Source organism: Homalodisca vitripennis, chromosome 5, assembly GCF_021130785.1.
Source record: "Homalodisca vitripennis isolate AUS2020 chromosome 5, UT_GWSS_2.1, whole genome shotgun sequence".
Taxonomy (NCBI): domain Eukaryota; kingdom Metazoa; phylum Arthropoda; class Insecta; order Hemiptera; family Cicadellidae; genus Homalodisca; species Homalodisca vitripennis.
Genome location: NC_060211.1, coordinates 99888689 through 99960777, shown reverse-complemented (window position 1 = coordinate 99960777; position 72089 = coordinate 99888689). Strand labels below are relative to the sequence as shown.

Sequence of the window (72089 nt, the reverse complement as noted above, 5' to 3'; positions counted from 1 at the left end):
GCAATGATAATGCAAAACCAATAATTGATTATTGTTTCCAAACATTTTAGAAACTAAAAAATAAAATAAAAATTTTTTTTAGAAAAAATAAATTTTTTGGGTACGTTGCCCCTTAATACTTAAAATTTTCGATAAACCTTCCTTCCGTTTTTAAAATTATACAGTTTGAAAATTTTATACAGGCAAATGTTTTGAATTTGGAAACTGATATCTTATTTTTATGAACCTCTTTTAATATTGGGTATCAAATGCCATTAAAATGCGTTAAATTTATAACTTTTGTTATATGTAGTAATATAACATTTTCCTAAAAACATATCCAGACATACGATAAACTGAGCCATATAGGATTATATTTTATATATTTTGACGTAAGAAATTAAAAATTAAAGAATAGAAAAAACTTACTTTTCCATTTAAAACTAATAATAATTTACATGGCATTCTATGAAAAATAAAACACGTTAAGCGTCATATTAAAAATTTGCTACCATTTTCATCACATTCAAATTAATGTATTTTTTACGTTTTTTGGCAAATGAAGTATTACTTTTACGCTACATTTTAAAATTCAAACCGTCTTTATTTATATAATATCCTTAATTATTATGTGAGTTTGGAAATTTTAGAATACACACAAATCTACAGTTTACGCGAATGTTAAAATTTGTTACCAGAGTTCATAGAAATTTGTAAGTCATTAATCAAAAATTATAAATAATTTCATGAGAAACAAAAGTAAATTATGCGCTATGTTGGCAGTTACTACTGATATGAAACTATGGTGGGTATGAGAAATATGGTTTGTACATTAGCAAAGGTTGAGGTCTGACAAACTTAATAGTGGCCTAAGTTCTGTCCCCACTCGTGGAGACTGACGTCTACGTTGTCAGAGAGACTGATCTGTAGATAGATATACACTCTGATAAGACTGCTCTGAATAGTTCACTCTCTGTACTTGACATGAGTATGAACACTCAAAAGTTGTGTAGTTGTGTTTGACTGATTACTGTATCAGAGACATTCTGTCTGGCTGTGTTCTGTGGTATGGCTAACCACAAATCCATATACATTTGCTAGACATCACCATAATTTATAAGAAATGTGGAATGCACATTTTTGTCTTGTATCTCCAAATGAACACACATTTATATATAACTTCTCTACTTTTATACGAACATCTTTTAGTATGAAACACAATACATAATAAGTAATAGGCGTATAATAAATCATCATAAACCGCCTTTTGATCATGCTTTGCATTTTATGCTAATAAATTCACGAAAACCGGATATATATATATATATATATATATATATATATATATATATATGTATAGTTTTTTTATCTTGTTTTATATTGAGTCTTTATATATATATATACATATATATATATATATATATACATATATATATATATATGTTGTGTGTGTGTGTGTGGTGTGTCGACAAAAAAGGACAAAAGTTGAATTGAATAACTTTGATTGAACCTAGCTTTGATGGCGGCTATGTTTTGCCCAAACAGTAATATAGTTTCTGGTTTTATCCGCATGTCGCAGCACATCTAGTCATTACCTCTCTGGCTTTCGTCGTCTCTGATTAAAATGTTGAAAAGGCTGCAAAAATCAAAAGCCGTTATCGATGCAACAGTATCTCATCATGGACCTGGATTGAGAAGTGATTTAATATGAGTCAGCATCGATTTAATCATATTTCAGAGCATTTCACAGTTTGATGAACATTTTAAAGTCAGAGTTTTGACTATCAAAAATGCCCGGTTGTAATTAAATTCATTATTTCAACATTATAGTCAGTTTCTTAAAAATGTACGGAGTACAAGGAGAGGTGGCATTGAGATTGAGTCTGTAGAACGGCCATCTCAGCGGCTCTGCGGTTTCTCGGTGCGGCAACAATCTCTCCCCAAGTTTTCGGGATGAAGCCGTCTCTAGTCTCGGACGGGATCCTGATCCTGTTCAGATTGCCGATGATAACCTAGGTCCACGAGGGAGTCGTGACATTTTGCAGATGTCGGGAAACTAGCTTAGCTGGGAAGGTAAAGGGCGTCTCAAGATCGCGCATCTGAACATGAGATCTCTTAACACAGGTTTTGATGGGATGAGCTCTCTCGTGCGCGATTTTGATTTCGATGTCGTTGGGGGTTTTGAGACTTGGCTTCATCCTGAAACTTCATCTGCTGACTTCATGATACCGGGGAACACTTCTGCTGCGTTGTGACCACCGTGGTAGTCAGGAGGACTGTTCCATTGAAACCACAGGTGGAGGGGTGGCCCATTATGTTAAGGAGGGTATTGCCTATCAGCAGTACACTCTGGCAGATGATGTGGACTCTAGTATTGAAACTCTGTGTGTTGTGGTCAAAGTGGAGGGTTTTAGGTTTGGTATATGTGTGGTTTACAGGCCACCACACATTAGGTACACTTCGATCGATGTCAGCTCTTTTACCACTCTCTTTGTTGACTTTGGCAATGGTAGTAAACACTGTTATGTGTTTAGGGGACGTAACTATTGATTTACTGTCAAAGGACTTGCAATGAAGCTAGATTTTTACGCCGACTCTTGAAGGAATCAAATGCAGTTTTAACTTATAAATAATCAGCCACCTTGTTAGACCACGTAATAGTGGACAGGTCGGCTGAGGTCGAGAGGACCGACGTCATCGATTGCACCAAAGTATATTGGACTATAGAGGAGTAAAGATAACAGACCATAGATTGATTTACTGCATCGTTAAATTTGCTAAGAAAACGGAAAGGGCTCCTAAAATTATTACTTATAAAGACTTTTCAAAGTTTAATGAAGAATTGCTGTAGCTGATATTGCTGGTATTGGTTGGGACAATGCAATGAATATAGTGGGAGTTGATAATATTGAGCAATTTATCACAATGAATACTCGAAAGGTGTTTGATGAGCAGGCCCCTCTAGTTTGCAAGAGAGTAACAAAGGAAAAGGCAACCTGGAGAAATAATTCTATAATTAAAAAGACTAAGAGTAGAAATAAATTGCATGGACAATATTGGAAAACCAGGACATAAAAAGATTGGGAATTGTATAAGACAGCACGTAATGAACTTAATCGAATGGTATGGAAAGCAAAGAAAACATTTTTTACAGAAAAGCTGTCATCCTCAAGTAAATCCAAAGATTTATGGACTTGCCTTGAGAAGTATAATGTTGTTGGGAAATTCTACTAATAAGAATATACCGCACAACTTGGATTTGAACGAGTTAAATAGATATTTTAATGAAATGGGCAGTGCAAAGTGGTGCTAGCCTGGATTATGGAATAATTGATTACTTTAATGTGAATAAGATGAATGATGCGACAGCTGTCTTTAACTTTCACGCAGTCACTCTTGATGACGTTAAAATCAGCAATGAACGAAATATAAATTCAAGAGCAGCAGGAATTAATGAAATATATATATACAAATGATTAAATCAGTGAGCCTTATACCTTAGGTGCCATTACGCATCTGATAAATGAGTCCTTGACGGAAGGGTTGTTTCCTCAAAGATAGAAATGGTATAGTTTACCCCCCTATCTAAGGTACCCGCCCCTCATAGTGTTAATCAATTTAGACCAATTTCAATTTTGCCTCCAATGTCACAAATTTTAGAGAAAATATCAACTCGACAACTAATGAAACATATGGAAATATTTTTGCCAAAATCTCAATCTGGGTTTCAGACACAACCACGTACTTGCACTGCGTTGAAAACCTTTTTTTGTTTTTAATTTGGTTGATGCTAAAGACAGCGGAAATTATAGTTTAGTTGTCCTGCTGGATTATTCGCATGCTTTCGACTCAATAAGCCATAGGATTGTTGCTAGCTAAATCCACTTTTATGGTTTTTGGTGTAAATGCTATTGAGTGGGGTGAAGTCTTATATTCGAGGAAGAAGCCAGGTAACAAAGATTGAGAATGAGACATCTGCCTCTCTAGTCAGAAGGCGAGGTGTACCTCAGAGAAGTTGTCTTGGTCCTGTACTGTTTAATCTGTACACTTATGACTTCCTACGTGTTATACGGCACATTTGTACGCCGATGACTGCCAGCTGCAGCCTGAGGCCTTTACCCATATAAACTCAGACCTTGAGAACATCAGTGAATGGTCTTTTGAGAATGGGTTAAGGCTCAATGTAGGCAAGTGCACTGTCCTTCATGTCATCCCACAAAATCTGGTACGGGCTTGACGGATAGAGGTGTGGGGATCGCTCTTGATGGTGAGTTTTTGGCAGTGTGTTACCAGGTCAAAACTCTCGGCATCTTGCTTTCGACCTAAACTTTCTCTGATCACATCACTCATGATATCCATCGTGCTCTTAGGCAGATTAAGAGGCCTGTACAGATTCAGAAGTCTGCTGCCGGAACTCGCCAAGCTTCAACTTATGCAGTCGATGGTATTTTTCTGTCATTTACTACTGCTATCCTGGTAACGGTAACAGCATCTCGCGGAGTGACGCGTCGATCGCAATTTAGAGACTTCAAAACTCTGCTATACGTTTCATTTTCAATTTGAGACGATTTGATCATGTATCTCCCCTTTCGGGATGCTGCTAAGTTGCTGCCAATGGAATCCGTCTGCAGTATGCTGACGTGCTGCATGATCCACAAAATCCTATCACACAAGGAACCAAGGTACCTGAGTGAGCGGTTGTTGTTCTGGGAGGTCTACTACTAGACATTTACCTCTCTGTAAAAAGTTTTAAGTTTTAGATTAGATCTTAAAGTTCTGATGTAATAAGGAAAAATATTAAATATTTTCTAAATTACAAGATAACGTTGAAAAAACATTTATATATTGAGAATAATGTGAAATTATATTTGTGTTCATATATTTATTTATATATAAATTAAACATATGTGTGTTTTCGTGTTTTTACGAGTGATATCATGCCTTATAAAGTGAATAAGTATTAGCATTGAGGGATTTAAATTGTGTTATTTACGTTAACAATAAACGAGGGGATAAAAATCCGGTAAAGATATGAACTAAAAACAGAAATTATAATACATTTTAAGAAATGTAACTGACTTTAAAAAACCACTAAGCATTAAAAATGTATTACTAAATATTATTCATTTAGATGAAAGTCAACTTAGGTATACGATTAGAATGAATTAGATCAAATTATTTGTAATATAAAAAAAATGTTGCTCAAAAATGTAAAATAACACCACATAATTAAATAGAATAATATACTTTATGTACCTGTATTTAGTATTACCTGAATTATGTCTAATCATGCCAACTATTATGGGTGACTTATCATAGTACCAAGGTCATACACAAAATTTTGTTTTGACATTTTAGAATTACAGTGGTTTCAAAATACCAAGAGGTTTTCCTTAATTTTTTCCTTAAGTAAATTTTACATTAATATAGCATATTTTATCCAAATATAAATTTCAGTCTATAAATTTTGTAATTGACTGAAATTTTTAATTTCATAATAAATTCATAACGACAGGTAAGGAGGGTTTAGTGTTTCAGCAAAATGAAGAAAACCTGTTAAATAGCTCTTGCTATAAATTCGACTGGTATTGACAAGAGTACTTGTCCACATCTAACAGCAATAGGTGTTTACCCTCGTTAAAAAATAAGGATTAATAATACTAAAACTGATACAATATTTTTTATAAACAAAATAATTAAATTTTAAGTATTATAAATATATAAAATGTACAAACTTCCTGGTACTTTTTTACGCATGAAAGGTAGTTTATAAATTTTACGCTTATAGATTTATGACCATCGATTGTGCTTGTTACTTTGAGCTAATAAACCATTCTAAAATGGAACGCCAATCGAGAAACATATTAGAAGATTTGAAAAATAAACCAACGGTAACAAAACAAATTTTGATTCCTAATACTCATAGATTTTAATATCCATAGTTGATGAGGACTTAACTGAGTGATTAGGAGTAACTTAAAAAAAACTGTTAAACATTTTGTGCAAACAAAATAATCGGAAGTCTAGAACCGCTTAGCTCACATTACTTTACGTTAGACTCAGGTAATTATTGTAATTATGTGTCCCTAACGAGATTCGAATATCAGTACCTAATATGATAAGCTCAGACCATAATCACTCAGTTAAGGTTGTCAATTTCAAATGAAAAACATTGTAATATACAAAATAGAAAGTGATCAAACACAGTACAGTGGTCGTACCCGATATAGCGTATGTGCTCTGATTATGGTACATTTATCACATGTTTCCACAGTCGGGTATACGACAAGGCACGTTATAGTATAATGATTATACGAGAAATTAAAAGTCGATGTCACAAAGAAATTAATGTTAATAAAAGCATTAAATGAACCTTGATAGTGGAAACAGCACCGTTACTTTCTACTCAGTAAGAAATTTGAATGTGACTACCAAGAGCCAACCTATCATATTAGCAAACGTTATTTCTATATGTTAGTTTAATTTTATTCTAATTTTAGAATATGTAATACTATTTAATATAAAATTTACGAGTATAAGTGGTTATTAAATATGTAAATACAACTAAATTTAAAACTATTAAACATCAATACTTTATACTTTTTATTTACAAATGATCTCTCTACAGAAAGGCTTTCATCGTTTATACTCATGGAAAAAATAGTAATGCGATTTTGTATAGTACTGTATATCCTCTCATCATTAGTATCATATTATAAAAGATTTGATTTCAACGAAAAGTATAAAATGAATGATTTATACCTACATACATGTTTTCCATATTGTATACATGGGATCATATACAACATAACATATGTTCATAACATGTTCAGTTACGCTGCATCAATCTCGGAAGCTCCATGCTTCCAACAGAGGTGTCAGCAGGACCCTTAATTACTAGACCACATTAACTACCACACGCAATTTGTCAGACACCTCTAAGAGAAACTGTAAGTGCTGAGTAGCCTATTTGTCTCTCGACAGTCTGCTGTATGACAAAGTGCTCACACAGATAGGGTATTACACGTTACTAGTTATAATCTGAATAATATTCGCTGTTATCAAAAATTGTTTTATTCCCTGTTGGTAAATTAACCTAGTAATTTTGAAACAGGTAAATTCAGTGAAATGTTCATTTCATCGTTTTTCTTATCCGAACAACAAAATCGGGACAATGACTTCAAAATAAAATAAGAAGTAACTCGGCAGTAAAGCGGTGGAATGGTGGGCAGTTATCTATGTGATCATCCATTAGAGAATGGTATACTGTAAATTGTCACATTCCGATAACGGGTTTTACATTACTAATCTTGTTTCCTTTTCTTTTTACTATGCATCGCAGCAGTAAAGCACTGGAATGGTGGACGGTTATCTGGTCATTGCTCAGAGACTAGTGTAATGTACATTGTCACGTTCCGACAGCGCGGGTTTCACATTACTAACTCCAGTCTCCTGCTCTATAGCGGGGTTGTACAACGCCTCGCATATTTCTTTAGTTAAACATTTCTAAATGGTGTGTAACAAATTCCAACCTCCTCTCTAATGAACATATACTTACATATAGTTAGTGTAAACACAACTTACTGTGTTAAATACAATCCGGATAGAACTGTAATGTGAATTGTATTCAATCAGTATAAAACAAGTGTTTAAAATCTCTTGCATTGTTATAGCTTCAATATTATTTACTTTTATTAACGAAATGAAACACTATGAATTCGTTAAATATTTCCGTGGCTCTGGATTTTATATCTCGGGATCCTCAATGATATAACAGAGGAAGGAGAATCACATGTCTTACAGCCTTTTCCTTCAGCTGCGACAACATGTCTCTCGAGATCAATTCCCTTTCCCACAATAAATTTCCTGTTGGAATTGTTTCGCCCAAATAGTTTTATCAGGACTTGCAGTGATTATAGATGTGTTGTTTTTATTCTTTATGCATGTAAATAATCATAAAACATCAACGTGTCAATGTAATTTGCGAATATTTAGTAAAGGCTTGTGAAACACAAAGAAACCTTTTAAAGCTTGAACATAGCCAACTACAAATAGCTTTTTACCATTACTTACAATTTATGTATAAAATTATTAAAGTGTACTTAATTAATAGTATAAACTGAAATTTTTATAATACGATTGTTATATTATGTCTACACAGATATATTTCTTGTCTAAAATATTACTCGAGGAATCATAATTATAGTCAAATCCTTTTTTATAGCTTGCTCAGTTTTATTGTAACGAACACTACGTAATCATTGAATGATGACCTTATAAGATATCAAATATGTAAAAGGCAATAATGTTTATATGCCTTGAGATTTTGAAATATTTAGTTTTGCTGCAGAAAGTTTTATAAAGGAGATACAAATATTTGCTTCTAAAATTGTACACTCTACCATGGTCATTATAAAACCGCTAAATTATTTTTTTAATTAAATTTATCAAGTTTGTAGGTTTAAATTACACATTCAGTGATCCATAATTGTGATAGAAGTTATTGCCAATTCAATAAACATTTTAGTACACGTATACTGTGAGTGTTTAGTAAACAAGAATCTCCATAGCTTATATAAAATGTTTTGTTAGAAGCATAAATATCTGAATATCAGACAGGACTAAAAACTTGAGTTTCACAGTTGCAATAGAATATGTTCTAGAAGTTATTGGTGCTACTGGAGGCTAATATAATCGACCCTCGTCAGTTCGCAGGGGACGTGTTAGCCCTCAATTTCTAAGTATTTCCACCAATTTGAAAGATGTTATTAAACTAGCTACCTCAGTTATTGCTTAAACAAATACATCTATATCTACATATCCTATTTAGTAAATAGTTGAGGATCGAAATATATTTACTTAACTTATTTACTTTCTACATTACACTGCTCGAAACGCTCATCTATTTCATGAGATGTCATGAAAATATTTCACTTATAGTTTTAGAGCCGTGAGCTAATTTGCCCTGTATTATTACAAAGCAACCTAATTTTTCTTCATATTTATAGCGGACATTTTGACTAAAGATATAAATTATGTGTTAGTCATAGTAATATTATTGGAGTTTGAAATTAGAAAGAATCAACAGGGTTAAAAAATATGAAACTACAGTTTTCCTTAGATTAAATGTCTCTATAGGTTGACACAATTAAAACCAAACGCCGGACACATACATAGTAGGTAGATCATCGTTAAAAAACTTGATAGAGATTGAAACTCTCCACTTTAAGCGTATTTATATAGTTTATAATTAGCTGAAGCTGATCTATCATTTATTTACTTGTTTGATGGTTGATTTTAAGTGTGTCAAACTAAAATTTTAGCTCAGAAAAGTTACTTAATATTGGTAACTCCGTGGGTACTGACTTATTTCATTGTCCATCAAAACTACTTTGGCTGACAATAAATTTCTTTAAGAGGAAATTTCTCTATCGATTTTATGAAAATCCAGATTGTGAACTACTGATATTAAAATTTTCACTCGATTCTTGAACTATCACGCATAGTGATACTGTATAAGTACGATTATTCGTTTGATACTTAGTTATTTATATATATATATATATATTATATATATATATATATAAAACATTTATTATTTATATATACACAAATACATATTCTTAAAGAAGTTACAACCCTATTTCAATCTCTATAGATGTGTAATTTGCATGAAAGTTCATATTTAATTTGACAAAAGCTTGAGACACGGATGTACTTTTCATCTTTGTGCGCTATCAAGAAATTCAAAAAAAAAATACATTTCTTCTACTCCATTTAAAGCACTATACGTGGCTGATATTCACGAAACAGTTTAATTGATCTGTTTAGAACATAACAAACGTATGTATAAAATTTATTGTTCTAGGACATCTATAAATTCATAAACGAATTATACTATTTGTTTTTGTAATTTCGTCCCCTATAGATGTTTTATCTTTATGAAAAGGCCTACATTTTTTTTTCAGTCGCACATGTCAGAGTCACATGTTTGGTTATTTCATCTCTTTAGGACATTGCGAAGTAGGAAACCCCCAAACAATATTTCTTCAAAGGGTTGAAATCCAAGTTCAATCCTATAGGAGGTTAATCTTCATAAGATCCATTGTTTTTGTTGATATTATAAGTCGCGCGTCTCTCATATTTTATCTTTCTAGGAAATTTTTAACCGAAATATATTTGTTTTCGGTGTTGCACCCCATTTTAACAAACACTGATTGTAGATTTTAGTAAAATACTAAAATTAGTTTGTTTAAATTATGAGGTATACGTTTAAGAAATTTAAATTTTCTAAGATAACTGGAGGTTTTAATGACGAGTGAACTTATATATACATACATATAATCAAAACTTACGTATTATTTTATGCATTTTTTTTTAAAGAGTAATACGATCAGATTAAAATACGTATAAAATTGTACCTTAGCTATACTACTTTCCTTACGAAAATGGCAATTTAGTTTATTTTCTATTACGTGCTTCAATTAATTGTTTAATCCTTTGAATAATGTTTGTTTGTGTTTTTAGATAATGTTAAGACTAAACTAAGAGTCAGATTATGTACATCGCTTAAATGTACGCTAAAATGTAAAATCTATGCTAATGGTTCAAACAGTATTGGTTTTATTCAGTTCATTTCGTAATCACCAAGAGAATAAACGGTAAAACTGACTGTTTTTTCGCGTTTTTACTGGTTATAAATCTAGGCTAAATCAGTTTTTGGTAGACGCGTACATATTTACAGCCTCTGGCAAGTTTACGCGGCAAAGCCATTTAAACAAAACCTGTGACATATTTCATAGTCCGTCCCTGAGGTACGGAACACAACTGCAATTTATGGGGAAAGTCCCATTTTTTACTCCCTGTTTTTTTTTATAAACTAGCACCAATATTTTCTTCTGTTTAATTCAAACAGTCTTATCTCTGCTAATAGTTAACCTATGGAGCTGTGAAATTAACACTTTAGTAAATTTAATTATTGCGTTTAATTATAACTATCATATTTTCGATTTACAGGTACTGGTTTTCTTTATCTCCTCAATACGCAAGAATTTAATTATCCTACACCTAAATTATTCATCTTATTTTTCTTATTTATACCTCTCTTACACATCTGAATGTTTGGATTTGGTGCTCCTATCACTCAAATACGACTAGTAAAAATAAAATCTTTATTTGAAATTATTTAGTTGAAATATTCATAATTGTTTTATTTTAAATATGAGTATTTTTATAAATGATAATAGAAAACTTGTCATACATCTTCACTGTTCTTTATTCATATATATGTAAAAATAATCTCCGAAAAACTGCATTGAAGTAAACTTCATTTCTCATATACATAGGCATGAATACAAAGATATAGGATTGTCTACACCAATAAACAAAATTTTAACTTTTATAGAGCTTATAATACAATTTAACGTACATACTGATTGTATATTGCTCAGAGGAAATTCCGACCGTTATTGTCCTAGAGATTTCATAAACTGGTTGAAGCACATGTGCAAATGGAATCTTTTGTCTTCTTAAAATCTTTGTGCTACGTTACACATTAGATTATGGTCTGTATAACCACAACCTATTGTGAGGAAATGTATGTTTTGACATCCAAAGTGTACCCTTTTTTATGAGAGGACCTACTACATATGTATTGGAATTTCATTTGATCTACTTCTTATTTTGAAGTATTTGATAAGATTTATTGATACCGCAAATGCCACCAACATTTAGATTGTGTAAAATTGAGTTTTTTATAAAGGAGAAGTGAGCTTTGACTGAGTGACTTACTTTGGCATAGAGCTTTTTTATGTTAAGTTATCTGTTGCTCAGTTTGTGATATGGTTAAAAAGTTGTAGATTAGTGAGGTATAAGGTACAAAATATATAAAAAAATTAAATAATAAGCTAATATACAGATAAAACTCTTATGTTACATATAATATATAAAAAAAACCAAATTAAAGCTTCAATTATCACTTTGCAGCAGTTTGTAAAATACATATATTTTACAATAAAAAATTTGTAATGACTGATGAACCTTTCTGCATCGATGCAAAAGGGAGAGCTTTACAGTCGCGTGATGCTTATATAATTTCAACAAAAAGAGTTGATTACACTTGGGTGTTTACCTGCAGACCGATAACGTGACTCATTTAGGGCATTGTTAGAGGTGACACAGTCAAGTTCAATTGATTGTGATATTTTTTTCTGATATTACTTTTAATTCAGTACTTTTAATTGATTAATTATTTATTATTGTTACGGCTTGCTTGAATGAAACACTCGGTGAATATTAAATTCACTAAATATTTATTAACAACAAATAAGCATAGATATAATATCTACTTAAAACTAGGCTGGCTTTAAATAAAATAATTGTTTACAAAACTCATTATGACTAAATTATTCTGTCACAATCCATTATTAACTAAATTGAACTTCTCATTACATACAAGTCTATTTAACACTTACACAGTAAATAATTATTAACACAAATTGATCTGTCACGATCACGAATATTATCACCAATTCTATCACTATACAAGTTCACTTCTAGAGCCCTGTTCGACTCGCTGTGTAGCTCCAGCTCCTTATAAGGCCACTTGCGCTTCCAGAACATTCAAATGGAGAATTCCAGAACTCCAGAATTCCAGAACTCCAGAACTCCACTAGACGAATGGAGAAGAGTGAGAACGCCCATATACCGTTAAAATAAGGAGGAGCGGGACGGCTGGGTCAAAGAAACTAACCAACCCACAGACCACTCCCCTTCAAACAACGCTATTTATCTATAGGGGAGACCGGATCTAGTTAATACAGGGTCAAGTTGAATCAGGCCAAAGAAATTCCAAACGTGAAGACGCTTGCAAGCGGGAACAGGAGTGGAGGGGGAACCTATCGATACTCAGTAATCACGCGTGTGCCAGAGGAGAAGGTTGCTTGCCGCTGTGTTCTGTGAATAAAAACTGTTTTTTTTTTTTCAACTGAAAGTAAAGTTTTACTAGATACTATCACCTTTTATTTTAGGATTATTCGGGAGCTAGTTGAACAATCAAACACATCATATTGTTTCATGGTTAGAAGGTAAGAATATTAACTTTAAACATTAATTTTAACTGCTACCCGTTTGTCGTAGATTGTACTTTAGTGTAATGGCGTCGTTTGGGTCAAGTTGATACGCTTCTTTTGGGTCAAGTTGAGGCGGTGTATCAACTTAACCCACAAGTAATTTCTCATGTGATATTTTTGTTTTCAGAAATTCCGAGGAATTACAAGAAGAAAACTGAAAGGGGCGAAACAACCATAGATATATTTGAGAGGGGATATACAGAAATTTAGAATGGCCGGATGTCTATCAGGGAAGCGGCAAAAACATTTGCTATAGACAAAATGACGCTTTACAAGTATAAAGTTAAAAAGAAAAAGCATCTTGAAACACCAGAATCAGTTAGGGACGTAAAAATGGGATATGCTAAACATCGACATATATCAAATGATGATTTGGAAAATGAGCTAAGGAACTATATTTTAAACAAGTGCTAAAATTTACTATTGATTAACTCCTAAAAATTGTTCGGGAACTGGCCTATGAATTGGCACAAGCGAATCAAATAAAAGTGGCAGATACCTGGATAAATGCCAAAATGGCAACTTCAGAATGGTTAATACGTTTTTAAAAGGCATCCAAATCTTTCTTTGAGGGAGCCAGAAGCGACAAGCCTTAGTCGGGCAACTAGTTATAATCGGCATAACGTTGGACATTTTTTTGAAAATTTGAGACATGTTTATGAGTTTCAAAACAAAGATGTGAGGAATGCGGACGAAACCGGGGTGCAGACTGTTCAGCGGCCAAGCAAAATTATAGCTGAGAAAGGAGTCCGGCAAGTTGCAAAAAGCCACTTCTTCTGAGAGAGGGCAAACAGTTAAAATTGCAACAGCTGTCAGTGCTATTGGCAACTCTATTCCCCCACGCTTCATTTTTTCTAGTGTGTTCTTTAAAGACCATTTCATAAAATAAGGACCACCAGAGTGTATTGGTATTGCACATCCATCTGGTTGGATGACTGGGTCATCGTTTCTAACTTTTATTAGACATTTTCACAGCCACGTTAAGTCCTCACCCGAACATCCCTGCCTTTTGATGCTTGACAATCACGATTCACATTTTTCAATTGAGGTGTTAAATTTCTGTAAAGACAATGGAGTTGTTTTGCTGTCTTTCCCTCCCCACACCTCTCACCGCCTCCAGCCCCTTGATGTATGTGTATATGGACCTTTCAGGAAATACTACTTTACAGTTGCAGACAACTGGCTAATTAGCAATCCTGGAAAAATGGTAACAATTTATGACATTCCTAATGTTGTAAATGCCAATGTTAATGCCTTTGCAAATGCCATGACACCAAATAATATTGTGGCAGGATAAGCTTCATGGGTCATGCCGTATAACCCAGACATTTTTAAGGACGAAGATTTTTTGTCAAGCTTTGTAACTGATCGTCAGCTTTCTACAACACAAGAAGACCAACACCCGTAGAAGACCAACAACCTTCTACACCCGTAGAAGACCAACAACCTTCTACATCCAAAGAAGTTCACCCGTAGAAGACCAACAACCTTCTACATCCTCAAAGAAGTCAATCCGCCTCCTACATCAGGAATTGTACAACATCCTTCTACATCGGTATTAGCTGAAATCACTGAAAAAGAGTCGTCAGTTGGTATTGCTGGCCTTGAAGCTATCTCTCCCATTGTTACACCAGACAAATTCGCCCTCTACCAAAAGCAGGAGAACGCAAAACAAGCGGTAAAGGCAAGCAACCCTTAAGGTCCTGCACTCTTACAGATACCCCTATAAAAATAAGATAGAGCAAGATACAAAGGAGAGAGAGAGGAAGAGGGCCATTAAAACAGAAAAAAGGCAAAACTAATGAAGTTATTTGGTTATGAACAAAACAAACAGGTCGAGAAACCAAGGAAACAAGATAAAAAAGTGTGAAGCCTAAAAAAACATGAATCAGACTCTGATGAAGAAGACCAAACCGGGTCAAGATTGGATCCAATGTGTTTCCTGCAAGAAGTGGGCACACATAGCTTGTGCAGAGGACAGCCCTTTTTACACTTGTGTTAACTGCCAATCAGACCCATGTTTCTCTTCAGAATCGGAACGACTTGCCGAACTAAGGGCCTGTGACACTAAATGGTGTTTAAAAATGAAAATTTTTGTGAAACTAAGAAATTTATTAGAACAATGTAAAAATCCATTATATTCATTTTTAAAATTTTCTTTAGAATATTATATTTTGGTATTAATGTATTTGTACATTTTAAAACAATAAAACCCTTTCAAAATACATGTTTTGGTTACTATTATCCTGAATTCTGGCACCGTCTCAACTTGACCCATAGCTGTATCAACTCAACCCAGACTGTGTTAAATTGATACATCTGGCAAAGTTTACAAAATATTTTTTAGACACCACAAATGTATATTTATAAAACTTCGAAATTTACCAACTGATAGCCAAACACTTATGGTACCTTATTACTTTGCATTTGTTTCAGTACAGTTATAGAGGAAAAATACAAAAACCAGAAAGTAAAAAGTGTATCAACTATACCCGGTCTCCTCCCAATCCCTTTGTATCAGGGTCTAGCCTGTGTACCTGGAATATTCTCTCACACTCTCATCACTTTATTACTACACAGAGTGACCCATGAAGAGGTTTAAACTTTTTATTTTATATTACTTGCCCTTTTATGCACCTAACATTTTAAAACTCTACATAATTAATAAAATTGGTTTTAAAATATTCTGTGAAAGTTTCAGCTCTTCAAAATGGTGACATATTGAAAATTGTATCATTTTGCTTCTTATACATTCACTACACAAAACTGATTGTTAAATGTCAATAACCAATTCAAAATATACGGTTTATAACCAATTATATATGTCAATTACAATAATATATGTAATGCAAAGGACCATACCTCCAAAAAAGTTCAATAGTGGAAACAATTTTAAGTGCTATAGTAAACTTCCACTAGACTACTTCGCATTTATTGTACTTTTTATTTTTCTTGTCCATCCAAAATTACGTTGGTGGGAGTTAATAAAACTTTCGTAATGTAATTATATATATTCAATCATCAAAATAAAAAAGTTGGGTAAAAGAAAAATACAAAAATATAAGAAGTATTATAAACATGCCATTACGTGACCTGTGCGCTGCAATAATTTTACATGGCATATCTTCGGGAATTCGGAGGAATTTTTTAATGTGATGCTACTATTTTGAACATTTAAGCGTTCGCCAAATTGCCGGAAATTTTACATAAATTTTAAAAGCCGGGAGGACAATAGGACAAACATTAAAAGGGAGATCATGTTCTCCTAAAGCCGGGCGTCTGGTCACCCTACTCGTGAGGCCAAAGTGGTGTTACTGAAGAAGAATTTAACGTTGCAATGAAATATTTTTTTAAGGAAAGGAAAGTTAACTATACTGCTGTGCGAGCTAGTTACCATGTTGCCGAAATAATAGCCAAGGGAGTAAGGGCCTACAGTTACGCAGAATTCTTTTAAACTTATTTAAAGGCTATTGTCAAAACAATGTGCTTAGAGAAATTGTCTATTATTAAAGCTATTAGTTTTTTCTGCCAGAACTATAACGAAAAACATTGAGGATACGGGGGAAGAAGTTCAGTATTGTCTTAAAGGACATATGTAAGAAGTTTATATACCATTCTCTTGCCATGGACGAGAGCACTGACAAATAATACAGTTCAGCTCCTCTTTTTTATTACAGGAATTGACGATAACTTTGTTATAACTGAAGAACTGACAGCTCTTCAAAGTCTTAAAGGAAAAGAGTGAACAAATTAAAACTCTGTTCAGAACAAAATTTTTGCTCACTTTCCACCTTGCAAGAATCTTACGGAGGGAATTTAGAGAAAGATGAAGTATTTCCTATTGATAAATGTCCTGAAGCAATTAATCTTACCGAACACGAGTGTCGTGTGATGTTTTGTGAATTTCGTGGTTTTTCAAATGAAAACCATTGTATAGAGATACAAGCTAGTGACACTCTGAAGGACTCGTTCAATAACGTCTAACAATTCTACGTTATTTTATGCGCAAACAAACTGAAAATACAGTCTGCTACCCTTCCACCCAAAAAACGAAAACATTAGAAGTTTGTCACCGGATAATCCCTTTTTGTTTATTTACATTGCTTGTAAATGCAAGAGAACTCGGATTATATTGCAATTGTGCATAGAAGATAAACTTATTAGGCAATGTGGCATTACATTTGTTTATTCTAAGTGTTGTACTCTTAAAATGTATGCTTCTACTTAATATTAGCCACCGCGTTTAAGTGGACATCTTTACCATTACTAGATGAAATCAGTCTAGTCTTTTTCTGTGTCTTTCAGTATGTAAGATAACTGTTGAAAGAGCAAATTAATAGTTCTGAAATTTTTGAGAAATTACAGCTCTACTAGTTCAATTATTTTAATGGTAAACATCAGTCCATTGGGAGATGCTCTCATGGCAGGGATGTTGTCTATGAGGGGCGAACGTGAGGCCTCCCACTCTGACTTAGTTTGGCTCGCAATTAACCTTGTTTTATAAAAAAAACTTAACATATTACATCAAAAATATAAACAAAGAATCAAAACAATTCAGCGTTCCTTCTATTTTTTGTTGGCGGTCCTTGGATTGTGCAAATTAAAGTGCATTCTGATTTTTGTGTGCAAAAGGCATATCTAACGAATACACAAATTTATTATTACTACGTTATAATTATTTACCTTCATAATTATATAAATAGGATCCAGATATTTAATATCATGACGTAATCACTGAACTTTGATACAGTAAATTATCATGATATTTGTTTTATGCTTATTTCATTACGTCACATTAGGAATCGTTTTGTTTATATGGACTAACTATCAAAAGTAATATATTAAATGTATTAATCCACCATGATTAATAAGTTTACTTAGTGACGTGTGTTTGACACTGGTGTGTGGAGAATTCAAAGCCTAATTAACCAACATTCAGTTTCAAACATTTACACAAACACCTGTTACCACATTCAGCAGCCTGTCCGCTTGTTTCTGCATTGACGATGTGTTTGTAATTAATTGTATGAGTTTATATCAACCTCTTCAATGTTTGACAATGATCAATCCACATTAATTGGTTCCCTTTATTTGGCCACTTACGTGTATTTACCAAATGCACGACTGCGATTTTGATGAATAAACATGAACTTGTACAAACATGTTACTTTTTCTATATTCAATGCAATAAATTCATATTTAATTTGTATGAATATATTATTACTACGAGAAGGTGATTACCATGTATTGATGTGTCGTTGATGGATGCTGGAGAAGCTGGATTATAATATTTTAACCTTTTCAGTTCAAGGTTACAATATATGTTTGAACAGTGAAAATAGTTGCACCGTACGTTCGTCTTTCATTCATAGACCAAATGTCACTGGACACCATTTTTTTGAAAATTGTCTCTGACAGACAGATTTGAAATACTGCGGATCCTGTGGAATTCTGTGCGGATTTCTGTAGTTAGACTACGAAATTTAAATTCCTTTTTAGTAGAGCACTTACAAGACTACAAAGATGTATACAGACTTTTTTTCAAAATCCATTCTGAAGTTTCTCATATTTAATGACGAATCAGTCAGTTGTATTCTGCTTTTATGGATCTAGACAGAAGATAAATTCATTCTATATTTTGTGTGTTATTTATTTAAAGCTGTATGTTTATTACATGTATTATTTTTTAACAATAAACTATTCATAATTTAAACATATCTCGTTTACTTTTCCAGTTTTTTTAGTTATTGCACTTAATAAAATATTTAGTAATAAAACGTGCTATACACCCATGAACACAACATTTTTACATAATTATTAAACATAGTTTGTCAAGTAAATTTTAATTTTTGGCAGTGAACTTATTTAATATTTACAAGTAAAGTAGGTGCTATCTTTCTCATTTTCGTTCATAAACTTAGGATTTGATGTCTTTATAAAAATATTGTTTTAACATAGAATAATTCAAAAAGGAAAACATTATTTATTCCAATGGGCGTTTCTTTTAAAACGACTTATAATATGACATAGATCACTGTACGGGATAGTAGTATTATTTTCCATATTAAAGCGGTGGTGGCTTATAGTGCCTAATCTCACAGCGCCAACCGTTAGCTCACAGTGCCACAGCTCATAGTGCCACAGAATTGGCCAAATGCTTAACCGAATAAATAATCGGATCCATGCTCTCAGCGCCACAGCTCAATTATGACACATACATATTATCGTTCTTTTCCTAATTGTGAGCCAAAGGGTAGTTTCTGGGATCTGTGGGATGTAGCCTGAAGGGATTATTTTAGAAATAACAATAGGGCTTATTAAATAGAGACTAAAAAATATCAAATTACAAATTCAGTGCAATCGGTTCAGTAGTTTTTACATCATTAACACACGTGATGTTTTTATATATTAGAATAGATTAAAAGAGTCGTTCTCTTATTTTTGAAATGCTGTAGCTAGGAATAGAGACCAATTATTATAAATAAAAAAACATAATTTTATTACAAAATTTAAGTTTTGACAAAATTTATTTTTAAATCCTAATTTTCCAAATATTTATAACATTTATTATTTAGTGGTCGCAGCAGTTATACTATATATATTACAATCCCTGATCTTCTATCATATTAATTTTGATAGAGCAGACAAATGAAAAAGGAAGGATGACTTGTGGGTAAGTTGGAGGGTGGACTATTCTATAAATCAACTGTCTAAAAGTAGATTGCTGTGATATCAACACCTAATATTAGTCATTTTATCATCTCAAAAAATTATGGGTTTGCATTCTCCTGACAACTATTTACTTTTTGCAGTTTTGTATAATTATTTTTAGAGATTTTTACACCTTTCTAAGAAAAACTGTCATGTTAAATGAGATCTTGCTAGACTGAAAAGCGTTTTTAACTTGTAGATAAAAATTAATAAGACGATACTTTTCACTTTGGACGTCGTAGTACAAAGGAATTAATAGCATATCAAACATATTATAATTTGATGGATACTGGAAAATATTCAAATCTCTTGGCCCATTTTAGTATATTATATCTTAGTATACAATCAAATTTTTAGTAACATTTAAAACTATTTTGTGATAATGTGGAGTTTTCTACTGTCAAAATTCGTAGCCTTTTTAAAGAAACACTTTTAATATAAAATGATGGATCGCTATTGTAATTTTCAAAACTAAAATATTCATGCACCGCACGTATTATCATGTACATATTATATACAATACAATACAATGCAATATACGTTTATTGTCAGAAAAACTTTTAACATTGCATAGCATGCGTCACATAATAATAATTTTATACCCATTAAATAGTAACATGCCTTATGCTAAGGATAAAATTTAAAAATATCGTAATCAATATCGTTATTAGTTAACAATAAGGGTTCAAGCAGTAAAATTTATAAATAATAAAAAAATAACGTTGGATCTCAACGCCCCTATATAATCTCACATTAGAGCTAGTGAGATGGTCCATAAATTCGCCAACTGTATAATCTAAATGAGACAATAAAAAGTGTCGCAATGGACTCTTGAATCGATATACATCATTTATAGATTTTATTTCTTCAGGGAGCCTATTTAGAAACTCTATGCCGGCTTGTGAAGGAAGTTGCTCTTATCTTATCAATCTATGTGAGCATGGTTTTCACGATACCTTGCATCGTAGTTGTGAGTGTCCCGACCTCGAACCAGCAGTTTGGCTCTTAAACCGGCAGTGTACAGTATTTTCCAGTATATACAAACATGGTAATGTTAGTATTTTGAGCTAGATGAATTCCTACATGACTCTCTAAACTTTAGCAATAATTCTGATAGTTCCCTTCTGCAAGACAACCAGTCTGTGGAAGTCACTATTTGAACAGCCACCCTACATTATAATATCGTAGGATAAATGTGTTTGGGACCAAACACTAAAATGCAGTTTTCATCATATGATCTGGAAAGTATTCGGCAAGAACTCTCAGGAGATAGTTATTACTTGATAGTCTCGCACAAACACTGTGCACATGGTTCCTACAAGTCAACCCTCTATCGAGGAGTATTCCCAGGAGTTTCGTACAGTCAACTTCATCCAGGACCTTCTCGTCCAACATTACAGTATGTCTGTACTGAAATGGCGCAGTGCTTCCACCAAAAACAATGTAGTTTGTCTTCGAACAATACAGTTTCAAGTTTATGTTTTCAGAATATTGAGTACATGCATTTAATTCTTCGTAAGCTTGAATTTAAATTTGAAATTTTGATTTGCATGTGAAAGAGAGAGTCGTGTCATCTGCATATTGGACCATGTGTCCTTTAGGAATCTTTGAGTTCAAACTGTTTACGTACACTAGGAACAGAACTGATCCGAGGATGGATCCCTGCGGGATCCCATATCTGACTGGTTGTACGTAAAAATGAATGTTGAACTGATGCTGTTTTCTATCAGAGAGGTATGACTGAAGCCACTTCAGTGGGAATCCTTTAATACCGTTTGTTGTGCAATTTGTTGAGGAGAATGGTGTGATCCACACAATCGAAAGCCTTACACAAATCAAGGAAAAACGCTGAGCGTTACTGTTTTCTTGTCCAAGCTATCGACAATCAGCTTAATTAAGTGCGTGATTGCATCAATGTGGATTTACCCTAATCCAAACTGATTTGGAGATAATAATTTTTCTCAAAGAAATTTATCATTTTAACTTAAGAAACGTTTTTCAAAAAGCTTACTTAGCAATTGTAGGATTGAGATTGGCCGATAATTATTTATTTTCAATGGATCATTTTTCTTAAAAATTGAAATTCCTACAGCTCTTTTCAGTGTCGTAGGAAACATGCCTTCTTGGAAAGATTTAACAATTATCATTGTCAGTGGTTTCAGCAGAGGCATGTAACAATGCTTGAAAAGCCATTTACGTCAGTTGACTTCGACACCCTTAGAAAACGCATCACGCCAGCCACTTCCTCCTCTGTTACAGGAGTTTAACACCATTGACAAGATGGGACTTGATGTTTCACTCGTTTCGAAAGAACCGCCAAGATTTTGGTTTGCAAAAAAAAGACATTAATGGTCCTTAATAATTTCCCGATTGATTTAAATTTCTATGTTTATTGGGTTCCTTGGTTTTGTGCTTATTAATTATACCTCAAGCGGTTCTTTGAACATTTATTTATTTCCTTCATTGCTTTGTTATATTCATAGGCTTTGGCCGCTTTGCTTTAATAACCGTTCGATAGATTAATTTATTCTTTTTACAAATTTTTTTGTAAAAAAGCTTGTTGATAGTTTTCATTATTCCCAATACAACCGTAACTTTATTTCTAGAAACAATTATTCCTGGAGTAATCCAATTAGTTTTTCTGTTCTCTTTAAAATTAATATGTTTTAAATAGACAATATACATTTAGATTCTAATTAAAGCAATCATTTCAATAATCGAACATTTCTGACGAGGTTTGAATTGTATTAAATTGCCAAAGTTCTCGATTCAACTGTTTGTTTTAACAGGTTAATGTAGGAAGGACGTGCATCTCTCATATATGCAGTTTTTATTCCTTTTGTGATTTTTAACCTGTTCACTAATTTTTGATTAATTGCGCATCGTGGTCAGATATGGCAGTGGCTACAACGGACACGAACGTACTGGATAGGTTGGTCACAATGTTATCTAAAGCGGTCTGATAACCACCAAACACTCGTCGGTGAATTCACCAACCAACCAAGATTGAAGCTGGCCAGTAAATCTCGGAACTTTCTGGTTTTGCTACAACCCTGATTCAATATGTTAATATTGAAATCTCCAGCTATCAGAAATTGTCGAGTTCATGGCGCTATTTCTACTAGAGTATTCTCAATGTATTTAAAGAATTTATTTTCTGACCTTTTTGGAGATCTATAAACCACAAATCCGAGATTGAGCGACCATTACTGAGGACCAACAGAAATACCCGAGAGCTCAAATACCTTTTCCTCCACTTGAGTAATCCAACTTTTTAAAATCAAAAACATGATTTGACAAAAACAGCAACACCGCCTCCTTTAAAGTGGGTCCTATTTAAGACTATAGGCAAGTATGTACTTTTCTATGACAAACAGATCAATATTTTTGTCATTAAAACCATGTTCGGACAGAAGAAGAATATCCGGTTTGAGCTCGTCACAGAGTAACTACCAGCTCCTTGAGTTTATTACTAACCAGCTCCAAACTTATTGAGTTAGTTACTGATTTGCGCATTTTGGTGTAAGTTTAGTTAAAAATTCCCGAGCTTGAGGCACTTTGCAGGGGCGAAGGCAATCCTTTGTTAAAGGCGTTTTTTACGTTTCCTACAAGAAATCTCCTTGAACTGGTGTTGCAAACACCATCTGGGTCAGGTATGCCTACGCATTTAGGGACGTAATATACATATGTCCTTTGTTACTAATCCGTTTAGTCGTTTTTTAGTCATAACTGTTACCATATATAGTAAAAAAAAAACTGGACAATACTGCTGTTATTAGCATTTGCAACACACGACAGCTGGTACGTGTCATACCTGTACATACTGGTGAACAATGCGTGACACGTTGGTTTCTGTGATTCAGTCAGCTGTCACCAATTTGACCTATCCTTACAGGAAATAAATCTTCATTTTTAATGATTTATGCATAATATTTGGAAAATGAATATGTATGTTTAATTCTTATTCTTAATCTAGTTAGGCAATATATACGAACCTAAGTAAATTAAAAACCTGCCTCTTATATGTCAAATTCTTCTCAGTACATCCACTTAGTTTTGTGGAATTTGTTCCAATCATCCAAGTATCGTCACAAGACCTCGCCAAATTCTCATTTATAATGTTAATAGGATAATCAAAATTTAAATAAAAAGTATATTATTAGTAAAATAATTACTTACAACTAAGATACGTGTACAAACATTACAAGTGTTGTAAATTAATAATTATTTGAATGAATGCTACAAATACGAATCATAAAAACCTATCCGACATTATCGAATCTGGGAGTTAATTACATTTTACAAGTTAAACTGTTCTTTTTAAAATACAAATAAAAATGACTGCCTATACTCCTTGATATATTAATAACAGATAGGTATCACAATAATGATCCTTAGTGATGGTAAAGAAGGTTATCATTAAAATAAAACCTATTAAAGTAAAAAGGGGCATAAATTAAGTGTGGTGACTACGCTTACTAAAACACCTGAAATAACAGATTTCTTTAAGCTACGTTTTGTGAATTTATAAACTTTTATATTTTCAGAAATGTTTACACCCTGAAATATTTAAGGCTTTTTAAACAAAAAATGTTTTGATCACATCAAATAAAATTAAAAAACGAATGATATATTATTAGCCAAAAGTTACATTTTTCAAGGGATTTAAATCGTTGGTGTCACTGCATCATGCAAAAGTCGGATCAAGACTGGGCTATGTATGCACTATCTTGTTGGATTGATGCTTACATTTCAGTACTAAATCTAATTATCACACATCAACAGTATAATGTCATTATCATTAAAAAAAGTAATAAAGAATATTGCAGGCATATGTTTAACAAAAATCCTCCCATCGAAGAATTTATATGTTAATAAAGATTATTTATTTTGCTCCAAGGTCTTTTTTAACCCTTCCTAATATTTTTTTTTTATATTTACAAGTCACCAAGATTATACAATGTGACCAGATTGTTTTATATAGGAGATAAGATAGATTATTTGGGCACAATTTGGTTTATATATATATTTATATATATATATATATATATATATATATATATATATATATATATTATATATATATATATATACATAATCAGTTACGGTTCTCCAGAGACAGAGTGACCTACAGTAAAGTGACGTACGCCTCCAGCGTTGTTTGTTATAACCCAAGGGGTCAGTGAATCCTACTCAACAGAGTGCTGTTACATCCAGTCACAACCAGTTACGGTTCTCCAGGGAAAAAACGTGGGATACAGTAAAGTAAGATGTACCTCCAGTGTTCTCTGTTATTATAACAATATATCTTTTGCGCACTCTCCGTCTCATGGATTCATATTAGCCATAAAAATGTATTGTCTTGTTAAATTGCCATAAAATTATATAAATCTTGACAAGGTTTTAACCAAAGTGAGTACAATACTAATAACAGTTACACAAAACCAATCGTTTTCAATGCAATGGCTTTGAATGTAAGTGTTCAGGGAAACAATATTGTTTCCTCCACGTGCATGAGATTGTTTAACTTGTCTATATTGAGACTGTGAGTGATAAAAACAGCAGATGTCACAGTAATAAAGGTCAGTTGAACGTGTCCAATGTTCCAACATGATATGGATCTGTACACTGTAAACACTGATTTAGATGTCTAGAATATTCCATAGGTGTTTTTCCCTTGGGGCGGCCATGCACTTAAGCCTCAAGGGCTTTTTGCGCACCCCGGAAACACCATGAGGCCTACCAGTCTACAACTTCAGCAGTTCAACAAACCGCCGAAAACAACCTATCAGGTCCTCCTGGGAAAATTCACACCACCCCTGTCCATGCTACCAAAGATGGCATACCGCTCTCTGCTATTGCAGGGCAATCAAAGAGCAGGTGCTCAGCAGTCTCCTCCTGCTCATTACACTACATACACCTTCCACAGAGCGGATCCTCCTGAAGAATGCCAACTCTGTGTAGATGCTTCCTCAGGTGACCATGCCCGTAATGAGACCAATGACCTTAGAAGACATTGATCTGTTTAATGAGAGAAGGTTCCGAAGCCACCTTGGAAGAAGGTGACTGTAAATACCATTCTACTACTCACTCTTAAACCCGGATGCAACCTCCACCTTCTCCCATGCTCCGCGCAAATCCATCTCGAGACAACCCTAGAGGATTCACACCTTGGAACACCGCAGAACGGTTGAGGGCCCGTCATAATTGTTGCTGAGCCCCTGGTTGGCCAGGGCATCAGCTCTTTCGTTCCCAAGAATCCCCTCATGACCAGGAACCCAAACAAACGGTTACATTGTTGATTCTGGCAAGGGAGGGAAACGGTCTGATAGCAATCCCAAACCATTTGGATTTGATTGCACAGGAATCCAGCGCCTTCAGCGCTGCTGACTGTCCGTGAAAATGTTAATCGTCTTGCCCCTATATTGCAGACGAAGATTCTCACGAGCACATTCCATAATGGCTGCGACCTCCACTTGAAAGACTGTCGGATACGGACCCATAGGAACCACCAGCTCCCTACATGGTCTCACTCCCAGAATTCCAGCGCCTGTGCCGCTTTTTGTTTTGGAGCCGTCTGGTGTACCATTCGAGCTTCCGCTGGTGGAAAGAGGTTTCTTCCCCTCTGACCAATCATCCCTTGAGGGTAAAATAATCATAAAGGGGTTTTGTCAAAGGAAAACTTTTGTGGCATCTGATCAGAGATCATGTGCAAAACATCCTCCTGTATCAGAGTGCTAATTCTGCAAGTGCCCACCGCTGCAGCCCGACCAGAGTCCCATCTGCTGAAAACAGTAGGCACTCCTCCTGGCCATAGCTCGAGAATTTCAATGTCCAGGGGGGCGAGGTTAAGACAGCAGTCCAGAGCCGTGCCTGGCGCACTGGGAAAAGCCTCAGTGATAGCTAGGCAGGCCATCCTTTGGATACCCGCCATACGTGCTACCACCGTCTTGGCTTCCGTTTTTGGCCACCATACGACAGCTCCGTACATTAGTGCAGGTCTGACCACGGAAACATAAAGCCAGTACAAGAGTCTCGGCTTCAGTCCCCAGGGCCCACCTATCACACACGGCTGCATTGCATTAGAGAACCACTTACCCCTGGCAATGACCCTTTCTAGATGAGGTCCCCAGTTTAGAACCATATCTAGGATCACGCCAGGTACTTGACCTCAGGCCTCAGCTCAACGGGTGAGCCTTTAAATAGAAAGGGACCAATGCTCTCCATCTGTCGCCTCCTGTTAAAGGCAACCACGGCAGCCTTGGTGGGGTTGACGGTGAGGGCCAAACCTTATCACACCAGTTTCTCCACCATGTTCAGAGAAGCATTGGTCAGTTCCGTGATTGTTGTGTTGAACTTGCCACTCACAAGAATCACAATATCGTCTGCGTACCATTGTGCAAAGACACCGCTGCTATTCAGTGAGAATTTAGCAGGTCATCCACAACCAGGTTCCACAGAAGAGGAGAGAGGACGCCGCCTTGCGGACAGCCCCTCGTAGCCTTCGCACTAACACTTGCTCCCATGAGGGTTGTAACAACAACCCTGGCCGTGAGCAAGGCCCCTATCCAGTCACACACCTGACCATCAACGCCACGTCCTTGAGACCGCATTGATAATCGCCTGAGTGGCTGTTATTATCAAAGGCACCTTCAATGTCTAAAAAGACTCCTATGGCTATCTCTTTTTCCGCAGCCAGCGTCTTCTCAATCCTGCATACCAATTGATGCAGGGCCGAGTCGCATGACTTTCCTGGAGTGTAGGCATGCTGGTTTAGAATGCAATGGTCGCTCCAGAAGAGCTCCCTCCCAAACAAACCTGGCAACCATTTTCTCCATGGTTTTGAGAAGGAAGGAGGACAGGCATATCGGCCTGAAAGACTTAGGGCCGATCCATGCCCGCCCTCCCCTGCTTCGGTATGAACACCACTCTGGACACTCTCCAGGATAGTGGGATATACCTGAGAGCCACGGAGGCTCTGAACAGTCTGCACAGCTGGGGAAGGAGAATGTCCAATCCTCGCTGCAAGCAAGCCGGTCTCACCCCGTCGCCCCCAGGAACCTTGTAGGAACTGAATGAGTTAATAGCCCACTCAATCCTACTGAAGGTAACAATACGGTGCGCCAGACTCCACTGCAAATGGGTGGCGCGACCCGCATGTCTCCCCTCACTTTCGGGTGGTTGTTCACTCTCATGAACAATACAGTCCGGGGAAGTGTGTTCCCATCATAACTGTCAGAAAACTCCTTTCAGCTCAGTAATGTAAACACCTTGATCGTCCTTGAGACTACCAAGCGGCGAGATGGGATTCTTTGCCCAATAGCTTTTGCAGCCTTGCACAGCCCTGCACACTGTCAATATCGGTGCAGAGCTTCTTCCAGGCTAACCTCTTGGCCGTACGAACCTTGTGGTTTTACAGTGCAAGAGCCTCATGGTAGGTGTCCCAAGTGCCCCAAGTTTTGGCTCTCCTGAAAAGAGCCCTGACCCTCTTCCTCAAAGAGGCCAGTTCAGAGCTCCACCAGGCTACCTTTGATCTATTTTTGTTGATAACCGGGCAGCTGAGATCAAAGGAGCCTAAATCGCAGAAGTTATACCGTCAGCCGATTCGTCCAGCTGCGCCGCGCTGTGAATCCGTTTCCCATTAGTGGAATCAGAATCCAGCCGTGCCCTGAGGTTTTCCTTGTATGATACCCAGTTTGTGTTCCTCGGCTTTCCTATACTGAACTTTTTCTAGCATCTGTTTTGTTCACCGATCTTAAAACAGATTTGAGCATGATCAGAGAGGGAAGGCTCGTCAGACACATGCCAGCCATGCATCCGACCAGCCATTACCCTCCGACATCATGGTCACATCTAGCACCTCCCGTGCGAAACGTGGGCGCATTACCCACATTTTCAATTATTAGACTACGGGACATTATATATTCTAGAAGTAACTTACCTCTGTTATTGGTGTTGGTGCTGCCCCACGCCTCGTTGTGCGAGTTGGCGTCGCATCCCACCACCAGATTTGCCGCACTCCTCCCAAACATGGTCCACCAAGGCAGCCAGTTCCCTGGAGGGCGTGGACTCCGCATCATCATACGGTACATATGATGATGCAACTAGCAGGGTTTTGTCTAGTACCAGCCACCATCGGCCTGACTGTGGCGAGATCCCTGCAACAAAATTCCAGAACAGGAATGCTGTCCACCTTGTTGCTTACAACAATACCATGTCCAGGCATTTTCAACCTGGGCATTAACAATTTTCACCCCTGTCATTGAAAGCCCTCATATTTTTTCCCTTGCTGATCCAAGGTTCCTGTATCAGGGCCACATGAAAATCTTCCGACAGGAAGCGTCTGCAGAATACAGCCGAGGCAGCCTTATTGTGCTGTAGGTTGATCTGAAGAACCTTGATCCCCATGATCAGCCGCCCCACCCCGCGCCCTCAGCTAGACCTGCTCCACACCAATGAACACCCTCCAGCCCCTCCCCTTAAGAGTGGCTGAAAGATTGTTCATCTATTAAAATTACGAGTGTTCTGGAATCTCCCGTGTGGACATCTCCAACAACCCTCCAGTCCGACACAGAGATCCCAGCGTTCTGTTTGTTTATGGCCTTGAGAAATGGTCGCAGTGTCCTTCTCGGCCATGGGGCCATCAACCCTTAGGAAGACCTTGGTAGATCTTAAGAGGTCTTTGTAGTCCCCACAGATCACCCCCTATTCCCCCAGGGCCACCGACCAGCCCCGGAGCCAGACCCCGCAGCCAATCCCTGGTTTCGTCACTGCCACATAGCATGACGAGAGCCCCCCTTTCCGGGAAACACCTCTTAAACTGCAGGCACACACCCTCTGCTGAGGTACCTCGTCGAGAATGCGCCCCCGAAGCTCCATAGCCTCCTCCTCTGAGAGGCGCCTCTCAGGAAAGTTCGCAGGGACCAAGACTAGCTTATGTCCCGTCAGAACCTCCCTGAATGTTTCTCCCAATCCCTCCTCCGTTGAGGGATTGCTACTCCTCGCACGCTCTGCTTGCTCAGGAGGTGCGGTCGGGCGCCCGAGCGCCCTCTCTTCCCACTAGGAGTAGAGACTGCACCTGCAGTTGCCTCCGGTGCTGCCTGCCTCCCTCTGTTTCCTCATCTTCCTTCTTTCATTGGCCGACATCTTGCCCGTTTGCCTCCTCCATTGACTGTCCGGAAGCCAGGTGCCGTCGGCCTTCTTTTGCTCCATGCGCAGTTTAAAGGGGAGCTTAAGGTTGTAGTCCATTACACATGCACCAGTGTCTGTGTCCATGGACTCAACCCTTCCACTCTGCATCATCGAGTACTACATTGTCGTCGATGGTGGTAGCGCTAGAGGAAACAGGCAGATACATCCAAGGCTTGGGTGCGGATGCAACTGCCCGTTGCAGTTCTTCCAGATCTAAATCTGTTGGTGTTTTTTTTTGTACAAAGAATCCATAAAAGGTCCCACGAGTACCGAGGAAATAACGGTCCACCCAGCCAGAGCCCCGCATGACAGGTAATGCTATTTACGCTTGGGGGGGCGCCCAACCCCCAAGGGCTCCGTTTACGACGCACAACCCCTGCGCCATGCATCCCTTAGGCACAGGTCGCCTCACCACCGTGGGATTGGGGTGCCCTCAGTCAAAAACAAAGTTTTTGTTGTAGTGCGATTCCAGGCGAACCCGGACTGGCACCACTACTGCGCGGCGCCGAGGGCCGTCAACAGAGTGCACTATCGAGGCACTACCCTAGATCCTGGGGTTTTGTTGACAGTAGGGCCACCTCATGCAGGACGCTAAGTAAGCGTTTATATCCGAGCCCAACCATTGGTTAGATGGTTGGATTCGGATCCCCTTCGGTCTTGAGCGACACCTTGGCGGTGCCGCCCCTGGAGAGGTACTTTCCCAGTTCATTGGGATTCACCCGAACTAAGGTCAGCCCGTTCTCCTAGACCCCAAAAGTTTTCTTATTCCATAGGTTTCTTATTTTTTTATTTATTTTACAATATTTATTTAATTAAATTGAATTTTTTAGCTTTACTATTACTTATACACATAATAAATAGCAGAATCAATGCATTACATTTGTATCAACATAGCCATTGAGCTTTATAATGACACATAAAGCTGTACAAGCTGAAGTATAAAACTATATAGAATTCTGTATAATAAATGCATTCTAATGAAATATGATGGATAAGAATTTTTAATGATATTAAAGAGTCAATCATTAAAACGAACGAGGAGTCTACAGAGATTAAAGGGACGCATACTTGCGCTTAATTAGGTTTGTGAGTATAGGATACAGTATAACGCTAGGTGTTTGGTAAAGATCTAGAAATTATGAAGAAAAGGTTTCATCAAAGATGCATGATAAACAACACTTTTAAATGTAACTTTATTTATTGGACACCTATTTTACATTACTAGTTATTGGTTTAGCCAACTACGTATCAATCATCTAATAATTCAGGATAAAGCCAGCTTTTAAATACGAACAAATTTATTTATTAAGAGAGCTATTTATGGGTGTAATGAATTTCATGCCTTGTTTTTGAAATATTTTCGATTTTACGAGTTTCAATTATATTCATATTTAGTATTTAAACAAATTCAACATGTGCTGAAAAGTGGTAACTGTAGCATATTAAAAAAATGTATTACTTCTTTGGTCACCTTGGATAAAACTTTGGATTTGCTAATATTTTTAATGCGTTAATAGTAATAAAACTATGAACCAGTACATATTTGACTTTTTGGTCGATTCTGTATGCAAAACGTGAAATAAAGGAACACTATTTTATAAGTTATTAGTGATTACAGATCTTTCAAATGAGATACAGCTCAACTTAACTTTACATTGGAAAACGCTTCCAGTGATGTATGTATATACGTATGTACATACAGGGTATTTTTGGTGTTAAAAAGTGTTTTCCCAAATTCTTTGGGGTCGAAATATAAGGGTTTTAGTAAAAACGGAGAGCGAAGGTTTCTCGGTTCAGCCGCTATACATATATCACAAATGGGTGGTTCGTCTCACCCTGTAGAAGTCGTTTAGAAAATGGTTTCGATTCCTAGTCTCCCCTTCCCTTAATCCAATAGGCCTTAAGAACAAATTAATGTTTGCCATACTATCATTAAATCTTCATAAAAAGTTAATCGACTGTAGTAGTTATAATACATACAGAATATTTACATTCACGCTCAAGAAGATAGTTCATTTACAGACTTTCTAAGCTTGTTTATTCTTTCTTAACATTGAAAAAATATATAATTAAATATATGTCCTAATATAAACATTTAAAAGTTTTTTTTGTTTTTTAAATATTTGCTAGCGTTATTTTGAATATAATATTTGAATAAATAGTAGAGAAAAAACGTATACTGCACTATTTACCTAGGCAATTTCATGTTATTTCATACCTAAACACAAAACTGAAACATAAATGATCATCTCTCCAGTGCGTAACAGCACATTTCCATGGTAACGGATTATGCGGTTTCAGTATTGGGCTAGTAATTATCTCACCCAGATTTCGTGCGCAGTAACGATAATCACTATCATTGAGAGATCTAAAAGTTTCGAATTAGTTTTAACTAGATTTCTGTTCCATAATTTGCAATTCGTAAATCTAAACATGCTCTATCAAGATTACGGCCCCAATTCTCAAAGCATTTTTCGAAACTTGGTATGAAAGTTCTACAAGTGAATGGCAATGTTAAGTTCGTTGAAGGAGCTATTCGGACCTATAGGGTTGGATCTGCAGAGTCGAAGTATATTTTCTTTCTATACAATTACTATATTCACGTTGTGTTTGAGTGAAACTCTATAAAAAATTAGAATAAACGTTGTACGTGATAAATGTTTACCATTGAGTTTTTGTGCGTTTTTTAGACAAGGTTTTAAAACCATTTTTAAGCAATTGTGGTAGAAGTATTCTCATTAAATGGTTTTTAAAATCTGACAATATTGTTCTATACGAAAATTTAATAACATAAAATAGCTTATAACCTTGGCGTTGAAACTAAGAATGCGGAGATCAGAGACAACAACAGTTTTATGCATAATTAACGCAGGCACTTTGGAACTTTCTATTGTGATATATGTTAGCCAGTGATGGCCATTTAGCTGCAGACAAAGAGCAGATCCATACGACAAAATCCATAATGTGTAAAATTACTTTGAAGATCTTTTATTTAGACGAATTTCAGCCAATATTTACATATATAGTAGAATACTTTATTGAATAAGTAATTATCATGAACAGCCCACACCTGGCTTTGGAGCTATGGAAGTAGAGCCCAGGACCAAACCCTTTTTATACGCAATTGCAACTATAGACGTATTGTAATACGATATATTTTAACAATATTAGGCACGAATGTTATATATAGTAAAAGTCAACCAAATATGGTTTTTCAGCGCCATCTTAAATATGTGGACGGAGGAGCCCCAGTTTCTATTTTTGTATAATAACTTGTATAATTAATCCAAGTATTTTGTGTTTAAATGGATTTTAACCTAAACTAACATGTAAGTTCAACATGATGTGTTAAAACAATGAAATGTTAACCAACCATGGATTTTTGGCTCCTTTGAGACAATGGCATTAATAAAACTATTGGATAAACAATTTTATTTTACAATCTATGTGATATAATTTAAACAAAATTGCATTAACGTTTCATAAAATTACTAACAAAACAATATTTTTTTAAGATAGCCGAGCGGGATCGAAAAGACTGGGAGCTGCTTGCGGCCAGGACCAGCTAGCAGTTAACACCTTCAAGTGGCCAGAGCAAGGGCCCTGTTCCATTTAACTGCCATAAATCCTGCAAGTTGTCGTTTTTAGGAGTTCACAGAGTCTAAGAGCTGCCAGAAGCTAGGAACTTCCAGAGTCTTAAGCATAACTAACTCAGTATAAGATTGAAAAATACAACAGCAATCTTGTATTAATGACTAATTCAATAAACTACGCTGGAATTGAGGTAAGATTGAACGTAGAGATTGGATTTTGAAGTTTGAAATAATGATAATTTTTAAATATAGCGGTTACTTTCAATCATTATTTATCATAGGTATTATAGCTGATAATACTTATTTTTCCCTCTTGCTGATACCATCATAGACAAGTTTCTGTTCGTATAATCGCTACATCACGAAAAAGTGCATTACAAATTTATTAAATAACATCATTATATAATTCTGTAATATAAGTTTAAGATAAAATACTGATAATCCTGATGTGTTTTAAAACATCTTAAAAGAATTAAATATTGTAGAATGTTTTCTGTAAGGTATAGTTAGAATAGGCTTCATTTTAAGTATTTAAAAAAGACTCCTTGCTATTATTCAAATAGTTCAAGGCCTATCAATGCAAATATTTAGCTGATTTCCTGTACCTTATTTTTATTGTCATATGGGACTACCGCTTCTCCCATTGGTGAACTCGTCGCGTTACGTGTACCAACCAGGATAGAGGGGCTTGGGCACCCGAGTCGGCAGTGCTGTCTTGAACCTCGTTTTTATCTCTATAAACAACAGTTCTATGAGTGCTTATGATCACTGAAACATCTAAGGACCATGTGAATATTGTTAGGACCATACTCATCTTGTGCAGTCAAACTGCAAGAAACAAACTTTATAGAATATTTGTCGTATGGGTCAATCTTGCTACAAGAATCCTGACATTTTCACCAGCTACCCTCTGAGCGCCACTACTCTTCAATAACCATTTCATTATCATTAAGAACTTTTCAGATTGGATTTGGAAATTTTTCCACATATAAATGGAATATATAGACAGGAACTGTTAGATTTATTTGAAAAAAAGACCTTCGAAATTTCTTCTCTTACATGATTTAACGATTTTCATAATCTGAATTATTTAGGCGTTAAAAAAAAATTCAGTGTTAGAATCCCGATTCGCCTCTGATACTATCTTATTGTTATAAGCTTTTTACCTCTAACAGTTTTAATAACAGGGACTCATGAGAATGGAATTTATTTAAGAATAACAGTATTTGTTTTAATTAACATAATATAAATAAACTTTTAACACTTTTTAACTTTTTTTATTTTTTATTACACTATGTACATTTCAGAATCATTGATTCCATCTTCAGGTACGAATGAGGTTAAGTTAATTAACTTAACCTCATTCGTACCTGAAGATGGAATCAATGATTCTGAAATGTACATAGTGTAATAAAAATAAAAAAGTTAAAAAGTGTTAAAAGTTTATTTATATTATTGTTAATTATTATAAAACACTTTTTGAGGCTACATCTCTAACAAGTATTTGTTTGCTATTTCCATTGAACTTTATTATTTATTTTTAGTCACTAAAATAATACAGTAAGGAGAAGTAGAGTTAGCTATGTTCTGTAATAGGTGTTGCAATAGAAGATACGTTATCTATAATAACGGATAGTGTCGAAATAATTTAGATTAAATTTTAGACTCACATCGTTTGATCTCTTAGGTTCATTAATCATAACAAATTCGCAACTGTTTTGCTTAAGGGCTAGAGATTTGGAACTCCAATAGTTATTGTATCAAGTACGAAAAATTATTTAACCCTTCGTTCTTATAAGAACTTATTATAAGATTCATAGAAATTGAAGGAGTAAATGTGATGATTTATTACTCAATTAATTGATGATACATCAATTTATGTTAGTTCTCAAGTGCTCACAAAGAAACAACCTTGTTTTTTTCCGGTGTTCATTAGTGATTAAAGTTACTAATCGTCAATAACTTAATAATTTACCAATGTTGTATGTTGTTCTATCAATTAAAGGCATTTAAGTCAGACTGTATACGACGAGGTCTGGCATACACATATCATATGTGTATATTTTGAGAAAAAAATTACCTATAGACTGAATACTTTAAATGAGCCTTTCTTTCTAGATATCAGTTGAAGTTAGGTACAATATCAAGTTCGTTTATATTGCTTGTCAATGATTGAGACTTGGCTAAGTATCAGCGAAGTCTACACTCATTGGAGTATAAAAAAGTTGTCTTAAATCGACATGTCTCTTTCAGTAAGTATGTTTGTTTGCAGGTAATAAGAGAACGAATTGAGATCTAGAGTAGAAATTGTTGCATCCGGCTTTGTTTCCGCACAGATTACATTTAGATGATGATAGTGTAAAAGTTCAATCATAAATCAAGGATCTCTCTCTCTCTCTCTCTCTCTCTCTCTCTCTCTCTCTCTCTCTCTCTCCCCCTAAATCTTGCTTCAGTTAACGTAGTGTTACTTTCCAACTAATATCATTATAAAAAACTATTTAATATAAAGTGTATTTCATATAAACAATACAACATAAAGACAAAAAGCAACAATAGTTATTCCCCACGGTTTTATTCTACTATGGTACTTAATGAGATTATTAATAAACATATCAAGTTAATTTCAGTTGTGTGCCAGCTTTGGGTGTGGTAATTAACAGCTCGCGACTAGAGCTGCATGTGCCGTTTCCATGGAAACGCGTTGTTTTGCCCTGGAGATGTGAACTTTGTTGTTTACAGTTGTATTAGCACAGGTTTTACGTTAAACACGTTCCTGTGCATGACCGCTTAGAGTGGAGATTACAACCTAGTTAAGTGTAGAAATCAAGTAGCCTTCTCAACTTCCAATGCTTAAAGCAATATATGTTTCTTACGAGTGACAAATGCTTAACGGTTAAAAAGAACTTTACTACGATTCAGATTGTGGCTCTACAGCTGGAAAACTTACTGAAATAAATTGGCTTTAGCACATTTACTTCATAATACATGAATATTGTAATATTCCTAACATCAAATGTAAAGATAACACAGAGTGTCCCGTAACTTTCTGGATAAAGGTATACCTCGCTATTGCTCAGATCAAGACAAACACATTTTAACATATTAAAATTGGTCTCCGAGGCGTAGTTTCCCATCTGTCTGTATGTATGTGTTTTTATAAAAAACATTAATATCATCAAACAAATATTTTAATTTATAGCAAATTTGGCTTAAATGTTTAAATTTGCAAGAGCACTACCCGAAAAAATAAAATAAAATTATCTGTAGTATTTTCAAAATGGAGGTCATAAAAACTTTTAAACTTTGAATATCTTAAGGGGGTTCGGTATGCCCTATCCTTCCCATGTTAATTTGGCCAATTTTATGTACCTTTTTCTCAGAAAACCTTTAAAGCTATCATCATCAAACTTTAGGACACTACTATTTAGACCTTTGTTAACATTTAGAGCGGAAGACATTATAAAAATCTATTTTAAATTTTTATAAAAAAAAATTATAATTATAAATTATTTTACAAAAAATTAAATAAATTTTTTATTTACAACAAATTAAATAAAAACTTCTTTTTTTAACTGTTGTTCCGCTCTAAATGTTAGCAAAGGTCTAAATAGTAGTGTCCTAAAGTTTGATGATAATAGCTTTAAAGGTTTTCTGAGAAAAAGGTACATAAAATTGGCCAAATTAACATGGGGAAGGATAGGGCATACCGAACCCCCTTAAAAACGAGCAATTTCTCTCAGAGTAGCAGTTTTTAGACGATTTATGATCAGAAATCTAATGAATTCAAAATTATTTAAATAGAATAGTAATTAACTGATTTAGAGCAGATTTCCTATGAAAAGACATGGCCCACGTTGGGGTTCCCAGCGAATAGCCAATAATACAAAACTGAAATAAACAGTAGCTATCAATCTTACGTCAAACCTCCTCAGTTGCTCATATAAACATACTCAAAGGTAATCGTTCCATCTCTATTCATAAGAAAGTTAAAAGGGGTGGTGTGACTTTTAAGACACCCGATATAAATGATAGCTGAACCAGCCACGTTTGTTTACATATTACTATATAATTCAGTTACAATAAATAATGTGTAAGTAATATAAAAAATTATGCCTATAATCAGGTACATATTATATCATTAATAACTGCTAAACGTTCAGAGGTTTAGGTACTATAATTAATTGTATATTTGAAGTTTTTTTAGGTGAATAGAAGGAGTTATAGTACCAATGAATCATCTTTTCTATGCCACAGCTGAAGTTTTCTTGTTGTCCCATCAAGAAAATATTAAAATATTTAAAGTCATAATTTAGTTTTACAAAATCAGGCTTATTACCTGCTCTTGTGGCTTCTTCCGGTCAGTGCCAAAGTTGAGTTTGGCTCGTTGTCCCGGTAAAGAAAATTATTTACCTACACAGGGCTTGAGAAGCCTAATTAGGCCGAAAAGCGTCTACATCAGGCAGTTTCAATTTACTTCCGGTCTAATGTATTTAAGGTAACAAATTTAAGTTTGCTTTATTTTCCCGCAATAACAAACTTCGTGAAAATAAAGCCTGCTGGGCTCCTACCCTTGTTGTCTTGATGCAGATAATATAGACCGTTATAAGGGCTAAATTCTTAGGATGTTTATGCAAACACTACAGTAACCATTTGTGATATGTTTTGCCTTTTAGAAGTCATGTTTTGTGGACTGTAATCTTAAAACGAAAAGTTCGTAGAAGCATGTCAGAGTAAAAATGCCACATCACAATATTATAAGGAAGCTAACAAGTCTCTTGAGTAGCTAAACATTCTTACACATAAATATTCACAGTTATCATGAAACATAAATATAATCACTGCAATGTTGGTTAAATGAATTAAACGTGTAGTTATGCTGTCAAAAAATGTTTACACAAAATAGTTGAGAGTAATAAAACATCACAGAAGTATCTTCTAATGTAAATAAACATTTCCAGAATAATAAGAGGTAACTGAAAGAGATTGACTATGAACATATTTTATTTGTGATTTATGTCATTTTTTTAATGTAATTAAAGAGTAAGAAACAATATTATCCGTTAGTGCATTTTCTTAGCAGCAGCTAATACTGTTTTGTCTTTAACAGTACAACTTTAAAGTTTTTTCAATACAAGCGTCGTAACTGAATTCTGAAACATTTATTTCACAAAAATATATCACATTGCATTTGAGTGTAAGAACATGTACGTCTTTTAAACATTTTTACACTATGTAATATAGTATCTAAGTTACTAAAAATATCATGATGGTTATTTATTTATTGTTTTATTATAACATAATATGAAGGGAACAGTGCTGTGATATATATGAGGTTTCAACTAAAATAATTATGAGAATTCCGGCCATACGCGACCTAACAGTAATTACTGTGTGCACAGTTCCATGTACATTCCACAACTGCTATGGATAGAACCAAGAATTATTCACCTTCTGTTACAATTTGTATATAAGTGAATTATATTCTGACCAAGATTTACTTACTTACTTATTTCGATCAGAAAATATAATTTGTATTTCAAGTGTGATATAAACTATACACTACACCGGTGCATGTATTAAAAAAATTCCCATGCGTAGTTTTTATTAATTTCAGTTACTTTTTAAAATTTAAGATATTTTTAGAAGAAAGACTAACACAATTTTCTATTACGTTTCAGTAATATTTTAATTCTGATTATATTATTGCAAGTCTTACATAATACAACATGGGTAGAATAATTTAGATACTCTCGTTATAATTTTTTTAGTAATGCAACTATTCACATTAGCAAACTTTGAACATTTCGTATCATTGGAATTGCTATAGATAACTCTATTAAGACTATCACATTGATACATAAGCCATTAAAAATGAATTTAGATAGTGTTTTTATTAAGAGAAAGATTTAATGCATTCTCTGTTAACTTAGAAATACCAATGGTATATGAATTTTGTTTACTAAATTATGAAATTGCTTTCAACAAAGGGTTTAATTGTGAATCCTTCTCCCGAATTTATCAAGTTGATAAATTGATAAGTATGCTGGCCGTTTTATTTTAATATTTATGGATATATCCCAATATTACTTATTACGATTTATTGCGTAAAATTAGTTTCTTAAATGTATATTGTGTACTCTAAATATTAAAATTAACTGTCTTTGCTCTACATTTTAGAATTGATAGACACTTAAAAATATTATAAATATAATAATAACTCAAAAACCAACAAATGGTTCAAAAAAGCCAATAAACTTTCGATTAATGATTTTACCTTTTATACTTTTATAGAATACAACTTTACTTGATACACATATCAAATCTCATAAAATTAAACCAATTAGCTGAATAATTCACACTAGTGCCATTAATATCTCTAAAACGGTTAATTTATTGAAAAATAACACAACATGAAAACATTCATAAATTAAATTGTATATCCGAATCAACAAAAAACATTTTTTTATTGAAATTAATTCGGCTTTTTTTCTTTTCGGCATTTTTTAATATTAATTGTGACATATCAAAAAAGTTTGAACTACCAAAAAGTGTTATATTAAAATATTTATGAAATTGTTTGTTTTTTTTTTAATTTTTTATACTACCTCTTTTAGTTTTGAAGTAAATCGCATGGCAAAATTATATCAATTGCCCTGTAAATTTAAAAGTTAGTAGTACAATATTATAATTTAAAGTTTTGTAATAGAAAATTCACACAGTTTTTTTAAGCAAACACGAAAGAGTTTGTTTGTTTTTACAATCCAGTTTCTAGTAAACTTCCTTGTCCAAGAGTTTGGTAAGGAACAAAAAGAACTTTTACCGTGAGCAGTACAGAGTTGAAACGCACACTCATTAGACTTGCATATGAGTTGTTCTTTGTTTTTTTTTTCATCTGACAGAATGATAATTTTACATTGCAAATGTGCATCATTTTATATACTCACATTTCAAACTCGTGTATATTTATCTAAGCACGTTATACAGGGTGTCAATTAAGTCTGGAACCTCTTTTTTTTAATTTTTAAACCACAATATGAAAAAATACCAAAGTTCACACGTGCTTAATGGTGATAGTAACGCATACATCTGCCCAATAACCGACCGGATAATCCCTTTGGGGGACGGTCCACAAGGAGTCAGACAAAATTCTTAAATAGCAGCATAGGTCAAGCTTGGTATCCAATTAAAGGTCTTACTTAGGCAGAGTACATTGCCGCAAACCGGACTCAAAAGGTGAATTTATTTAGTAGTTATAGCTATTTGAATTTAAAACAATTGAACAATGTAAATTATTAAGTATTACAAGTAAACACCAATTTTTAAGTACCTGTGATCAAAGTAAGTGTTCAAAATGTTCCCCTCCCATCGTCTGGCAATATCCTAGGCGGTTTTAAAAGCTATCCACTGCATTTTTAAGTAGTCACGCGAAATATCTTGAGCTTCATGGACTATGAGATTCTTAGGTGCGCCAAATCTCGAGGCTTAGTAAACTTTATCTTTGAGTATCCCCAAAGAAAAAAAAATCCAGCGGAGATAAATCAGGGGAACGAGCAGGCCACTCTACTGCACCATGTTCTTCCAATCCATCTGTGAAGGAATATTGTATCCAAGTATTCTCTAACAAGGAGAGCAAAGTGTGGGTGGCGCGACATCTTGTTGGAAATAAATTCTTTGAAATTGTTGACCAAGAGCAGCTTGTAGTGCAGGAATTATCTCATTTTGGAGCATGGCTAGATACGAGTCACCATTTAAATTACCATTGATAAATAATGGGCCCATAATTTTGATTTCCTGTAATACCTGCCCAAACGTTAAGTTTTCTGTGGGACTCTATCTGCCACTTTCACATTCTAACAGTAGTTTGTGTTATTGGTAATAATTATTGATTCCTGGCTTCGATTACTACATATTGTCAGATAATGGGAGGGGAACATTTTGAACACTTACTTTGATTACAGGTACTTAAAAATTGGTGTTTTACTTGTAATACTTAATAATTTACATTGTTCAATTGTTTTAAAATTCAAATAGCTATAACTACTGAATGAATCCACCTTTTGAAGTCGGGTTTGCGGCATTGTACTCTGCTAAGTAAGACCTTTAATTGGATACCAAACTTGACCTATGCTGCTATTTAAGAATTTTGTCTGACTCCTTGTGGGACCATCCCCCAAAGGGATTATCCGGTCGGTAATTTGGCAGATGTGTGCGTTTACTATCACCAGTAAGCACGTGTGAACTTTGGTATTTCTTTCTATTGTGGTTCAAAAATTAAAAAAGAGGTTCCAGACTTAATTGACAACCTGTGTAGTTATTATTCAATAAACTAGTAAGCTTACATGACATAAGAGTTACAGATAATTTTGCATGCTGAGGTATTACAAGCTACCAAAGCTTGTAATACCTATGTAATACCTATGCTTTGTTTACAGTAACATTATATTTACATAGAAGTAGAGTACAGTTTTATAACACCCGTAACATTTAATTTACTTCAAGGATGACTATTGAGTCAGACTCGTAGCAACCCTCGTAAGAATGTTATATAACACCCTCAAAACCAATAAAAGCAGATAACCTTATTATTATGTAATTATGTAGGCCAAGTTCAATATAGTTCAGTATAATACCAATATATAACAAAGAATAATTCGTATGTTTTGCTCAGGACCGATGAACTGATTACTGCTTTCTACTGTAAAGTTATGATGAATGAGTCTCAAACACTGCTTATCTCCTAAATGTAACAACTAAGTTAATAATGAGACTAGGACATTCGGAGCTTGCTGGAACGCGTCAAACGAAGGAATGTTTCATTTGGATCCCGTCCCTATCCTCGTGGGTTTGAATGTAAAGTACTCCATTTCTCCAGAAGGCATGAAACGTATATTTATACGGACATTTATTTTTTGTCACCAGAAAATATCAACTATCACTAAATTACGTAAATTTTAACATAATAAAATAGTTACATTAATTAACTGTTTGAAGGTTTCAAATTATGGTCATTAACCATTACTCGGTTTTTACTGAAATAATATAGGTAATGTAAATTATAGTTAATATTTTTAAGCAGCTAATTCCTCTAAATTAACCTTATAATAACATCTATTATTCAATATCATTCCCTGTGGAGATGGCAGGCTATACAAGGAAGCTGCTGTAAAGCGAAGTTGATAGTAATCTAAGCTGGTAGAGAAAATTTCGATTTGTGAGAAACCGATAAATACTGTATACGACGCTAGGTTAGCTGCAAGAGAATATATATGTATGAGTGAGTGTGCGTGTGTGCGTGTGCGTGTGCGTGTGTGTGTGTGTGTGTGTGTGTAAAATTAGACATTTTACAGCAATTAAAACGAAACAAATAAAATTGAATATGAAGAATGGAGCCAAACTTAGAAGGCAATATATATATATATATATATATATATATATATATATATATATATTGCCTTCTAAGTTTGGCTCCATATATATATTGCAATATAAAATATATTGCAGTACTCAGCTCAGAATAATGAATACCATGAAAAGTGAGAAAATTTTATACGTAGAAAGGAATTGCCGTAGGATAAATAACTATCTTAAGGTGCTACACACAAAATGTTCCGTAACACACTTGTGTTGTTGTTTACTTCTCAAGATGTAGAATAGCGTAAGTAGAAGGAGTGCAATGCGAAGAAGAACTAAGAGAAAATTTTCTGTTTAGACCCTTAAAAGATAAGTTTGTTCAGAAAATCGTTACAATGTTGCATAGAACAAAGTATTCATTATAAGAGACAGCAGAGACCTGTAGTCATCAAAGGTTTTGTCTTATGTTTTTCCTATTAAAAGAAATATAAAAACGAAAGTTAAGAAACAATTACCTCCACCCTTAAATTTATTGAGGAGAAGTGGAAATATATATATTTATATACTATTCATATATATTATACACTCGCGTGCGTGTATGTGTGTGTGTGCGTGTGCGTGTATGTCTAGATTTTAGTTAGAAGCGATAAGAGAAAAAGGCATTGGAAGAAAGATGCCATGTATATCCGACTCCTCCAGAGGGTGGAAGTGTTCCTCTCGCAATAAATGTTTTAATATTTTATAGCTTGATTTTTTAATGAAGTGTATTTATTGATTTTGTGTGCCATCTACTGCAAAATCAGGAATATATAATAACATTTATATGGGGTTTCAACATTATTCTGACAATACAAAACATGTTCAAACATTTTTCTTTTGAGCTCTCTTTGTAATAAACACCAAATGTGTGTTGCATTCTCGTTAGAGTATTTAAAACTAAAATATCGCCCCAACTGTATTCATACTGAATTACCAAATATCGTATAAAGCAAAGCTCAGGTCATGTTTCGGTATGTAAATATGTATGTACTTCCTTTGTAGTCGCAATGTAGAAGTAGTGATTTATTGATGTTTGAGGTTTCTATGTTTCATTTTCCAGTTACAATAAATTTCACAGTACTAGTGAATAAGATCAAATAATACGCAAAAACTTAATCAAATGTTGAAAACCTTCACAAATATGTTTTTGTATTTATTTCATTGCGTATTCATATAAATATAATTTACGGAGAAGAATATCCGAGGAGGATTTTCTAGGGGTGTAATTTTATAGTTTGAATAGAGGTAATGCTTAGTAATTTTTCATAATAGAACAGATTTTCCGTAAGTGAGATGTTTGTGTGAATGTAATGTTCATTAACCTTAATGGAAAAACTCAAAACTTAGTCTATGAGGCATTAAAATAATAATATCTCCTTTCTATAACGAGAACAATATATTTTCTGGAATAAACTCAAAATATTCGGTTCAGTATACGTATTCCTCATTCGTAAAACTCCAACAATTCGCTACAAATCTTTTATCTAGATGATAATAGTTCAGGCATATTCATAAGTAATGTGGAGCTGTGTTAACTAAGTATATAATGCGTTGAAGATGAACTTGTACTCAACTTAAATCAGAGAAATGTGAGATTAAGAGGAGGAAGCATTCAAAATGGTCAACATTAATGGAAAGATGGATAATAAGAATTCACTTACTAAAAGTACATTTCTTTCATCTTAGCTTCATTCAAAATCTAAAATATCGTCTTTCATGTGCACATATAAGAGAAAATAGTGTCCTGATAGAAACCTCGTTACGAACATGTTGAAATTGACGATGAAAACTAATTCTCAGTGTAAAGCAAGTAACTTTAATATTTCTAAAACAAAACGTTCAATATCCAAAAACTGTTTCCTAAGCTACTGAAGTGAACTACTGAAATAGTTTATGTATGAAGTGGTTTACTCTGACAAATGGTCCATCTATTAATCCGTCCTTTGAAAAATCCTATAATCAACGCTCTACAAAGCAATGAAATTAATTCAGTTATAATTGCTCAGATTCCAAATTATCTAGTTCTGTCCATCTGACTGATTTAATAATTTCAAAAATTATTGAGATAGTAAAAAAAACTAATACTATGATAGTAAAATACTACTTTAGTATTTAGTAAAATTTCACAACATCGTTTCGGTGCTTATTCAGAACTAGGATAGATGAATCTCAAATCGGCCTTAACCATTAAAAAATATTTTTGATGGTATAAGGTAATTTCCTATGTTTTGCATATGTTCTTAAATAATATGACAAAAAAACCTTTTTACTTAACCATAGTTACATAATTAATAGCTATGATTATTATAGAATATATCGTACATGATGCTCTTTTACATGCTTATCATGAGAATATTTTCATTTAGTTTATTCGAAAAACATTTATTTGGAAAATAGATTTTTCATCTGATATACTTTGTCGTTTCCTCAAAATTATATTAAGCTAGGATGTAAAAAATATATTACAAATAATTCTAAATAAACCCGAAATAAAATGCTAAATTAGTAAATAAAGAAATTGATCTTCAAAAGAAGCTGTTGTACTACAACAAATGGTTATCGCATTCCGTTTAGAATTAGTTTCTCTTTCTTAATTAAATATTAATCTAATCAGTCTATATCAGTTTGACCAATATGTTTAGAAATGTTTAGTCATAATGATGCTTTGAGCTGTGACGTCAGCTATTTGTGAGTCTGAACTGCGAGACTAGCTATTTGTGAAACCGAACTGTGGAACAAGCTATCCTGTGAGACTGCGTTGACAGACAAGACATTTGGAGACTGAACTTTGAGACTAGCTATTTGGAGGAAGGGTAGCAAGACAAGAAACTTGTTAAAACTGGACTATGAGATGGTGTAATTGTTACATTGAGATTATTTATATTTTGAGAATTTGGCGAGAGATAAGTTATTAAATATTAAGCTCCAAAACAATTGATTTGTAAGGTAGGACTGTGAAGATATATAATAACTCTCTAATAGGTTATTAGAGAGATAGAACTTTGATATAATATATTTGTAAGACTGGCTGTATAATACGTTGTTTTTAAAATCTACCTCATGTAGTTCTAACCTGCAAAACAAGCTGTTTCTGTACCAAGTTGGGAGACAAGCTATTTTGGGACGGAACTGAGAAACAGGCTGCACGTGTATTTGATTTTTGTCTGTGAGTCCTCATAGTAGGCCGAATAAACCAAACTAAAACTCTTTCGTTGTTTTTTGAGTATCGTCCTTCGCAGGAGCAGAAAATAACTTTGGTAACTTTACCACCGAGAGAAAGAGTACATTTCAATGAACTGAGTAACAAAACAGTGAACTAAAGAGCTTAAGGTGTCGTAATTAATTAAAATTAAAAGTGAAAGTTTTCTATTGAGAAATCGTCAATTGAAGTTAGGTTTGTGACCGAACCCATTTCTTAATCGTGTACATATTTGTAGCTTATTAGATTAAGCAGAATAAAATAAAAAGGGGAGCTAAAATATTATTTTAACTAAAACAGTCAAAACGATTGGCATGTTTATTAGTTTATATAATAAATATTTATATTATATCCCAAAGTAATGCAACCAGTTATGACTATAGAAATGTCAGTATATCCATATTTCATTATTAGTTGTGTATAAATGTAAACAAACTATTTTCCATTTAAGTTTTATTACGTTGTTTCAAAACAGTAAGATTTGATAACGAAAAATTGACAAATACGAAGGTATATTTATTTATTATTCTTTTTCTGTCCCAACATAACATCAGCCTTAAACGGACTACAAGCATATTTGTGATATATGATTCTTCTCAGTTATCTGGTGTTAAAAGTCAAATTCTTTGTTCTTTATTTAAATAAATCATACAAATTAAGACCTATTTAAAGCTATAGCTCCAAACAATATACAGTAAGAGCTATACGGAAAGTAAGTAAAAAATAAAACAGAATTGTTGTATTGGAGAATTAGTATCGCCCATTACTCAAAGAACATTTCCAATGTTGAAGTGCTCCATAATTCAATAAACCGTTTTTTAATAGTGCTAAAAATCATCATTGTTCAATAGTTCAACTTGAAGCTCATAATAAGCACTGAGTAGCTGAATTGAGTTTACTAAGTTATAATTGTGAACTGTGCAAGGACTGAGAAAGAGGAGGAACTGTTCACAATAATTGGAGCAAGCAAAGCCCTACATCTACAACAGTAATCACTGTTTTAAATTGGAAATACCGGACCCTGAGCATTCAACCAACAGTTTACTGTATTCTCATTTTAAGTTTAGAATTTAAACTTTTATATTTGAGAATTACTTAAGATAAAACACATTTATACCATTAAAGAATTTCAAAGATCTGACCTGAGAGGTGACACAAATTTATCCAATCATAATAATCTAATTTGTAATTTGTTAAAAAATTTTCAAATCATTACACATTACTGTAATGTTTCTACCTGAATCATAAAGTTGAAGTTAATTTTTACCACGACTATTTAACTCATTGAAATGACTGATAACGTGCCTTTCAACTATCGTAAAGTTTATATAGTTCCTGCATGAAAGGAAAGTGAAATTAAGAATGTATTATTTGTACAATGTAATGTTTTAATATTATTTTATTGGTCGGGTGAGTGGTGTGTGTTTTGTAAGACATTTATCAAGCAAGACTTTTATATATCGATAGTTCAGTGTCGTGCCTATATGAAACATGCTCCAAAAATGGACGAGGGTCTATTAATTGCGTGGAAAAAAAATTGGTGAGTCCTTTTTCCAATTCCGTAGCGAAGACTTCCCATTATGTTTCAGCGTGAGCGACCAAGACAGTTGTGTGTGCCATTCATCACTATCTGAGTGGCCAAGAGAGATTTTCCCACCTCTTTTCGGCTGATCTAAATTAGGGACTAACTAATTTTGTGACAACGTCGTTCATCGTTATACTGATAACAACCATGTGAGGAAATTCTTGGTGAGAGGGTATACGAATTAAGTTTCCGCGGATAACACAACCTACTCTAGGGAAGTTATAGCATGACCGGTGGGATGCGCGTGAGGAGTGGAGGAGTTGAGCGCGTGGGGGCACAATCTAAAGTAGGGGAGTGAATACGGTGCTACTAACCACCTACTGAGAGTTTTCGGCTCCCGGCTCATAGTGGTGGCTATTGTAGTGTTTGCCAACATTTCTAGACCCTTATGTTCTTACCACGGTGGTCTTTTATGATGAGCAATTTAATATAGGAGACCTTGAGAATATTTGAACATTTCTAGACTCTTTTGAAGTTACGGCGACGGACTTTTATGATGGGGAATTCAATACAGGAAATCTTGGAAATATTGGGACCGGATGTACGTGATCTTAACAATGACTATGTTCTGCCGAAATTGTGTTCATAGCTCACCCTTCTTAATGAGTTCGCAGTAGAGATACCTGGTGGTAAGAAAGGGTTCTCATAAAATTAGGAAAGGGTAGGAATTTATATTATTCTTGATCTCCAACGACGACAACAGTTCATAATTGTAATTATTGTTACGCTTTGTTAGCCATTTAAAATTCAATTTATCATATACTAACCGTGTAAGCTTCAGGATTTACGATAGTAGATACAATTATGCACTACAAAATTTTCAACTGACATAGCCTAGCTGCTAAATTAAAAAATTAATATAAAACTGGTTAAACTAATTTGTCAATATACACAGTAGAATAAGAAAAAACTCAGTTTTATCTACCAACTTGTATCAAGTTAATTTAATGATGTATACTTAAAATAACAATAACGCCAACGATCCACACGCAATAGTTAACATTACAAAACCCCGTTTGTCGATGAAAATTATTTATTGTTCTTCGAACTACACCCAAATCAAAATTATCCAGATTACTTTTAGTATGTTTGCGTTTTCTTACTTTGTTGGGCGTACTAAAAGAATTGCCAATTGGACTTATTTTTTTTCCTCCTTCAAAATTTCGTCTCTGCGTACTTTCAGAAATTCCAGTTGCCTCTACGACACGCTGTTGAACTTTCTTCAAATTTATAAGTGTGTTGGTTTTTGCTTCCCGTTTCATAAAATGGGAAGCACTTCTCTTGCTTGGCCCGTGTATAACCTTTCTACCTCCAATTTTACTTTTTTACATTATGATCCATCTCAAACTCTTTACTTAAAAACGTAATGAGCACAACGCAATTAATTCACAAATTGTATTACAACTCGTGAATTGGCACAAGCGAATGTTTTTTGAGCGGCACGTATAGAAGACTGGAGACCGAAGTTCACAAGGCTAAATACGGCAACAGACTGAGCCGCTCCACCCCCACACCACTTTAGTTCCGTCTTTGCCTACGGCGCATCTCGAAGTCACCGGTCATGCTATAAATTCTCTACTATACTATTGCTTGGGCCGTTTCAGTGTTCATAAAACGGAAATCTTCTGTACGAGGACCGGGTTTTCGGTTTTAAAAGAAGGCTCAGACTTCACTATTACCAAACTGACTGTTTACGAGTTTAATGATTCCTCATAGATAAAGGAAAGTAGATAGGATCGAGGGTATAAATAGAGGTAAGTTTTGGATGCTGACCTAAATCACAAAATAATCCGAAAGCGCAATATAATTTCGTTAACACTTTGTTAATAATGGCGTAGTTCGGGTTCCCGGCAGCAACTAATATTATAAAAAAACTGGGTGTTACGACACTGATTGATCTGCTACTACCGTGAAATATTATAAAACGAAAAGTGTTATAAAGTACCTATCGGAATACTCAGAAGGCTTTATAAAGCTACTAAATTTAATAATACCTATTTATGCATCTAAATATTAAGCGGTCCTACCGGAGAAAACGAAATATCAAAGTTTAGGATTATGTTTATTACCAAAAACTTGACGCGCCCTAGCGGTGCTAAACAGAAAGTACGTGCTTTTTGGTTGTGGTTTATTACCAACAGCCTGGGGGGCCATACTAAGGTTAAATGCAAAACAATATCCATCTAAGTTTGGCTTAATATCAAAGCGAGTGGGGCCTTACCATGGTTAAATTTCCCTAATTCCCTAAAAAATCCCTAAGGGTTGAGTTTTATCACTGAGACCCTACCGGAGCCCAACTTAATTTTAATCTACTTGCGTTTTGTACTTGTGGCTGGACATTAAATAATCTGGATAATTTTGTGCTATCACAAACACAAATTGCTAAAAGTAAATTAATCTGATCGTGGTTTATCTACCACCAAAACAGGTGGGGCTCTACCAGAGCTAAACGAAATAATAAATAAACGTGATAACTAAAGGGATAAAACTTCCTCATGTGATAAATAACTAATACCTGTAATGCAATGAATGAAATTAACATAACGGATAAAATCAGGTTCCTACAGGGGTTAGATTTAAAATAAACAACGCAGCAACTAAAGCTATTAAATTTCTCGCAAAAAAGTTTAGAAATTAACAATTAATATTGGTCAACTTGACCATCCCCCACCACATTTTTGGCTCGGAACAAGCAATAGTCCAAATTTTGGTCCAATGGTTTTAAAATATGGGAATTTTTAAAACTTATTAGTTATTTAAAATTGACTTCCCTTCACGCTGATATCGACTCACAAGCGAGTATCACAATCCTATATGTACCACACATATTGGACCTAAATTTAATAAAACATATTATTTTATGACTTTGGCATAGAAATTAGATGGGGGAAAATGTGGTTCTCATAGAACCATAGAACTCATAGAAAATTCTCTAGCTAGAACTAAAAAAAACGATTTTGTGTAAACTGATATAAATATATAAAATAAGAAGTTATAACTGCGGTTATTTTACACGCTGGTGCATTCGTGCGTGTGTACCTTAATGCAAGTAAAATTGAAACCTACCTTCTAATAGGATAAAAGTGCGGTTGGGGAGGTGTTAATCTAGTTGCAGTCTGCGTAATATAGTTTATACCGTCACTAATAAATAATGTGATTAGGGTTTAATTATCAACGTCATTGCATGCTGTATCTACCAATACATATAAAATATGAATTTTCACATCAAGGGCTGTGTTAGTGTTAAGCTGTTTTACATTGTTAAAACAGTTTAACCGTTACACAGCCCTTCATATGAAAATTATGAATTATATATATATACACACACACACACACACACACACACACCACACACACACACACACACACACACACACACACACACACACACACACACACAAACACACACACACACACACACAAATATATATATATATATATATATATATATATATATATATATATTATATATATATATATATATATATATATATATATTACGTCGATTCTAAATTAAGTACTGATACGAACAGTTTCATAATATGTTACTTTATTAGAAATTCCATTCCAAACAAAACTTGGATACGCACATATTGTAAAAGGTTTCTAATATCAAAGCTTTGAATATTATCAAGAGACAGATCTTATAAAACGTAAAAGGCAGTATGAATTTTCCTGTTCCCTGATACTCTCACATTTCTTGTCCTACGGTAGTAGACTTCTTACTACTGTTAAAAAACGCATTCATTCCTGTAGATTAAAGATTAAGAAGAACATTTGTAAACTGAAATTATTTTATTGCTTAGAAAATTTTTATTAAAACAAAGTTTACTCACAGCTAAATTGTATGAATATACATATTTAATATATTTATTTGAAAACTGACTTTATTGTCTTCATAGAAAAATGCAATATGCTATTGACGCAGTAAGTATTGGGTATGGGTTAAGGGTGATGGTTGGTGGTGGGTTGGTACTGTGATTACCAATTCATAAAATAAATATATTTCATCCGCGTTATGAGCAAATTTAATCGTTTTCACTGAAATTCAATTATCAACATTTAATCATTTTAAATGGTAAATTTTACTAATGTTACAGAAACTAAGTTCTAAACGTAATGTTACTTATCCCATGCTTAATTTGATATTAAATTTAGTATTTTATTAATTTGCAGTTAGTACCAAAAATATTGTATTTTATAACTAAGTAACTGTTTAATAAAGTAGAATACACCCTATTCTATTTCCACTGCCAAGACAAGCTAGCCGTGCTTGCTTTTTAACTTCACTTTTATTTTTCATTGCTTGAATGTAAGCGGAAAAAAAGTTAAGAAAGATATAATAATATAAAGTAATGGAAGGTTGCTGGTACCCATATTAATTAACCAAATCATAAAATGTGCTCTAAATTTACAGACCCTATACACCACCCACACATTTTAATATCGTTTTTATGCCTATAAAAATATATTGGTAATACCTAGATTTCGTCCTTCTTAGCAGATGATTAATGAGATCCTTACTTAGTTAGCTACATTCTTGTAGGGTGCCTGTTAACGTGGAAACCCCTATTTTTAGTCTTCCCTGATATTAAATTGTTAACGTGTATATCCCTCAAAATTAAAATCATGCATTGATGTTTTAAATACTTAACACATCAACAACTTGATTTAACTTCCTCATACACTACTTTGGCTATGTAATAGACTTAAGAACAGTAAAAGATCTACAGTTTCTAAATATATTTAAATTGTACATGTTACGTATACATTGTACGTTTGATACAAATATCCTTAACGCATAGGAAATGCCCGTTTAAAGGACGTTTCTAAAGTGCTGACTTTTTCAGATACTTCATCTATACTCTATATATTTTGTGTAAATATAGAATACCAAAACACGTTTAGTAAAATTTAGTAGCAGGATGATTTTGAATAAATCTTTTGAAAAATAAACATACTTCCCAAAATAATAAATATATAATTTATGAAATCATAGATTAGCTAACTTATAATTAGTCAATCAATGGTAAAAATCTCATCTTTAATGCTATAATTGTCATGATTGGTTTAAAGTAAAACAACACGTGGTGCTGTAAAAGGAGGTTAGTCTCAATGGGACACTAATCAAATTTAAGGATCTACATTGACAACTGTGTCAAGAAACTGCAACCAATCCTTGAGAAGTCAGAAACGAAAGGAGTTCCAAGTTCCAAAAGGATATTAATGCATCCTTCAGGTATAGCGTACTTTTATTTCCTAAAACCTGAATTTCTTCCTTACTGTGTTCATGTGTTGTATGAATAATTATAAGATATTATTCACGTTTATACCCAGCTAGAATTTGTTTATACCAAAATAGTTGTATTTTCCGTAATGGATATAATACATATAGATGTAGTATTTTTATTTAATAAAATTATTGTGAAATAGCGATTACCCACGCCTTCGCACACAACTTTCAAAATCTAAATCCTTATACTATTTAGTAAAATCACCTATGATGTAATATAATGGAGACCTATTGAAAATTTCAAACGCAAGATATATATTATATATATTATAAGATATATGTTATCAGACAACAACGTGATCGATATAGCAGGTTTGTTATTCAGCATCAGTTACCTGTCTTCTTTTAGTTCTTATGAATTATATTCAAAATTTTAAATATATGTATATTTATATATTATGTATAATATATATTATTATGTATATATACATACATATACGTACATATACATATATACACATTATATATATGTATATATATATATATATATATATAATATGTGTGTTGTTTTAGTGCATTCAAAATAGGAATGGGTTGCATGGATGAGTTCGCCAAGAAATGTCTCTCCCATCAGGACAGACAGACGCTGGAGGCTCATGTCGCCGGTGCCAGACACACGTTCAAGTTCCTCTGCGACGATCCTGTTTTTCAAGCAGATCAGAAACAACACTTGATTTTCATTTTAAATTAGTAATTTATAGCTAACTGATGGTTAAATATGATTTTAAATTCATCCAAATTTTGTTTACAATTCAATTTGTAAACATTCATGGTGTTTACATCGGTCTCTTGATTAAACATCATTGTCGATTATGAAATTATCTGAAATAATTACAGGATTTTTGGACGTTTATCATCATTATACGTTAAACACTTTGAAACGCACGTTTGAACAAATGGTAACGATACGTTTCTTCAGATATCAAAACCTAAGACACAAAGTTAAATACACGTATACCAAAGAAAATAACGTATAAAACACATATAATCGTGCATTGTTAGAAAAAGCAGCAATTGAAGAAAGGAACTATGATTATATAATATATAAAATCTGGTATTAAATCCCATATACTACAGATAAGATGCCATTAGATAGTGCAAAATGATTGATAACCGTGACTCTTTTGGGCCGTCTTCTGCACTACTGTCACTAAATATCGTTCAAACAGCATTTCCAGTTTGTTTGTGTTATAACTATAATGTATTAGTTATACAATCAGCTATAATGTATTAGCTGTGTATCATACAATCAAGGTTATACATATTCAGTATGATTAGCCTTATGTTGATTAGTAATTGATTTTAAAATATACACGATCAAAACTATGTTTGGTTTGTATAACTTCTCATCATAATAGTCGTATGATTTCAAAACCATTTAAAGTTATCATTAACATATCAAAAATCTGAGAAATACTCTAGCCAATATCAATTTTTTTAAATAATAATAATGAAAGCCCTGTAGTAGTGCATGTAAATATGTCATCTAGTAGAGGTTTTAGTAGTAACATACCTTTTAAAATTATCCGAATAAATACCGATTTTATACAAATGAAACGAAATAATCTATCAACTAAATTGGAAGTTTTGCAGAAAATAATAGCCAGGTAAAACTCAAACCTCCTCAAAATCACTGACAGATCATCGTATCAGCCATGGTCATTTTTCAGGGGAATGACAAGCTTCTCGCCATACATTCGATACATAACTAGGATCAAATATAAAATTGTTATAAATTAAAAGGCATTAAACAATTAGCATTGCTCCTTCAAGTAAAACAGTAATGGTTACAGTAAAACAATAATGTTTTACTGTTAAAAAGTACGCATGAGGTTCTCTCGTTTAAAAGTTGGTATGTTCTATAATGTTAATTAACAGAGTTGTCATACATTCAAAGTTTGCACAAGAAATTTCTTTAATAGGTTATACTTTAAATTTAAGTTGTTAAATTACCGTTCTTTAGCAGTGAACAAGTAATTTAGTTGCTCTTTTTTATTAAATTGATTACATACAGCTAGAGATAAATACAAGTGAAGTCTAATGAAGTGGAATTAGGCATCTAAACTCGAGCTAGTAAATCAGTAATCTATTTAGCTCCAGGACAACAAAATCTTCACGGTGTTTCATACATGCTAAATATATTACACGTTTGATTTCCTCCGACTGAATTCTGACTGAGTAGTTTTACAACATCTAAAAGCACTAATTTTGAGTTAAATTTGTCACCCAAAACTGTATCATAACGATCCAATGAATAAATAATCACACAAGTAATAAATTTTAAAACTATTGAGGGTTATGATGATTGTAATATGGAGTATAAGAATTGTTTCCCCAAAGAGAAGCGGCTAGAAAACAGAACAAGACTGAATGTTTCCTCAGGAACTTGCACTTGACTTCCAGTTTCATTGAGTTTTCGACGTCATCTCCGTGATTACTACCCCGTCTAATCGCTGAGGTTTGCTAAGAAAACGTCCTCCAAGCAGTTTGTTCTTATTGTAAAAACTAAAATGCACATTTTTGCACAATATATTGAGATTCAAAAAGTTTTAGAGTTAAAAGTAATAACATTCTTACAAATATATATGTAGCTCTTGTAACACAAAGTTCATACATTTTGGCTCTCTCTTAGTACTAATAAAAAGTTTCTTCCTTATTTGCTTTATAAAATAACTCACAAAGTTAATACATAACACTAAATCAGTGTTTTTTAATTATACTGTTTAATTCAGAATATAATTGTTTTGCCTAACATGTATCATCTGTTTGCAGAAGTGCTTCAGTGTTGTGTGGTGATATTTTATCTGTGCTTCTTCAGTTTATTAAGTGGACATATCATAGATATAATCTTTGCCTTGTTTTAAAATTTGATATTTTTCTTGCACGCTTAAGAATTATAAGTTGGATATTGCAAGCTAAAGAATAATATATATAAAAATGTTTTAAACATATACCGACATAAAATGTTCGATTTCTTACTATATTAATTCTGGTATGGTTTCAAAATGTTTTGCGTATGACAAGTTTGAAAACAGCCAAATCTAATACATCGAAACAACTTTCCCTAAACTTTAGGGATTACTAATTTCAATATTATTCACGCAAGCTCTACATGATAAAACTAATTTATTGAAACAGTTCGTGGAAGGATGTCATTATTGTAACACAACACATATCAGCGGACTGTGTTCCCCTTAATGCTTTGATCAACAGGATTTATGGTATGAAGTTGGCAGCACCCATTGTTTGTCTTTAATGACTTTAGTTTTAGGAATTAAAATACCTCAGAACGAAAAAACTAACTAAAGGAAAGGAACAATTCAATATTTTATCAAAGTTTGATAATGAGTGATTATCGTGTAGATATGGCGGCGCTCACGTTTTGTATTCTATCACTGGTTGAAGTTGTATGCAATCACGAGGAATCATTTTATCTAAACAATCTTAAACAAACGCATGGGCGGTTATTGTGTAAGATTTGGTGGCACAACTTTTGTCTATAATAACTTTCAATGTAAGTGAATAAACTTTGGAAAAGACTAAAAATGCATTGACAAACATTCAATAAGTTGATATAGTTATTATGAAAACTTTATATAGCTCCTAACCTAAGAATATCCCATGGTGTATTGAAAGAGGCAAATAAATTTCTAAAGTAAAAATGTATAGTTACAAAGTGGTTCATCTTCTTATTTCATCTGATTATTGCTTAATACCGACACGTAGTTTTGCTTAATTAAAGCTGTTCCGTCTAAGGTTACGACTTTGAATCTGTGTTAAAAGTAACAAGAAATAGGTTCTATGTGTGGAGAATATTACTACATCTACTATCGTAGCTCTTACAATAATGCCTATCCCTCTCACTCTATTTAATGAGGTCATTATATGTGGCCTGTAGAGCAAGATTGCAATTCTCATTTCTCTTTAGATAACTAAACGCTAACAATATAGTTACAATTATGAAGTGATTGCACTACCGTATTGTATTGGTTCCAGAGCAATATACGTCCTGTTATAAGGCGATCAGCAAGGACTGGGACAAACTGTGCTAACCGGTTTTTTAGTCTGGTCAGAGAGGAGGTCAGCCGCAAAAACTATACTGTGGAGTCCAGGTTTACTAGAGCTGTGCTGGTAAAGTCTTTATAATAACACTAACAGTTTTCTCGCTGCTACGCACTCAATTTCCTGTTGAAACAGTCGTAATGTTTTAGGATTATCCCTTTTTAAAACACGTCTATGATAAGTGAAGGGACAGGTGATAAAGTGAAGATTTACCAATATTCTGATCCGATTTCCAATAAATGAACTTAAGTTTTAAGAGCAATATTTATTTTGAGGACCTGAAGTCAGAGAGTGAAACTGATTTTATAAGTAAGGGCGAATTTATAAATTTAACTTCGTTGTAACATTCTATGCTATCTGATGGAAAGTATCAATCATTTCAGTTACAATTAAATATTTTTAGCCAGTCTGAAAGAATAACAAAGTCAAAGCTCGTGGTCTTTTTTAATGAAAGACTTGTATTTTAATATAATGAAATTCTATACTGATTTTAAAACGAAAATTGGTACGTATCGAGTAGATATTATTTCAGTATTTATGATCAACAGAATAGGAGATAATGCAAAATTTAAAAAGGCGACCAATACAGGTTTTTTTGTCTTTAGGAACACTTGTGGCTTGACTATATTACATTTACATTTCCATATTTCAGTTTGCATAGTTGTCTAGGTCAAGAATATAATTATTAAATATTCAAATAGTTCATGTGATGTGGTACTTACATATACCACAAACTGTAATTAAGGTCAAGTTATGAAAAATTAAATTTAGTTTAAGTATATCCCGTACCGTCTCACTCTAGTAAACTATATTGTATCAAGCCACAAAATATGCTGTAACCTTAAGTAGAATGCAGTTCAGTATTCTTTCAAGTTGTATTACTTATAGTTAATTTTTCTCAATTTTTGTGTAAGACAGACAACGTGTGATCGCTATTGTATAACTATATTAATCTGTAAATTAAGCAGTTAACTGTTTAAAACACATATATTTTCTCATAGTAACACAAACACGAATATGGGAGGCATCTACGACCAATTTAAAATTGAAATTCTGTATTGTCGTACGATTGTATTTTAACAGGGGAATTTGACTTTTTTATAGAATATCTTTTACTATTAACCCAGTTCAAAATAAACAAACACGAAATTTATATCCATTCTGCATAAATAGATATTTAAATTATTCGACAAACATATTAAAGAGGTATCATGAGTAAAATGAAATATTTTTGAGTTGAGGTTGAAAGAAAAATAGTCTATGATAATAATAGTCTACGAATAAATCTTGCCCAAATTTTCTTTCCAAAATTCAACCTAACTTGTCACTAAAAAGACCTATCGTCCAAAAAATGTCTGCCAAGTAGGTAAGATTTTGAACTAGTTCAAGGAATTATTGTGAATACCATACATCTCCGGTTTGTATTGAAGTAGTCTCAAGTCCATAAGGTCAAAGGCTTTAGTAAAGCCCAGGATAGATTTTAGGAATTGTGAAAACCAACCAATAGTAGGACAGCAATAGTGAGTTCCCTGTCATTAACATCAGTAATTATTTTGGTTATACATCTTTTTAATAGCTGATCAATACTGTTGTTTCTAATAAAGCCATGTTTTACCACGATTTTTTCTGATCAAACCAACATACACATACACTCTAAGACTTTTTAAACCATCCCACTGTGCTAATAATATTTATAATTATTTAAATTCTCTAAAATGAACTGCATGTCTGCCATCCAGCTGTCCTGTCAAAATATTCATAAATATTTTTAGACTTTAAGCATTCAATTTTTAGCATCCAAAATATAATAATGGTTATATCCTTAATGCTGCAGTCTAGTAAACGTTAGAAAATTCAGCTGTCAAAAAGTATTGGCAGCACACTATATCAGATGGTATTTTGATCATGCAAATACAAAACCTTAAATAAGTATTTTATAATGAATATTGTTTTGGAAAAACATATGCCCATATGTTACTATCATATTTAAGCAATATTCATGTCGAGTTTCACCTAGGTCTGTCCACTACATTGTGTATAATTGAGTGTCAAACAGCCCAACAACCAATGATACAAATATCCAAATATCATGCGGCAAAAACTGTTGTATTTACAATATCAATGAATGAATGAGTTTATTTCCATTAATTTACAATACATACAAGAACAAATTATACATGTAATAATTATTAATAAAATAATTAATAATTATCAATAGAATATCTGTAGAGCAGGGTTAATGTAAGCCGTTATACACTTCGTTTTAAAATGGTTAGAAACAATTAAATGTATTACGAACAATGTTTTTTTTATGTTAAGAGAAGTTCTTCTAATTATGACTTAAAGCCCAATTTAGAAGTAAATCTAGAAGAAAGCTTTATAAAACTGAGCAAATAGCGAGAATAAAGTTATTGTCATTGTATTGAATTAAGCTTTACATTGTAACTGCCCGCAGTTCCAGACACGGTTTCCTCAAGTGCGTGTATGTCGCCAGCAGGCTCACATCCAAGAAAGAGGAGGCTCTTTCATCAAGAAGATCGCCGACACTCTGTCCAACATGAGGGTGTACTCAAAGTACTGCAAGGAACGTGGATGTGGCGTTCTGTATTGGAGAAGGGACAACTCTTATTCATTTAAATTTATGTCATTTCCTTACTCCTTTGCTGCTGCTGTTATTACTGTATTTCATTAAGTAACTTTATTAATTCTTGTATATCTTACTTTATAAATCACTGTAAAAATCAACATTTAGACTTTAAGGAAAATAGATTAGCCTAAGATATACAATACATTTGTTTTTATTACAAACTTGTTTAACTGCATTCTTTTGAACTTTTAATTGCATACTTTCAAGGCAGGAACTTTTTCCTTTCTGACTTAATTTTGTTCGCTTGCCTAAATCATAAACTTATAAATGATTCATAGTAAACAGATATTGGGTGATTCAGTCTGTACCACGGAAGAAACATGCAAAACACTCGCTAGAACAGAATTTTGAATAGGTATCAACTTCAATTGCTATCAACTCAACCTAACGTACATAAAGCGAATTCTGCTATTTGTCGTTGTAATTTAAACACCAGTAAGATGTTTGATATAGTGTTATTTTTGTTACAGTTCTTCAGTTACACATTGAAGTTGAACCTGTGCACATTCTAACTCAGATTCAAAACATCTTTTAACTCCAAGATGCTATTTCGATAATATATATCCTTGATAAGTGAAGGGAAGCGAAAAAATAGATATCACGTCTTTAATTCTGCATTCATAGTATGTATTTTCTTCATCCTCCCAGAACAGTGTACGGAGTTTAAATTCAAGGGGTTGACAAAACTTATTTCACTTACCCTGTGTTACTTCTAATGAAATTCATCTGAATACTTTTACGATGTTTTAAATCCGCCTTAGAGCTTCTAGCACTGGTTCTTGATTTCTTGTATAGGAAGTACATTTAAGCAAGTTTTTAAAATTTCCACATCCTTCGATATTTGTATGATATAATGACGACAACCGTTCAAAGACCAAAAGGTAATGCGATGTCTTAATTAGGGGGCAAATAGAAAATATTTCATGATTTTAGGTTCATTTAACATTCTGTTTACTTGCATTTATATATCGTAATGCTTTTGACAGTAAATTAATTGGAGGGAATATATATATATATATATATATATATATATATATATATATATATAATAAATGTAATATGTATAAAGCTGACTGCAACCAAGTCGAGTTTCCTTGTTTATAAACGGGTCAATACACCTAAATAGATTTTAATGTTAGTTTCGTTTAATAAAATAAAACTTTTTTAATGTAAATAGATAAATTGTTCAATATTTCAAGATTTTTACAAAACTTTAACTTTTGAGACAACATCTTTACCTCGTTATGAAAAATACTATAACTTTGACGTAATCAAAAGTAGATTGTTATAAAAGGAAAAATTATTGAAACAACATTCCTCGTAATCAAATTAATTGTTTTTTATACAGATTTATCAGTGTGTGTAAAGTGTTCTTAGTTCTTATAAAAACATTATAAAACAAGATTTTATATTTATGTATGTCACTTAATTTTTATACCAAATCCAACCTGTTTAAAATGCAATAGTTTGTAATGTAGATCTATTGAGAAACACAGTAACAGATCAAAGCACATCTTCCTAGTGTATGAACCGTACATCAATTAACAAGAAGATTATGTCTAAGTTCTTGAAAATCTGCGTAGATTTTAAGGGAAATAATTTCATATTCAGCCAGGTCACGTATCAATATGTTACCAATAAATATTGTCCGCTAAAACCACTAGCTATACTAGATAATCAAGAACACTCTATACTGTTGTGACTTGCTTTATTCTCAAGGGTGAAAGTACACACTGCATGGTATAGTAAGAGGAATCACTGAGTTGCATGCATGCTTTAACATCTTTAGCTTATTTATTTTCTCAGATATTTTGTGAGCAGACAGATTGTAAAATCACGCATACAATAAATATCCCATATTTTATATTCCTTTGACAAGATAAATATTAGTGTGGGACAACTGAGCGATGGGCTTTCAATGACGCTTAACAAAATGTCAGGTCTAGATAAGCACTACAGAACTAATTTATTGTATGAAGAGAAATTTAATTCCTTGTCAAATATTTAAAATACAGGAATTGATATCTAGCACAATAATATATTTTGCCACACACAATTGCAATTTATATTTTGTTCTTTAAGCTATGTTTCTTAAGAGGTTTGTAATGAATAAATATTCTGTGAAAGTAGTATAGGATGCCTTCCTATATTTGTTTAGTAAATTTATAGGAATCATTTATATTTATGTTAGGAATTGTAAAAATTATAATTAGTGAATTGTAAGGATTGTGATCTTTTCAGCAGTGCTGAGTATCTTGTTGGTGATTCGGGATCGAGGAATGACTAGAAGCATTCTTGTTGTCTCGTGGTATTGGCCATAGTTTCAGGTCTGGGTTGGAATAGGTGCCGTCCAGTTCAGACATTGTGTTTGGTCAATTTTAATTCGCAAAGTTAGGTTGATTGATATTTTGGGAGGTTTACTTACGAGAGGCCTTACAGAGTTGATTCAAGTGGGTTTTTAGGGGGGTCCTTTGCTGTGTGCTCAGAGAGAGAAGTTCTTGGTAGACAGTGATTAGCCTAATCTTGTCCGTGTAGATATTTCGGTAGGAAGGTTGAGTTCAAGTTAAATTATTTCAAATTTAAAAGTTGGAATTTCAAGTAATTGATTAATAACAGTTATTTTGGTTGTGATGTTCTTCTGAAAAAGTGTGACGGTACTGTGAAAAGTTAGAATATTTTTAATAGCAAATTACTTAATGGTATGTTCGTTCAAGTTGGTTAAGTCAGAATAGCCTTACTGATAAAGGAAATTTTATTTTTTTTTCAGAGATTCTATATATATATATATATTTACAGTCTAAATTTAATATTCAAATGCAAACCAGATTATTCTGGGTAATTTTTTTAATTCGATAATCTTGAAAATGGAACTTTTACAGCAATTAGGATTTTTAGTAATGATAAAACTTGGTTTAATTGGTTGGACATTGTCTTTGTTCCTACTTAAATTATTAAATTACCTTAATTTGTTTGGATTTTTATATTGTGAAGAGTCTTATTTTTATTAGTAGTTTCAATTTTGTATTTGAAGAGATTATGTTATTTTGAAATTTAATGAAGATTTTAATTTGGTTTGTGTTCAAAATGATTAGCACTGGGAACTTGAAGGAACACAATTAATGTATGATTTGATTGATTGTTAATTATAAGTCTGAACATGTCAACATCTGAAGGTTTATAAATAAGAAATAGTGAAAATAAATTAAATGTAAAAAAGATAGCTGGCGATGGTCTATTATTGGTGTTCATTATAATTAAATTTCTAATTAATTTATACTGAGTTTAATTATTGGATTCCATTGGGATTGTGCATTGTTAAAATAAAGGGTTGTTGTTTACAAGTCACTTGATCGCTCATTACTAAACGAAATAGTGTAATGGTTGTATGGAATTAACCTTCCTAAGACACGTTACATAATTGCGCCACTTGCTATGTATATTTGAGCGGTTGCGTGTGAAGCAGTTTTGAACGTGGTTAATTTGTATTTGTTGTGAAACTCTTAAAGGAAGACATTAAATTTGTTTACTCTGTTATTGTCTGTGCCTGGTAAACTGCAGTGCCTGGTTCGGTGGCTGGCATGGTAAATCGATTTAAAACTGTATAATATTTCGAATAATGAATAAATTAATTTTCATTAAAAATTTCTGTAAAGGTATAAAAACAGTAATAAAAAAGTGACATTTGTGAACGGCACTGAACTTTAATTAGTGAACGATGTCGATGAAATGGAACATACTTAGTAAAGAAGAAACTGTTGTTTTGAGTGAAACGTAGGGGTGTGATCCTAAACGAATTTGTGGTTAGTAGCATTAAGAGAAAGATTATGAAACTTATTAAGTTAGAGGTAGTGCCCAATGATGAACATCTTAAAGGAAAATCAATTATAAGACGAAATATAAAGCGTTAAGGGCAATTAGATGTATTGAGTGAAGTTTAGAAGAAGCCTAGAATTAAAGAATACATTTGACATTTTAAGGTGTGAGTCTAAACCTTAAACACTGCAGAGGAGATTAGACTTTTGAGTAGAGTTTCAATAACCGAAGACTACAGAGTAAGGTGATAGAGAAGTTACATAAAAAACTCAAGTTTAGCTTAGCAGTTTTGAAAGAAGCACAAATTAATGAGGAAGATACTCGAAAGCAAGTTCGAAAACTTTTGAGAGTAATCAGGAATTAGAAGAAGGGATTAGATAGTTTACCTACGGTAGTAGTCTATGAGGGTGGGGAAAGGAAGCGAGTTGAATATGAAGTGTTCATGCCATCGTGGGGACTCTATTGTCTTTGGAAAATAGCTAACCCGGTGAGAGATATTTGAAAACATTCAAAAAATAGATTATTGGATTAAATGTAATACAATTGTTGGGAATTTCTAAGGGTATTGTTGAAGAATTAAAGGGGAGACACATTTTTTGTTAAAGGCGATATTAGCGATTATCACGGGTAATTGCACAGGCCCCTTGTTGGAACAAAGCAGTAGGAATATAAAAGGGTAGGATATACAGGTGAGCCAGGCATACCAAATACATAATATGTCACCTTTGTTACCCTGTCACCCAGATAGAGCAATTAAATCTTGAACTTGAACATAGGCCTCAATGACATAATGAAAACTTTGAGCAGTTACATTATTGACGTGAAAGAAAGTGTAAAGCTATGTGTTTGATATTGAAGAAAGGACATTGTAGGATATTGTGATAGTGGGAGTACAATCCTGAGACTAGAAATAGCTGGTATTTGTGGGAAACCCAACTCGTTTAGTGAACTAGCCAGAATTTTGTATTAAAAATACAAAAATTTCTCCTATGCAGACTAATTGCGGAGGAATGACCAGACTCTTATCAAAACAATCTAGGCGTCCTGGAAGTGCAGGTGCATCAAAACCAGCTTAAGCGATAAGCGTGTAAAATTGTACGTGTGTAAGAGGGCAGGTCATATTGCCCGTAATAGTGTATTGTTTTATGGGAAATTAACCTTCCTATAGCCTCGTTACAAGTAGTGGGATACTATAACAAAGTGTGCGCTAAAATAAATTTGGTTATGACTTTTAATATTGACTTGTCAACTCCACCATGTATTTACTTTTCTGCTTACATAAAGCTACCTGTGTTAATGCATGACAATTTTACAATTTATGACTTGTACACATTATTATTATTACAAAATTATATTTTTCACTATTTTATGGCATATTTTCATGGCATCAAGCTACTCATAACACCAAATAAAACTATTTGCTAACGCTCAGCCACATCGTATGGAGTGGACATGCAAACATCGTTGAACTCAGTGTCGTCCTGTATAGAGATAAAGCTTCATGCAACATTTTTTTTTACACGCACGGCAATAGGGTCAATCGTTTTTGAAATAAAATATTGTGTTAAAGGCAGTAAAGATATAGAGTAGCATACATGAAACTTTGTCAAGGCCCACGAGGTTAATAGAACTCGCCCAACGTTCAGCCACCTAATGTGGATTGTTAAGTACTATCCAGCTCTGTTATATTCCATCTAGTCTATTGGAAGTGTAGGGGATTAGCCTAAGTTCAAACGTGTTTAATACTTATTACGAACTATAACTTGAAGTCACTGTTATATTTTATTTGTTTTCATAGTATTCCAGAAGCGTTCTAATTTTATAGTTAAAAGACAGTGTATGAAACCATACCGAGCTATATAATAATAGGCACACAAACGAATTATGTAGAATTTAACTTAAAATGCTGTATGATATTTATACATTGTTTTTACCTTGCTCATATCACTCCACACATATGATAGGACCTTTAGAATGTTAATTAAAATGTTAAGTTATGTAATCGTTAAATTAAAACAGAATTTTTGACATATTTAAAAGTGTCCGTACAATAAATAAATACTTGTGTCTCTGCTATTAAGTACAAGTTGTAAAGCAATATCTTCCTTCTATAACAAACAGCAAGATGGGACGAACTCAACTGTTTAGTCGTAAAGTAAAAGGTTCTGGAGAGCGATATAAAAATTCTCGTTATTGTCTGATGGATGGTTGACAAGAAGTTATTGTCTAGGTTTAGCTGTAATTACCGCCATTTAACACGCTCACTTCACTTCTATGTTTTTGTGCTGTTTACATTTACATGATTCAGGAATACTTGTGTAAAATAGGTAATGTTTGTTGTAGATATATTTATTTTAAACTGCACTGCATTAATAAAATTTTTAAAAAACTGCACATTAAATTCAATCCTTTAAGCATTCGTTGTTTTATCGTACCTTCAGAAATGTAAGTATTCATTTAAAGTGTATATCTATTTCCATTGTTGTTTTATCATATACTATACTACAATTAAATTAAATAAATTCCTTCAATAAGGAATTTTTTAACGTATGATTTTGTGATCTGCCGTTATAAAGGATTCTGCAAAAATAATGTACTCAAATAATTTAGTCAGAAATATCCAAATAGATAAATTTTTTAAGTAAGTTAATTCATTAGGTAACTAGCAAAAAATATAATATTCAGGATTAAGGTCGTAGATTGAAGATCTCATAAGTGTTTTCCTTGGTATATACAATTGTATTTGTTAATATAATACTCAACAATCTCAGTTTACTGCTTTACATTCATATCAACGTCTTCAATAAAGTATCAAAGGGTAATTTATATTTAACTCTACTTTTATATAAATTGGGGAGGCAATATAAAAATCATAATTTTTTAGTTAATTAAAGCTAAGAATGATCTTAAAAACAATGAAAAAATTTAATTCTAATAAGGATATCAGGTGGAGGTAATTTCTCGTATTTATATTTGTATTACATATACAAATATTAATAAAATTATAGACCAAAGAAATCAATTTGCTTAATGGTTTTAAGTGATATTACCCTGAACCTCGAAAGTTTGATTGTATTTTTATAATTATGAGTTTTGTTAGTATTATTTCATAAATTAGTACCTGACAAAGATCTTCCTCTAAGAATATGATTCATAATATACTCTATTTATTGTCACGTGTAAATCTTTAGATAATGTAAATGTGGTTTTAATATTACGTTACATTGAACTTTGCTGGTATTTGTCGTGACTTATATTAGGAGATAATTACATGCATTTTGAGTAAATAAAGGTAGGACATACATATAGAATTTAGAAAAATGAAATATAATTTTATATTATTATTATAGGTAGGAGTATAACCTAATGTCGCGTAACAGTCCTTGCATGGAGATCGAATTTAAATTTTCAAATATAAGATATATATATTGCTATTTTCTTATAGTGGCATTCTTATTATTGCCACGTGTTAAAGTTTGTTTTGTTTGGTTGGTATTGTTCTCAGTTATTGTAAAACTATTTACTCTTGCGGTTTTTCTTGTTGCCATCATAGTTACATATAAGAAGAAGAATGCAATAATGTTTGCTAAAGTCAACAAAATCACATTAAGTAGCATGCACTTTAATCTAATCTGTATTCTTATATAAAATGAAGTTTCGTTAAAATTCTATTTCCATAGGAAAACTCATCTCGACGTGACATCGCGTAGGATTAATGAAATTGCTCAACACCTAGATTAGCTCAGCTTGCGCTTAAACAATTCGTTATAAATACTCAGTTGATTCGTAGTGGTATTAACGGTGATATATGAAAAGGTCAGCAAGACAAAAATACCAATTCTGCTTAAAGTAGTTATCTGTAGAATTATCTGGTTACCACTCATACAATTACGTATTAAATCTTCCCGTTAGCGCTGAAATATATCCCATCAGATATAAATGACTGATACCATATTACACTTTGTGATACTTGTTGCCACGTCGCAGACTTCTATATACATTTAATAACGTTAGCTGTATGTGTGACTATACAAGCTTTGTATTATAAGTGTAGCGAGTTGAATCTGTGGAATACTAAAAAGTACAATGTAAAGATTAAGTTTAGTGGCTTAGCATTTGTACTTTCCAACATTCGGATTTGAGGAATTGGACACAATTATATAAGATGTACATGTTGATAAATATTCATTCTTCTTTTCCCACGACTAAAATAAAAAAACATCTTCAGAAGGTATGTTGTGAAGTTTTCACTCGTCTTTCTATTTACCTTATTTTAACGTTCTTCTAATTTTATTTCATACTTAATATTAGGACTTTCTGATGGGTTGATGAGTGTATACCTATGTATTTCTAAGTTCTATTTGGAGGGTTTTTACTCATATCTGTATTGTTTAATTTATCATAAGACATTCTTCTATCCCGCTTACTAACCACCACGTAACTTAAATTATAAAATATGTTACTCGCCTTTCGAGTTAGTGTTTTTAAAATAATATGTTCTATTAAAATTATTTCGTCCTTATATAGGGACTTAATGAAGGGATAGATTGAGATGGAAAGGATCTTGTTAAAGTAAATATAAAATATTATTGAAGTAGAATCTTAAACTATGGTCTATTTTTCCTCGAAATATTAATTAACGTTTAGAGTTTTAAATTATTGTGGCTACTTTAAAGATTTCTGGTTTAATATCTGTTCACTGAAGATTTGTATCTAGAATAAGAAGAAAATATGTCAATAATTTAATTGTATATACAATTTTTTCAATACGGTGTGAACTGAAATATCATGGCTGCATAAGAGTAGGCCGCAAGTAATCTATATATACGTTGAAGACGTCATGAGCTAATTTGGAAAATTTTACAAGAAAGTGGAGGAGTGATCACATGAAAACGCGAGGAAGCAACTGACCCTGATTATTAGATATGTTATCCGTACACAAGGGTCGCCCATAGTAATGACATGTTGTATTGATGAAGGCGACACGTACATCAATGGTATCTGATGTCACTTAAACGATGTTGACTGTGAAAGCACAGTTACATCTTTTCTCTTGAATCAAAAAATATCAAGTGATTCTAACTATTTTGTAAACATAGATATATCATGAGGTAGAGGTTATTGCTATTAACCTCCATATCTAAGTTTTAATTCGTAAAAAATTTTGAATCTATGCTTTTTCTTAATTTAGAATAAAATTAATAAGATCTTTAATAGAATTAGTATCCATTCCACATTTAAATTACGTTTATAAACTTACAAAACTTTTTATTGGCTGATTGCTAAGCGTTATATTACAATTGTATAAGGGCTTGAACAATTTAATTTTCGTCTGTCTGTCTAATCGCCAGTATATCTACGAGATCAAACTGCCATTTACAGTTAAAATTTTTTATGATATAAACAGATCTGTAAACAAACTGAGTTTAACGTAGATCATATTGAAATGTTCCACATTTTATGGATTGGTTGATATAGTCCTTCATTACATTATGTCGAGTCCTTCGCTACTGCAATATATATCTAAGAATAGAGTTCAATGAGGTACGATAACCCGCTTTCGGCATTGCACCCTGAGCGTTAGAAAAGTTTATTTAAAAGGTTAGTAAGTCTACTGAGGTGTTTTTTACTAAGTAACCCACCTAATAACATGATCTATGTTATATGAAGTGTTGTAAAAGTGTTGCTTGATATAAATTTCCCCTTATTTGAAAAACTGAAAACGGTAAGAGGTAGGTCACTAAACAAGTGATAGTTATATTACTTTGGTAACATATAATCACTGTAGGCTGTCTGGTGGGTTACCTCACTGTAACATGATAGTCCAGTGTAAGTTCAAGATTCTATAAGAATTAATTGTTTCCAAGTGGCATATGGCATCGACTATCAGTTTCATTCTTTATCACTGAAAACTATCATTTGTGGGATTAGAAAAGTTTCATTTTTTTCTGTTTTACTATCTGTCCACACGATATTCATTTCCTAAAGGCAACATATATTTTGTAATGGTAAATGTCACTCAATCGAATTTGGCTGAGTGTTAGCGAACATTGTTTTGAACCTTGGTTTTATGGGTGACCATGATTGAACGGAGAAAACCGACAGAACAATAATAATTTTTAAGAAATTAAGTACAGTATATAGCATTTTAATACCCCTCATACAATCCGAGTAGCTCAATGAAACAAGATTACAGAGAAACTATACTCATTATCATAATATCTACCAATTAGTGTGGCATATATTTTGAAATTGACAAGGTGATTTAAATATTATAATAATACCTAACTATATAATATCTTCAGTAAATAAACTAATATCTTCAAGTGAAATATCTAACTGTACCTATGTTGAACATCAGTTACTACTTTTATCAGTTGTTAAAAATAAACGATGCAGCTCTGCTATAATGAATTCTTAACTGACAGTTCTCGGTTATATGATGTATCTCTACACCGATTTATCCAGTGTGTTTATCAAAGATTTTAATAATAAATTACCCGCATTTAATTACACGTATATGCTTAGGAAATACGCAAACAAATTTAAAATTTTTTATTGTTCTATGAATTAAAGGAATGTCAAAAAATCCCATTGTGTAAAAACATAGTTTTCATGCCAAATAAAAATGAAAAAATATTTGTTTTTCCGCCAGAAAGATATAACATATATTAAACCCCAATAAAATGTACTAACTTTTAAAAACCAAACTTTATCTAAACATTATGAACAAATATATTTAAACTTTAAACTAATATTGAAATACGTATTAGTCACATTACGAAATTAAAAATTGGGCTATAGAAATAAAGCCTGATGAGCATGATTGCCTCTGCGCAGGCCTTAACTTTTTTTATATCATGCTAAGAGGCTTTTACGTACATTTGACTATCGAACAACTGGAAAATTAAGATGTAATAAACCAAGCAGGAAATAAGGTAATGCTTTGTTAATGATAGTTAATGGTACGTTTTCTTGTTTACCATTGCGTAATATTTTCTTTCATGCCTACCTTTACAAAAAGCTAATATTTTTCCTTGAACAGGAATACGATGGTAGGAATAGAGTGACCGTAACAATACTTCGAATAAAATTTCTTTAAAGAGATGATTCTATTGATTAAGATAAATTACTTATTTATCTGTATCTCTTTTTAACATTTATTAATCCTTTTTTTGGAGTACCTAGAGTGTCAAATGATCGTGGCATGATATTTAATCGATAAATTTTGGAAAAGTAATTCAAAATTTTATTCATGTGCGTTGTCGGAAAAAAATATTTATGGAGTTTAATGTATTCACTACTTTTACATACCTGAGTAAAATTTTATACATACATAAATTATATAAATACTAAACAATTACCTTCAGGAGAGGAGTTGTTCTTAATAGAAACTAGGGGCCTACGTTGTATTATAGATTTCACGTCTTTAATTTACCTTCACATATTTATTAAAAAGAATCTAGTCAGCATATTTAATTTGTATTTCACATGGTCAAAATTATTCTCAAGTTTTAGTCTCGAGACTTTATGGATAAAAATACGTATGAATATTTAATAGCTGTCTGTAAACAAACACAAATTTACGGGGGATTTAGTGACTATGAAATATACAGTGGTAACTAAACTCCTAAACATAATTTATAACTTAGACATCTTTCGTAATTTAACAAAAATACTACACAATCCATTGTAAAACGATAAGTGAAGAAAACATAAATGAGGCACACGCACCGAATTTGAACTGTGACTGTAGCAAGACTATATGTTCACGGCCACGCAAAAAAAAAAAAAAAAAAAAAAAAAAAATAATCAAAATAATAAATAGACGTTTTTATTTTCACTATTTTGTATTATATCAATCGCAATTATAATATATTATTAAGGCACCTCTGTGGTTGCTAGACTAGGTTGTGTTTCCGTTTGTAAAACTAATTTCATATTTAAAAGTGCCTTGATAATTATTATTTTTTTTTTTAAGAAAAACCTACATGGACACTCTAAAAAATTTCGTGCTACTATTAGCCCATGTTATTAAACTTGCCTAACAAGCTAGGTTCTCTTTTTCTTAAGTGCCTGATTTAGAGGAAACCACTATTAATTTTTCTCACAAGTCCAAATAATAAATCTAAAATACAGTAAGCTCCTTATTTTTGGGTCGTAGGATTTAGAAATTTTTATACTTTTGTATTATTAATATAATAATATTCTAAATACCGATTTAAATATCAAAATAGCTAGCAAACGTTTGAATGCACAATCATGTTTAGTTTGACAAACATGAGAAAACATAGGATATATTTATTAGAAATTTGGTGCCAGGGTTGGAGAAAACTCAATTTTTATAGATAAGTTAGGAACTATTTAGTATTTGATGTATATTGTAACTACAACAAAAAAATGTCAGGTTTTACTTGTAAATTAACCTGTAATTTTCTTTGAAAAGCTATAAAAGGATAACTTTTTTTATCTAAACATAAATACGATTTAAAAGGT

At 33.2% G+C, this 72089-nt stretch overlaps 1 pseudogene; it reads left to right on the top strand.

Moving 5' to 3' along the window:
- Window positions 1-14992: 14992 nt before the first annotated feature.
- Window positions 14993-60315, top strand: LOC124363561 (annotated as a pseudogene).
- Window positions 60316-72089: the final 11774 nt, after the last annotated feature.